The sequence below is a fragment of the Nicotiana tabacum genome, chromosome 4, assembly GCF_000715075.1.
Source record: "Nicotiana tabacum cultivar K326 chromosome 4, ASM71507v2, whole genome shotgun sequence".
In the NCBI taxonomy this organism is placed as follows: domain Eukaryota; kingdom Viridiplantae; phylum Streptophyta; class Magnoliopsida; order Solanales; family Solanaceae; genus Nicotiana; species Nicotiana tabacum.
In genome coordinates, this window is record NC_134083.1 from 4,429,818 (window position 1) to 4,501,906 (window position 72,089).

At 36.5% G+C, this 72,089-nt stretch overlaps 4 protein-coding genes across 6 annotated transcripts; 3 read left to right on the forward strand and 1 right to left on the reverse strand.

Annotated features, from left to right (window-relative positions):
* Nucleotides 1–251: 251 nt before the first annotated feature.
* LOC107829664 (uncharacterized) lies at nt 252–962 on the forward strand. Its single transcript, XM_016657121.1, has one exon. The coding sequence runs from the start codon at nt 252–254 to the stop codon at nt 960–962; it is 711 nt and encodes a 236-aa protein (XP_016512607.1).
* Nucleotides 963–2,867: 1,905 nt separating this feature from the next.
* On the reverse strand, nt 2,868–7,461 carry LOC107829669 (beta-fructofuranosidase, insoluble isoenzyme CWINV1). 2 transcript variants are annotated; one of them, XM_075251265.1, is made up of 6 exons: nt 6,683–7,461; nt 5,814–5,987; nt 4,779–5,629; nt 3,800–4,041; nt 3,602–3,701; nt 2,868–3,240 (listed from the first exon to the last, which is right to left on the reverse strand). In XM_075251265.1, exons 1-6 carry the CDS (start codon nt 6,831–6,833, stop codon nt 3,058–3,060), a joined length of 1,701 nt encoding a protein of 566 aa, XP_075107366.1. In that variant the 5' UTR covers nt 6,834–7,461; the 3' UTR covers nt 2,868–3,057. The 2 variants fall into 2 exon arrangements, with proteins under 2 accessions (XP_075107366.1, XP_075107367.1); XM_075251266.1 differs by having other exon boundaries at nt 6,488–6,961.
* A 46,743-nt stretch (nt 7,462–54,204) lies between these two features.
* On the forward strand, nt 54,205–59,754 carry LOC107800701 (putative hydrolase C777.06c). Its single transcript, XM_016623925.2, has 12 exons — nt 54,205–54,656; nt 54,873–55,000; nt 55,107–55,219; nt 55,818–55,859; nt 57,062–57,117; nt 57,268–57,344; nt 58,133–58,252; nt 58,413–58,489; nt 58,586–58,649; nt 58,753–58,803; nt 58,918–58,966; nt 59,302–59,754. Exons 1-12 carry the CDS (start codon nt 54,494–54,496, stop codon nt 59,418–59,420), a joined length of 1,059 nt encoding a protein of 352 aa, XP_016479411.1. The 5' UTR covers nt 54,205–54,493; the 3' UTR covers nt 59,421–59,754.
* A 7,510-nt stretch (nt 59,755–67,264) lies between these two features.
* LOC107800699 (protein indeterminate-domain 7) lies at nt 67,265–70,334 on the forward strand. 2 transcript variants are annotated; one of them, XM_016623923.2, is made up of 4 exons: nt 67,265–67,764; nt 67,959–68,225; nt 68,305–68,701; nt 69,066–70,334. In XM_016623923.2, exons 2-4 carry the CDS (start codon nt 67,997–67,999, stop codon nt 70,054–70,056), a joined length of 1,617 nt encoding a protein of 538 aa, XP_016479409.1. In that variant the 5' UTR covers nt 67,265–67,764; nt 67,959–67,996; the 3' UTR covers nt 70,057–70,334. The 2 variants fall into 2 exon arrangements, with proteins under 2 accessions (XP_016479409.1, XP_016479410.1); XM_016623924.2 differs by having other exon boundaries at nt 67,477–67,783.
* The last annotated feature ends 1,755 nt before the right edge of the window (nt 70,335–72,089 follow it).

Genomic DNA, 72,089 nt, shown 5'->3' on the forward strand with positions numbered 1-72,089 from the left:
TAAAATACACACGACAAAAGATGAGTATGGTAACTAGATTATTGCCGAAAAAGGATCCCCATTATCCTTTTCGAATTAAAACCGACTCTAAAGCCTTCCTAATATTTTAGGACTACTTACTTATCCTTTTCCAACTTAAAAAAGGTTTCCTTATGCTGCCCTGCACCCGTTTTAAAAATTTATAATATAGCACTAGTAAAACTTCCCATGCAGTAATCACCCTGTTCAAACTTAAACTTTTCATCATTGTAATGGATTATGCACCAGTAGTGAATGATACTTGTTATGCCTACGAAGATGAGAGTCTCGACATAAGCTGCGTTGAACCAACACGTTACGACCAGTTCTTCATCAAGATTGAAGTTGAATTTCGGAAGTTGCCTGAACAAGACCAAGATAATGATGAACCAGATTTCTCCCGCTTAGAAATCACAAGAAAAACAGAAATATTTCTGGAGCGATGTAATCGAATGCCATACAACAACTTATCGTTGCACAGCGTTACAAGAATGTTGGATATAATGGGAGTGCAGGTATATGATCATGAATATATGTTTTATCGTATGCTGTTATGTGCGGATAAAATTGTCAATGAACCCCACAACAGGAACAAGAAAATACTCCCAATGAAGGTTTTTATTACTATCGCTGTCAATTACTCTTTAGAAGAACCTGACGATTCCTTTGTTTTGATTCACACGAATACTGTGCAATTCAAAGCAATTCCAGCTGGGAATAAATATGTTGAGGGTTTAGAGAAGGTGAGAATAGAAGAAACAGAGTTGGGAAGGGAATGTGTGATATGCATGGAAAAGATGGAGGTTGGAAGTGAAGCAAGAAAAATGCCCTGTTCTCATGTGTACCATGGAAACTGTATAATGAACTGGTTAGTTGTGAAGAGGGTTTGTCCACTTTGCCGGTTTGTGTTGCCTTCTCGGATGCGAATTCAGAATTTAGAGTAGGTGAGTTTAGAACGAGTGTGATCATCAATACTATATTATTTTTTAAATATATATATGCATAGTTTGAGCAAAAAGTAATGATCAGTTTAAATCATATACCCGCAGTTCTTGATTTTGTTTGAGAAATTGTATGATTTTTTGGTCCTTTCGTGCATCCTAGTACTATTAGATCTATTGCAAATTGTGGAAAACTCTTTGTATCTATGATCAACCATCGATCAGCAAAGTTCGAAGATTTATATTGTTAATTGTCATTAATTAAGATAATTTACTTATATTGATTAAACTCTCCAATGTTGGGTTATCGATTTGCAAATCCAAAGTAATTAAACTTCAATATCCCACAAAAAGGAAAAAAGAACAGCATTGCCTGAAACCTTAATTAGACTTATAACAAATTTTATTTTGTGAAAGGATCATACGGGGTTCTTTAGGGGAATCTTAGTAGCTCAGTTGGTTGGTTACCTGAACTTTTACCTTGTTACCAAGGGTTTGATTCCCCACCTTGTAATCCGCTCTTCCATTCACCCCCTCCCCCAAACAAAAAAAAGAAGGGGGGGGGGGGGAGGGGGGCTTCGCATTTTATGCAATGGAATTAGGAGAAAGACAAATAAAATTGTTATTGTGATTATGTTGCTACATAGTGAACAAGCCCAGGGCTTTGTTTCAATGATAATAGTGCAATATGTGATGTATGATTTTATGACCACTAACAAATAAGCCTGCATTGAGCACCACATGTTTGATAATTCTGAAGAAAACTGCTGTGTGCTCTTTCAAGTCCTTTTATTGATGCACTCTTTTGGCTCCATAAAACTTGTGGGTTTGTCCAACTTATGTTCAGTGCCTCTGCTTTTGTTAAAGTCCGATGCATTCACTAGTTAAGATATTTCTACATCTTTCTGCACATTGAATTCTCCAGAAACCAGGAAAAAGAATATGGTAGTAGTAATTTTATTCAGTTTGCGTCTATAATAATTTGGAACCTAAAAACTCCCATATTGAGAAGCATTCCAGGATATACTGAATGTAGCATTTTGATTTCTTGAATTGGTCCCTACACTCAGTGGCGGAGTCAGGATTTTCATTAAGGAGGTCAAAATATTAAAAAATAAACTCACGAAGAAGCCAAAGTGTGTCAATATGTAGCATATATACATAGTTTTAAAACATTTACCTAGCTACACAATATAATTTTTTGACGAAGAAATGTCGTTTGACACCCCTTGAGTACATGTGGGTCCGCCACTGCCTGCACTAACTGTTATCCAGATTTGTAAAGCCATACAACCCTTGAATTCCCTCAAATGCAAAACAAACAGTTACTTATCTAATTCACAGACGAGTTTAGGTTGTGTGCATGTAACACACAATCATATCACTGATGGTAAAAATGATAACTAACTCCACTAATAGTGTAAAAACTTCTGTCTGAATGCTATATTGCTATTTTAGTGGATTATGATTAAATTTCAAACCGTTCGACAAGGTATGGGTCGGATAAAATTTGTACACCCATGTAATTAGTTGTTTTTCATTCCTTCAATCAATTGCAAGAATCAAGGAACGAACTTATAGAGCTCATGTTGACTGTTGTTGTGAAGTTTCATGGTATAGTCATACCTCTATACAACAAAATCTCTCTATAACAACCATTCACTATAAAAATCAAGTTTTTCTCGGAATTGATTTTTATGTTATGTTATAATATATGTCCTGTATAACACCACTTCACTATAGTAACCAAAAAATATCTGAACAAACGAGACTGTTATAAAGAGGTGTGAGCAACTTGTGAGAAACAAACACAATTTATTCAAGTATGCATGTCACGGTGGCAGATGTAGTGTTTGAGCTATACGGCTAAAACCAATATTTTTTATACGGAACAAAAATATATAAGTGAAAAACAACGAAATCTCAATAAAGATTAGATTAAGAAATTATAATTTCAAGAGTAGTGTGAGTTCATTGCTACAACTTTAAAGGTCGAAACCATCAAGATCAAATTTTGAATCAGCCTCTAAGTATGCATGTGCATACATGGTTTATTAATAACACAATATTAATCCTAAGAAAATCTATGTTGGTTGTTTCAATTGATCTGCGCTGTTTTCATGCTCCAAGCAGTTAAATTTGAGATCTCAACATTCTCTGAACCATTGTTGAAGACATACAAATGGCTCCCACCATCCACTGCTAAATTAGTTGGGTAAACCCTTGCTGTAATGCAAGCTTTTCCCTCTCCACCAAAGCTCTCCACTATTGAGTGATCAATCTACACAAAAACAAAACACAATATAAATAATATTCTCATGACATGTCCATTATATTTTGGGTGTATATATGTATTTGATATTACATTAGTCATTTAATATTTTTTGGAAAATGACTTATTTGTTGGAAAATGTTATCCAATGTTTAGTTTGAATAATATTTGTGAAATAGAGAGTGTTTCGATAAACTTTTGAATATTAATTAATGTCTGGGCGTGATTAAGAAAAATAATTGTGAAACAAAATAATTTCTGCCCAAAAGTATAATAAGGTAGTTTTCCTAGATCTTTTGGTGGAAATTATGTTTTCGAGCACTTTTTCCTGACAATCAAACATCAAAAGATAGACTTTTTTTTATCGTACCAAAGTCCTTAGCGACAATTTTTCTTGAACAGGATCCACATTCAAGAAGGCTCCATAAGTAGTTTTGTCATAATCAGTTGAAGGCAAGTGTAAGGAAGACCTACACAACGTAGAAAAATGAAAGTTTAATTAAGGAAAAATATAGGCATTACAATTAGACGAGGAGAAAAATAAAAAGAGAGATTAAATTAAATATACCTGCTCTGGTCACTACACATGAGCACTATAAAATTGTTGTTATTTCCTTTGAAAATTCTGAAGAAAACTGCAGTATATTCTTGCATGTCCTTAGATGCCAAGACAAGCAATCCAAATGGTCCAATCCCACCTTTTACTGATGCACCTTTTATGCTACAAACTTGCTGTGGATTTGTCCAATTTGCTTCCCATATCTCTGCTTTTTCCAACGTTTTCGCTGCGAAAGAAATTTCTACATCTGCCTGTAAACAGTATAATAATTATAATTAGTTAATAACAGAAGGAAGGCATGGTTTTAACTTTTATCATTATTATATGCTGATAAATCGTAGGTTTAGCTCAATGGATTAAGTTTTAGCATTAACTGTGGGTAAGATATTTATACAGTCAAATATACAGTCAATGGATTAAATGTAATTATAGCTAAATCCGTATGATACATAATTGTTAGGATTAACTCATGTACACTGGGATGTAGAAAATTTCTATAACTACGCATTTTAACTTCTTGTAGTCAGATTTAAAGGTGGCGGGGTGCAACAATTTCCTTTAATGTACTTGTAATAACTAATATAGATTTTGTACATAAATATATGATAATCTTACCAACCTAGCGGGTGGATTCGCCCCGGTTGTAGTGGGTAACCTCCTCTATTTTTCAGGTAACTAATCCAGCTTTTATGAACAACTTTTATTTATTTTATAGGTTACTTGATGCGTAAAAGTTCTTTTGTATTGTAAGTTAAACTTAAATCAGAAATATGATACATAAAAGATAATAACAAACCAATTATAATAGGTTAAAAAAGCATCTCGATGCACAAAACATCTTGTATTCACACAGGGTACGGCAAAGTGCCGTACGTTTAGAGGTATATACAATATAGACAATCTATCTTAATACAATCATTAGTTATTGCTGGTTAAATAATGTGAAAAATATTACGTCAATGTATACAACTTAAAAAAATTAAATTACCTGTGTAGCTGTGACGCCGGATATTTCACGTACTGATCCAGCCATAAGCGCAGTAGTACCTTCAACAACTGGATTATTAATTCGAAGCTTTTCAATTTCGACTATTGGCCATTGCAACAGCTGATTTCCAGATTTCTGAAGCCAAATTCTTCTAGGAATTCCTTGAAGACCAGCCCAACCTCTAATACTATTTATATCAACAATATTTACTGCTTCACTAACCCATCCAAATAAAATTCTCCTATTAGTAGCACTATCAAAAAATGTTTTTGAAGCATAATACTTTCCATAATCATATCTAAATCCTAATCCAATATCCAAGGATTCATTATCCGGGACAAAAATATCCTTATTTGGATTATATATTCCAATTGTATAGTAATCAGAATTTGCTACACTTACTTTGAATACATGTTTTACATTTGGACCCATAATTGAAGTGTCTAAACCAATTTGACTAATTGTTGAAACTGGGAAAAAATCAGGACATTCCCACATTCCAGAATTGTTTAAAAAATGCAAAGGTTGTTCAGTTTGAATCCAATCAATAAAATTCTTGCTTTTGTACAATAAACCAATTCCTGTGTTATTTTTTTTATTTCCAACTACCATTCTCCAATTACCATCTGTAGGATTTACCCAAGCAGTAGTTGGGTCTCTGAAATTTTGACCATCAATTTTATTCACTGAATTAGGTGTTATTAGTGGATTATAAGGTGATTTTACCCATTCTATAAGGTAAGGGTCCAATAAATTTTTGGGCACGGCTAGATTTTGAACTTGGATATCGGAGAAGTCTACTCCGGTATAGAGAATTGCCGGTTTTCCGCCGGAGAGAATTGTTGTAGAACCTGAAAATAATTACATCAATTAAGCCTCAATTCCAAATAGGTCCAAGTCAACTATATAAATCCTGACCAATCATGCTGCTTCATTTTTCTTAAAATAATAATAATAATAATAATAATAATAGGAGAACGCTATATTTTATACTGGCATATAAATCTTTAATAAGAGAAAATAATTTCTAAAAACCTGAAAAACAGCCTTTAAAATCATAAGGCTCTGATCGGAGTAGTGCCGGCGGCTGAGGTGTCCAGTTGATAAGATCAGTTGATGTAGAATGTCCCCAGACTATGTTTCCGGATTGTGCATCGTAAGGATTGTATTGGTAGAAGAAATGGTAAATTCCCATGTATATCATTGGTCCTACATCCATAATTTTGATAAAGATAAATTGGTTTAAGCAATTTGATTAATTAACCATGCATTTATAAAGTCACTTTTGGCACCACGGGAGTTATTTTTGAGGAAAATGTTTGTTATGAAAAAAATTTAATTATTTTCATGCGTTTGATTATGAAAAAATATTCCATAAAAATGAGAAAAATGACTTCATTCATTTATGAGTGAAAATTAGTTTTCTTACAACTATATATCTTAACTCATATTATTTATAGGTATTCCAACTAACACTCTACAAGATTACAACACTCGAAATTTCAGTCAAAACATTCTCTGATTTGCTAATATTATTGTTAATTTTTACTATAAGTTTTTTAGAAAAATATTTGTCATTCATCAAAGACACTGGAAAATACTTTTAAGAAAAATATTTTTCGTGAAGAATATTCTGGAGAGTAATTTCCGTCGTACCAAATACACTAAGATTAAAATGATCAAAGAGGGAATTAACTTGAGAAACTTACCATTAGGATCTGTGGAACCATAACCAAAGGTTGTGAATTTGATCACCATAAAGTCGTACATAAACAACAGAAAAAGAACAAGAAAAAACACAAGAATTAGGATAAATAAAGTAGCAGAGATTCAAACTATATATCAATGGCTAATTTACTTAAGGTGGGACTAATAAAAACGAAGAAAAGTTAAAAGCAGCTCACCGTTCATCCAATACTTAGCAGGTTGAAAATGAAACGCAGTCCTGTATATCTGATCGGGTGTCTCTATTTCATGAGAAGCAGCTTCAAATTGCCGAATTACATGAATAGAAATTAGTATTAAAACTGGAATATAAAGTTTAAGGCTGGCCATTCTTGGAATTAGGTTTTGCTATGAAATGTGAATGAATATAATGTTTCAGAATTTTAACATATATTCTGATGCTTCATGCAAACAATATAAGTTTCTATTTTTATTCGTTAATATTCAAACTGGTTGTGTCCTCTGAAATTGTTCAAACATAGCAGCTGATTTATAACTTTGCCATGTGCAAGGTTGGAGTTGGAAATTTTCTTCATAATTTGAAAAGTATAATTGGACCATTCTTCTTGACATGCGTTAATGATGGGTAAGTGTTAGGATCGAGAACCCGGGTAGTGCGGAATATAGCCAAACAACAGTATAATGGCAATAACAAAGACAATGGAAGTTGATAACAACGATAATTAAAGTAGATAAAGAAGACACAAATTTAACGTGCTTCGGTCAAAGTGTCCTACGTCCACAAGCGGAGATGAGCAATTTACTATAACAATAAGAGTACAAAATTAGAGTAAACACTCTAATTAATCCCAAATACCCTAAGAGAATAACCTCACAAGATCACTCCAAAGAAAGGGTTCACACAAGTGCTTTCCAACACTAATTCTCATACAAAACACTCTTAATAAAGGAAGAAAGGAAGAAACAAGAATTGAAGACAAGTCTTGTTGGTGTATTTGCAAATGAGGAGAAACTCCTCTATTTATAGCAAGAAATCCTTGGCTTAATAATGGATATTATGTCATGGCAAATGTCATGATCCACAATTTTGTTATAATGGATATTATGTCATGGCAAATGTCATGAGCCACAAATTTATTATAATGAATATTATGTCATGGCAAATATTATGAAAATTTGGCCATATTACAGTAAGAAACTAAGAACTACAATTGCCGTTACCAGACGCCATATCTCTACTAGGGCCTCATTGGTAAACAAACTAAAGAGAAATGTATACTTTTAGTCGTTCTCAAAATTAATATCCGAAAAATTAGATATGTGTGTATCATATACAAAAAAAATTTACATGCTCTAATTTCGACTTGCTAGCAAATACAGTTATTGCAGACAACGACAGGTCAATTTTGTATTTTGGCCCAAATGAGACGATTGAGAAAAAACTGGACCATTGACTAAGCATCCGCGTAGGTCCGATCTACGAGCGAATGGACAAACCTACCCTTATGCCTCTTGGTCAACAGTTTGAATTATTGCCGTGTAGGCTACTCCTCTTACGGGCTCATAGGTCACATCAATGAAATATTAGTCATAGGGCGAAGATAGGATTTTTAACAAGAGCTTCAACAACTATTAAATATACATTAAAATAATTTGACTTTTATATATATTATGTAATTTTTCGACGATAAGGACCTCTGCCTCTCTAGCTCCGCCCTTGATTAGTCATATATGCCCTCTAAATGAAACTTTATCAATTGTTGTCAAACTAACATAAACAACATTGTAGTTATCACACGTCTTCTGATCAGTAGCGGAGCCACACACTATGTAACTAGGTAAAAAAAATAAATTATATGTATATATATTATGTATTGAATATGCCCTTAATTTTCTGATATATCTACTTTTATATATTTTGACACCCCTTAACGAAAATTCTGGTTCCACCAGTGCTTGTGATATTGTACATAAGTTTATAAATGTGTGGTCGGTTACAAATCAAGCAACTTAATCATTTTGTTATCAAACAATTCATTATTGAGACAATCAAATTAATCACTAATTAAGGAGACGATAGAAAATGTGATTCAATCCATATATGTTACTATATAGTCTCTGTCACGATCCGAAATTCCCACCTTCAGGACCGTGATATCGCATAACATTTCACTTGCTAGGCAAACAAACATTAAAATGATCTTAACTATTTTTAAGCAAATTAAATTAAATAGAAGTCAATTACTGAAATAAAGTGCGAAAGACCATAACTATCGAAGCATCAAAATACATCCCCAAATCTGATGTCACAAGTGCACGAGCTACTAGAATAATACAAATAAAGGTTTTAATAAAATTCAAGCTGTTTGAAAGATAATACACAGCTAAGATAAGATAGAAGGGGACTTCAGAGCTGCGAACGCTGTGCAGTTATACCTCCAAGTCTCCTCGGAGTAGCTGAATCCGAGTACGTCTATGGTACGCCGATGGGACCAACTCCAAAATCTGCACAAGAAGTGCATAGTGTAGTATGAGTACAACCGACCCCATGTACTCCGTAAGTGTCGAGCCTAACCTCGACGAAGTAGTGACAAGACACATACATAAATAACCTGTACAAGTATATATAAATACATAGCAATAATAACACAATAAATAATAATTTATAAATTTGGGAGGGAACATGCGAAGGGGAATGATATAGAAATTTCAGCAGGAGGAGTGTCACGTAACAGTCAATTAATTCATCGACAATAAAATGAGCAACTGATAATATGAAAATGGCATGGCACCACCCTCCGTGCTTTTACTCTCATTCCTCCCATAAACTGATAAATAAATAATAATAATAATAATTGGCACGATATTACCCTTCGTGCTTTAACACTCTTCCTTACTATAAAAATAATAATATAAATTCGGAAGAGTATTTAAATGCAGGGATATACGCTCATCAATCAATTCAGTACCGGAATACCGACTTCACCTTCCAAAATATTCAATAATAATTAAATGAATAATAATGATCAAATAATCAATAATAAACTCAAGCATGAATATCTTAATTAAATAGGCAATTATTCTCGATAAACAAATTCCACCCGCATGCCTTGACTCAACCACAACGCATAGGTACTCGTTGTGCATACCTAATTTTTGCACTATTTAAACACCTCCTAAAGTCATTAGTGTTTTGTTACTTTAATTATTTTTCCAATTTTTGTGTTTTTGATTGCATATTTCCTATCATAAAAATACCAAAAATAGTTCTTTCTTCATTTGTGCATTTTAGGAATTAACTAACTATTTAATTGGTAAATTAATCTAGTTAATTGATCATTTGAATAAGTTACTTAATTAATTTATTTATTTGTGTAAATTTAGTTTAATAAGTAGGATTAAGGAAGAAATTGGGCTAAATTTGAAAGAAAAAGTGGCCAAAAGTGCAAGATAAGGGGCTGCCCTTGAAAGGATCTGAAACGACGTAGTTTTGCCTCATAACTACGTCGTTTCATTAAGTGACCCAAGATCAAATCTCACCCATTGATCACCCCTTGATCTAATGGTTCATATTTGATCTCTCAAGAGGTATTTAAAGCCTAAAAAATCTGAAAAATGCCCTCATTTCCCCCATAATTCTTTTCTTCTTCCTCTCTCTTCTCTCTCCCATATCCGCCCCCACCACCGCTGCCGTCCGACGGAAATCGCCCACCGGCGGCGGCTAACCTCCAAATACTCTCAAATTCACACCATGTAATCTCCACAACCTCTTCTTTCCATATCTCCAAACCAAATCCTTCAAAACCCCTTCAAACTCCTTGAATTTTAGATCTAGGAAACTTTAGCCGCCACTTTTTTTGCCCAAAATCTTGAAGTTCCGGCCACTACCACCCCCACAATACCTATACCAACGGATAGAGCTCATCAAGACCTACCTATTGATATCAATTCCATTCCGAAAATCTGGCAACTAAAAATCCGGCCAAATTCCGGCGACCACCCCGAACGCCCCCGTTTGGTATACCCATATTCTCGTTTCCTTTATCTATTTTTTCTAATTGTATTGTATTTAGTTTATGTCTAGCAAATTTGTTTCTTCTTCAGGAGGGTACAAAGGTTAAAGGTACATATTAGTATGTGGCTGATCTCTTGACGTGGCTGGTCTTTGCAATTTTGGAATCACTCTACTTCCAACCAAGAGGTTGTGAGTTCGAGTCACCCCAAGAGCAAGGTGGGAGTTCTTGGAGGGAAGGATGCCGAGGGTCTATTGGAAACAGCCTCTCTACCCCAGGGTAGGGGTAAGGTCTGCGTACACACTACCCTCCCCAGACCCCACTAGTGGGATTATACTGGGTTATTGTTGTTGTTGTATTCGCTTAGTCATGATAGTTTATGATAAAAGTTTAAAGTGCTTAGCAAATTTATTTTTATTGTATTTGAGTATTTGAATTTTGTATTGATAAAAGCTGAAATTAAAGAAGGAATAGTACAAGTTTGGTTGTTTTTACTGTGCAAAGACTTTGGAGTACAAAACTCAAAAATTATTGTGTGGTGAGTGGTGACAAATACAATACTTTTTGACAACTTTTGAACAGTGTTTAGCACACAAAATCAGTTTTTTGGACAGACTTTTAGTGAACCAAAATCTGTCCAAAAATTCTGATTTATTTGCCTATTTAAAGGGCTTCTCTTCTCCTATAAAAAGGGCACACAGTCGATCTTACACTGACACATCTTGGAGAGTTGCTTAAAGACATATATCTTTGAGAAAAATCAGCAGCTTAATTCATATAGCAAGTTGAAATTTCAGAGTTTTGTGAGTATTATTTGAGTGCAAAAAACTTTGAGAAAAATAGAAAGATCCCTTAGGTAATTTGTGAAGTTGATAGCTACCAGTTTCAAGTATCTTTGTTGAGTTTTCTGGGTTGTCTTAACACTTGAGTTGCTGTTGTTTCTACTGTATTTGTTGCTGAATTTTTTGTTGATGCACTATTGTACTTTATTATTCTACAAACCAGGTAACTTTTAAATTCTTATATTGCAGATTCTTGATGATAATAAGAAGGATTTGATCCCGGTTTGGTTGATGGAACATGTTAGATCTGATTTTGTTTCAAGATGAATGTTATATTAGTGTTATCATCATGTAAATCTGTTAAAAATTAGTTAAATTATCATTTTCTTCTTAATATATGTGATTGAAATTGCATTCTGTTAAGTTTATTTAGTTTAAGAAAAAAATAAAGACCCCACTTTTAACCATGTTTGTTTAGTTTGGGATCTTTTCTGTGAGTTACTTTCATGGTTCATGTATAATTATCTAAGAAAGACTTCTAGCTTCAAATGTTTTGATGCTTTGAATTATAGTCAACATAATGTTATAATATAGCTCTTCTCTTTAGCATTAAAGTATTACTGTATTTATATTTAGTCGTGGTTTTTATGTTGCTAATGGGTGTAGTTTGATTAGTGCCATGTTGGTATAGATGAGTAGAAATATTATGTTAGTCCTTAAGAAATAGTTGGTTAAGAAGATAAAGATAATAATTAGCATGTAAGTTTCTTTTATGAAAAATAATTTTAGTTTGGACATCAATGTAAGAAGCAATTTGGGCTTAGAAGAATACTTGTTATTTTTTGCTGTCTTGGTCATCGAGGTTCTTAAGCAACATGGGCCAAATAAGCTAAAATCTGTAGGCCCAATAACAATAGAAAGTAAGATGGGCATTTTCTTTAAAATCAATAAATTGTCTTTTGTTAAATAAAATAGGTGGCTCAATACCATGAAAGTTTAACATAAGCTTACCCGGGTTTAATGTCTTGCATTAGTTAAAAATTATTTTTAATAATAATATCATTTTTTTCGGTCGAACAAGTAATAAAAAAGAAGCGCTTTTTAATTAATTTAGACGCTAGGCAATTAGTAGGCGTGCTTTAACTTCATGGAATCGCTTGCGTAACGTGATGTTTAACATTCAATAATTTAATTCAATAATGTCATACCATACTCGTTAGTTTTAGTTAATTTTTAATTTAATAAATTCATTGCTAAACTCGCGGATTTGTTTGCGTAGCGCGATAGTTAACTTTTAATAAATTTCAAAATTATTTTCTTCGAATGTAGTAATTTTTTTCAAAAGTAATGATGTACTAATAATCCTCGTCATGACTGCGGACTCACTTGCGTAGCGCGGTTATGACAAAAATCAATAAAATTCATCTCGGTCACACATTCGTTTGCGTGGTACGGTTAGGATAATTTTATTCAAATCTTTTCTTTCATTTTTTTAATAAATAAAAGCGGATAGGTAAAACATGAAAATCATAGAATTCACAGTTTATTCATAATTAATTAAAGCCATGTTTAAGTCAATAAAGTGACCGTGCTAGAACTACGGGACCCGGGGAATGCCTTACACCTTCTCCCTGGTCAACAGAATTCCTTACCCGAACTTTATTTTTGCAGACCAATAATAAGGAGTCAAATCTTCTTTTAATTAGGGATTCAAATAAAAGGTGACTTGGAACACCGAAAAAATCAATTCCAAGTGGCGACTCTGTAAATAAAATAATCCCTATTCAAATTTGTCACTTCAATTGAAAAAACTGTTTAACCCACAATCCATAAAAACACATACATTATCTTTTTTTTGGGGGGGGGGGGTAGAAAAGGGACATGACACTCGTCACCTCACATATACGTTGTACCCGTACATAAAATCGCGTAGCAAATAGACAAATAAGTCCTACTCCCTCAAGTCAAGGTTAACCACGACACTTACCTCGCTTTAAAACCAAATTTAAGAATCCAATGAACCTTTCCCTCGCGAATTCGTGTCCGAAATTCCCAAATCTAGTCATAAACAATTCAATATACTCAATACAAATCGTAGGAATTAATTCTATATGAATTTACTAATTTTCTGAATTAAAATCCGAAATTCATCTAAAATATCATCAGTGAAGCCCACATCTCGAATCTCAAAAAAACTTACGAAATTCGAACACCCGTTCCGAGACGAGTCCAACCATACAAAAATTATGAAATTTCGATGTCAAATGAACCTTCAAATCTTAAATTTTCATTTTTAGAAAGTTTTACAAAAATTTCAATTTCTTCCATCTAAATCCGAAATAAAGGATGAATATAGACGTGGATTTATGAAATATAATTACTTTTAGTTATAGAACACATACCCAATTCAAAGTCGTAAAAAACTCCTTCAAATCTCCCCAAAACCGAGGTTTTAAAACCCAAACGAAATGAAGAAAAATGGCCATTTTCGACCCCTTAAGGTTATGCCCAGTCTCGTAACTGCGAGCAAAAATGTCGCATATGCGGCCTCGCATTTGTGAGACAAGGGCCGCATTTGCAAAGCAAAGCTTCCAGGCGAGTGGCCGCACCTGCGCAAGGAGTGTCGCACCTGTGACATCGCAAAAGCGACGAAATGACCGCAGAAGCGGTCCTCCCTTCGCAGAAGCGAATGCGCATTTGCGCAACAATACTCCGCAGAAGCGGAGTTTCATTCCGGTTCTCAAGTCGCAGAAGCGACGAATTTCACACAGAAGCGGGTTCGCACCTGCGCTCCATGCTTCGCAGGTGCGATGCACCAGAACTGGCAGTTTTTGCAAAAATGATCTGAAACATGTCCGAAACTCACCCGAGCCACTCGGGACTTCGTCCAATTATTCCAACCGGTCCCGTAATATAACACGGACTTACTCGGGGTCTCAAATCACATAAAACAACATCGTAATTACAATTCACACCTCGATTCGAACTTTTGAGTTTCAAACTTTTCAATTCATAAAACTTGTGCCGAAACATGTTAAATGAATCCGGAATGACTTTAAATTTGGCACACAAATCATAAATGACATAACAGAGCTATTTCAATTTTCAGAATTGGACTCCAACCCCGATATCAAAAAGTCAAATATGTGGTCAAACTTTAAAAATCTTTAGCCTTTAAATTTTTAGTTTCTGTTAAATGGCCATAACTTGAGCTAGGGACCTCCAAATTAAATTACGGGCATATGCCCAAGTCCCAAATCACGAGACGGACCTACTGGAACTGTCAAAATACTGATCTAGGTTCGTTTGCTAAAAATGTTAACCAAAGTTAACTTAATTGAGTTTTGAGGCTCTATTTCACATTTTAATCAATTTTTCATATAAAAACTTTTCGAAAAATTATACGAACTGCGCACGTAAGTCGATGAATGATGAATAGTACTATTTGAGGTCTCAGAATGCAGAAGTAATTAATAAATTTAAAGATGACCTTTTGGGTCATCACATTTTTCTCCTCTAGAACAAACGTTCGTCCTCGAACGGATTAGAAAAGTACCTGAGCTGGTAAAAAGGTATGGATATTTACTCCGCATGTCCGACTCGGACTCCCAGGTAGTTGTCTCAATTGATTGACCTCTCCATTACACCCGAACTAAAGGATAACTCTTAGACCTCAACTGTCGGACCTGCAGTGCTAGAATAGCTACCGGCTCCTCTTCCTAAGTCAAATCCTTGTCCAATTGGATTGAGCTGAAATCTAACACATGAGACGGATCACCATGATATTTTCGGAGCATAGACACATAGAACACCGGATGAACCGCTGATAAGCTGGTGGTAATGCAAGCCTGTAGGCTACTTCGCCCACCCTTTCAAGAATTTCGAATGGTCCTATATACCTAGGGCTCCACTTGCCCTTCTTTCCAAACCTCATTACACCTTTCATAGGTGAAACCCGTAGCAATACTCATTCTCCAACCATGAATGCAATATCACGAACCTTACGGTCGGCATAACTCTTCTGCTTAGAATGAGCTGTGCAAAGTCGATCCTGAATAATTTTGACCTTATCCAAGGCATCCTGTACCAAATCGGTACCCAACAACCGAGCCTCTCCCAGTTCAAACCAGCCAACTGGAGAACGACATCGCCTCTCGTACAATGCTTCATACGGATCCATCTGACTGATCGATTGGTAGCTATTATTATAGGAAAAATCTGCAAGTGGCAAGAATTGATCCCAAGAACCTCCAAAGTCTATAACACAAGCGCGAAGCATATTTTCCAATATCTGAATAGTACGTTCTGACTGTCCATCTGTCTGTGGATGAAATGCTATACTCAACTCAACCCGCGTGCTTAACTCACACTATACAACCCTCCAGAAGTGCTAAGTGAACTGCGTACCTCGATCAGAAATGATAGACACGGGCATTCCGTGAAGGCGGACAATCTCACAAATATAAATTTCAGCTAACCGCTTTGAAGAATAGGTAACTGCCACTGGAATAAAATGTGCTGACTTGGTCAACCTGTCCACAATGACCCAAACTGCGTCGAATTTTCTCTGAGTCCGTGGAAGCCCAACAACAAAATCCATAGTGATACGCTCCCACTTCCACTCAGGAATTTCTAACTTCTGAAGCAAACCACCAGGTCTCTGATGCTCGTACTTAACTTGCTATCAATTCAGACACCGAGCTACATATACAACTATATCCTTCTTCATTCTCCTCCACCAATAATGTTGCCGCAAATCTTGATATATTTTGGCGGCACCTGGATGAATAGAATACCTGGAACTGTGGTCCTCTTCCAGAATTAATTCACAAAGCCCATCCACATTAGACACACAAATACGACCCTGCATTCGCAGAACTCCATCTTACCCCACAACAACCTGTTTGGCATCACCGTGCCGCACCATGTCCTTAAGGATAAGTAAATGAGGATCATCATACTGTCGCTCTCTGATGCGCTCATATAAAAAAGACCAAGCGATTGTGCAAGCTAGAATCCGACTGAGTTATAAAACATGTAACCTCACGAACTGATTAGCCAAAGTCTGAACATCTGCCGCTAACGGTCTCTCACCCACCGGAATATACGCAAGACTGCCCATAATCACAACCTTTCTACTCAAAGCATCGGCCACCACATTGGCCTTTCTGGAGTGATACAAAATAGTGATATCATAGTCCTTCAACAGCTCCAACCATCTTCTCTGCCTCAAATTGAGATCCTTTTGTTTGAACAGATATTGTAAGCTACGATGATCAGTAAATACCTCACACGAGACACCGTACATGTAGTGCCTCCAAATCTTCAGCGCATGAACAATGACTGCCAATTCTAAGTCATGAATAGGATAATTCTTCTCGTGAACTTTCAACTGCCGTGATGCATATGCAATCTCCCTGCCATCTTGCATCAATACTATACCAAGCCCAATGCGAGATGCATCACAATACACCATATAAGATCCTGAACCTGTGGGTAATACCAACACTGGCGCCGTAGTCAAAGCAGTCTTGAGTTTCTGAAAGCTCAACTCACACTCCTTTCACCATCCGAATGGAACACCTTTCTGGGTTAGTCTGGTCAATGGGCTTGCTATAGATGAAAACCCCTCCACGAACCGACGATAATAACCTGCCAAACCCAGAAAACTCAGGATCTCTGTAACTGAAGTAGGTCTAGGCCAATTCTGAACAGCCTTAATCTTCTTAGGATCCACTTTTATGCCTTCTGCCGATACAACATGCCCCAAAAAGGCAACTTAGTCTAACCAAAATTCACATTTTGAAAATTTGGCATATAACTGATTATTCTCCAAAGTCTGAAGCACACTCCGAAGATGCTGCTCATGCTCCTCTCGACTGCTGCAGTAAATCAAGATATCATCAATGAATACAACTACAAAAGAATCCAAATAGGGCTTGAACACCCGATTGATCAAATCCATAAATGTTGTTGGGGTGTTTGTCAGCCCAAATGACATCACTAGGAATTTGTAATGCCCATACCGAGTCCGAAAAGCTGTCTTAGGGATATCAGATGCCCTAATCTTCAACTGATGGTAACCAGACCTCAAATCGATCTTTGAAAATACCTTGGCATCCTGAATCTGATTGAATAAGTTATCAATTCTTGGCAATGGATACTTGTTCTTGTTAGTAGCCTTGTTCAACTGCCGATAATCTATACACATTTGCATTGAACCATCTTTCTTCTTTACAAATAACACTGGTGCACCCCAGGGCGAGACACTAGGTCTAATAAATCCCTGATCAAGCAAGTCTTGTAACTGCTCCTTCAGTTATTTCAGTTCCAGCGGGGCCATACGGTATGGTGGAATAGAAATGGGCTGAGTGCCCGGAGTCAAATCAATACAGAAGTCTATATCTCTGTCGGGTGGCATCCCCAGAAAATCTGCAGGAAATACTTCTGGAAATTCATGAACAACTGGTACTGAGTCCATAGAAGGAACATCCGCACTGGAATCACGAATATAAGCCAAATAGGCTAGACACCCTTTCTCGACCATATGTCGAGCCTTCATATAAGAAATAACCCTACTTGTCAAATGACCAGGAGTTCCTTTCCACTCTAATCGAGGTAACCCCGGTATGGCTAGGGTCATCATCTTGGCATGACAATTTAATATAGTACGATAAGGTGACAACCAATCAATACCCAAGATGACATCAAAATCTACCATATCAAGAAGTAGAAGATCCACACTAGTCTCAATACTCCCAATAGTAACCACACATGAACGATAGACATGATCTACCACGATAGAATCTCCCATCGGAGTGGACACACAAACAGGAGCACTAAGAGAATCACGAGGCATCACCAGATATGAAGCAAAATAAGAGGACACATAGGAGTAAGTAGATCTTGGATCAAATAGAACTGAAGCATCTCTATGGCAAACTGGAACAATACCTGTAATAACGACATCATATGATTTGGCCTCAGGCCTAGCTGGAAAAGCATAAAATCGGGACTGGGCCCTACCACTCTAAACTGCGTCCCTGGGACGACCTCTCACTGGCTGGCCTCCATCTCTAATGACCTGACCTCCACCTCTAATGGTCTGACTTCCACCTCTAACGACCTTACCCCCACCTCTAATGGTTTGACCTCCACCTCTAGCTACCTAACCCCTACCTCTAGATGGCTGAGCAGGCGGTGAAGCAACCGGTGCTGGAATCATAGTATGAGAACCCTGCTGCTGCATACTGCCCTGAGACCTAGGGCAGAATCTAGCAATGTGCCTCGGATCACCACAAGTATAACAGGACCTCGGCTGCTGTGACTGCTGACCCTGAAATTACCCATGTCGACTTGAGTAACCACCTTGGAAACCCTGGATCGGAGGTGTACTAATAGGAGTTGGTGGTGCACTCTAAGATGCCTGGAGCACTGAAAGAAACGGTCTTGGAGGATGACCCCTACCAAAATTACCCTGCCTCCAGACGAGGCACCACTAAACCTACCGAACTATTGAGGCCTCTTATCAGACCCATGCCCTCTTTCCTGTGCAAGAACCATCTCGATCCTCCTAGCAACATTAGCAGCCGCCTGAAAGGAAATCTCACTCCCGGTCTTCTTGACCATCTGAAGCCTGATAGGGTGAGTAAGTCCCTCAATAAACCTCCTCACTCTCTCTCCCTCAGTAGGAAGTAAAAGGAAAGCATGACATGCTAGATCCACAAAACGGGTCTCGTATTGAGTAACAGTCATACTGCCATGTTGGAGACGCTCAAACTGCCTGTGGAAATCCTCTCTCAATGTGATAGGGAGGAACTTCTCTAGAAATAGCCGTGAGAACTGCTCCCAAGTCAGTGTAGGTGACCCAGCTGGCCTGGTCAACATAAAATCTCTCCACCACCTTTTCGCAGAACCCGTTATCTGAAATACAGCAAAATTGACCCCATTGGTCTCAACTATACCCATGTTCCGCAGTACCTCATGGCAGCGGTCAAGATAATCCTGTGGGTCCTCAGAAGGTGTACCATTGAAGTAAACTGGAAAGAGCTTAGTAAACTTATCCAGTCTTAATAAGACCTCAGAAGACATGGCGGGCCTATCACCGGCCTGTGCCATAACAACTAGCTGAACTACCCCAACTGGCGGGGCTGCTAGAGCCTCATACTGGGGAGCCATCTGGTCTGAAGCGAGAGTAGTAGGAGTTTGTGCTCCTCCCCCAGCCTGTAAGATGGCTGGTGCCACTGGAAACATACTATTCTTGGCCACACCCTCTATAAGACTCACCAAATAGACCAGAGCGTCGTGAAGCACTGGAGTAGCTATGAATATTTTCGGGATCTGAACTGGTCCAACGGGTACAGTTTGAACTGGAACCTCCTCCTGAAGATCCACCTGAGGTTCTACAATAGGTGTTGTTTCTCGAGCTCTAGACTGAGCTCTACCTCTGCCTCTGCCTCGGCCTCTAGCACAACCTCGGCCTCGACCTCTACCCCTGGTCATAGTTGCCACCGGGGGCTCTAGTCCCTGTCCATCGATAGATGTATTACGTGTTCTCACCATCTGCGAGAGAATAAGAATAGAATGGTTCAATCATCGATGATAGAATAAGATCGCACGACAGATTAAGAAAGAAGTGATATTGTTCCTAAACTTTATAGCCTCTGAAAGATAAGTACAGACGTCTCCGTAGATGTATTACGTGTTCTCACCATCTGCGAGAGAATAAGAATAGAATGGTTCAATCATCGATGATAGAATAAGATCGCACGACAGATTAAGAAAGAAGTGATATTGTTCCTAAACTTCATAGCCTCTGAAAGATAAGTACAGACGTCTCCGTACCGATCCTTCAAACTCTACTAAGCTTGCTCGTGACTCGTGAGACCTAAGTAACCTAGTGCTCTGATACCAACTGTCACGACCCAAAATTTTCACCTTCAGGACCGTGATGGCGCCTAACATTTCACTTGCTAGGCAAGCCAATATTAAAATGATCTTAACCATTTTAAAGCAAATTAAATTAAATAGAAGTCAATTACTGAAATAAAGTGCGGAAGACCATAACTACCGAATCATCAAAATACATCCCCGAATCTGGTATCACAAGTGTACGAGCTACTAGAATAATACAAATAAAGGTATGAATAAAATTCAAACTGTTTGAAAGATAATACACAACTAAGATAAGATAGAAGGGGATTTCAGAGCTGCGAACATTGTGCAGTTATACCTCAAGTCTCCTCGGAGTAGCTGAATCCGAGCACGTCTATGGTACGCCACTGGGACCAACTCCAAAATCTACACAAGAAGTGCATAGTGTAGTATGAGTACAACCGATCCCATGTACTCCGTAAGTGTCGAGCCTAACCTCGACGAAGCAGTAACGAGGCTATGACAAGACACGTACATAAATAACTTGTACAAGTATATACAAATACGAAGCAACAATAACACAATAAATAACAATTTATAAATTTGGGAAGGAACATGCGAAGGGGAATGATATAGAAATTTCAGCAGGAGAAGTGTCACGTAACAGCCAATTAATTCATCAACAATAAAATGAGCAACTGATAATATGAAAATGGCACGGCACCACCCTCCGTGCTTTTACTCTCATTCCTCTCATAAGCTGATAAATATATAATAATAATTGGCACGACATCACCCTTTATGCTTTAACACTCTTCCTTATCATGAAAATAATAAAATAAATTCGGAAGAGTATTTAAATGCGGGGATATACACTCATCAATCAATTCAGTACCGGAATACCGACTTCACCTTCCAAAATATTCAACAATAATTAAATGAATAATAATTTCATGAATAATGATCAAATAATCAATAATAAACTCAAGCAGGAATATCTTAATTAAATAGGCAATTATTCTCGATAAACAAATTCCACCCGCATGCTTTGACTCAACCACAAAGCATAAGTACTCGTCACCTCACATATACGTTGTACCCGCACATGAAATCACGTAGCAAATAGACAAATAAGTCATACTCCCTCAAGTCAAAGTTAACCACGACTGTTACCTCGTTTTGCAACCAAATTCAAGAATCCAATAAACCTTTGCCTCGCGAATTCGTGTCCGAAACCCCCAAATCTAGTCATAAACAATTCAATATACTCAATACAAATCGTAGGAATTAATTCCATATGAATTTACTAATTTTCTGAATTAAAATCCGAAATTCATCTAAAATTTTATTAGTGGGGCCCACGTCTCGAATCTCAAAAAAACTTATGAAATCCGAACACCCGTTCCGAGACTAGTCCAACCATACAAAAATTATCAAATTCCGATGTCAAATGGACCTTCAAATCTTAAATTTTCGTTTTTGGAAAGTTTTACAAAAATTCCAATTTCTTCCATCTAAATCCGAAATAAAGGATGAATATAGACATGGATTTATGAAATATAATCACTTTTGATTATAGAACACTTACCCAATTCAAAATCGTGAAAAACTCCTTCAAATCGCCCAAAAATTGAGGTTTTAAAACCCAAACAAAATGAAGAAAAAGGGCCATTTTCGACCCCTTAAGGTTCTGCCCAGTCTCGCATCTGCGAGCAAAAATGTCGCATCTGCGGTCTCGTATTTGCGAGAAAAGGGTTGCATTTGCGAAGCCAAGCTGTCAGGCGAGTAGCCGCACTTGCGACATCGCAGAAGCGACGAAATGACCGCAGAAGCGGTCTTCTACCGCAGAAGCGGTCTTCTACCGCAGAAGCGGTCCTCCCTTCGCATAAGCGAATGCGCATTTGCGCAACAATACTCCGCAGAAGCGGAGTTTCATTCCGGTTCTCAAGTTTCTAGTTTGCTAAATTTCTAGTTAGATTTCATTCCGGTTCTCAACAATACTTCGCATAAATTTCTAGTTTTCGTTAAATGGCCATAACTTGAGATAAGGACCTCCAAATTAAATTCTGGGTATTCGCCCAAGTCCCAAATCACGAGACGGACCTACAGGAACTGTCAAAATACTGATCCGGGTCCGTTTGCTAAAACTGTTGACCAAAGTCAACTTAATTGAGTTTTAAGGCTCTATTTCACATTTTAATCAATTTTTCAAAATTATACCGCACGCAAATCGATGAACGATGAATAGTACTATTTGAGGTCTCGGAACACAAAAATAATTATTAAATTTAAAAATGACCTTTTGGGTATCACAGTCTCAATAACGTCATTTTGAATACATGCTTTTCTATTCAGGTCCACACAACAAGCTCCTTCCTTTTTGGTTTTCAAGTTTTAAACGTGTTGTATTCTCTGAACTTGCTAGAACTGGGAATGGTTTTTCAGTTACCAAGAGATCATGTAATTATAAGGTGACCTTTACTTCACTTTGAAAAAACAAAAAGAGTATCAGCCATAGGACCATGCTTTAAAATGGACCATTTTCATTGCATGCATGCGACGCAAGGAAATTTTCAGACTACCGCAACACAGGCAGATTTTGTCTGTTAATAAAATCTGCCTCGAACTTTGGACAAATGAGATACTCTCATCCTTTGACAAATATTTCAATGATTAGTAGGTCAAATATTGGGATTGTTACACAAATAGCCGGCTAAATATTGGGAAACAACCTCTTGCCGAAATGTGGGGTAAGACATGTGTACGATAAGTCCTTGTGATTCGGCCCTTCCCCGGACCTCGCGCATAGCCATAGGCGGCTCAACAACACTTGGGGCCTAAAGCCAAATTTAATTGGAGGCCCTTCCATAATAATTTTAATAGATATTTTTATTTAGGATCTATTTTATAACTTTTTGAGATGCAAAATTATTAATTAGTTTCCTATAATCGATTTCTTCTAATAGGTTTGTGACTTGTTCATCTAAAAACACTCCCCTATAGTTTCTAATTTAGTTTTTTTTATTGTTTGTGAAAAATTTATCAAGATCTCCTTTTTTAGATTGTATATTTCAACTCTTCTCTTCTTTTTTTTTTAGAATAACAAGATTTATATTTTCTAGTTGTCATATTCAAATTCTAATAAATATTTAAAAAATATACCTATGAAGTAAAAATAACAAATATAACAAATTTAAGATAAAAAAAGATACTGAAAAGTTAGAATGAAAGAACTAGATTCAAGAAGTTTGAAGACTTAGTTCCAAATTTTGTAATGCTGCTTCAAATATTTCTCGCAAGCTTTAAACGTGAGAAAGAACAGAAAATGAGACATAATTTAGTATAAGGAAAGTAATTTTAACTATGTTTTTAAGAAGCAATATAAATTATCGGAAGTTTGGAACAACAAGTAGTTCATCTTAGAAAAAGTAAGAAAGAATATAAGACAAAGTATGTAAATTGATGAAAAAGGTGAAATGAAAGATTGTAACTCTTGCATAAACCAAGAAAGAGAGTGTAAAGATTTAACCCGTCACTTATTCACATAGCTAAAATGTTGGCTTTTCTTTTATAAATTTTTTTTTTATTTTCTTCTAAATAGTACTCAATATTTTCCAATAAATAAATAAAATATAAGCCCATTATTATAGAAAATGGGGCCCCAAAATTTGGGGGCCTTAAGCAACAACTTTAGCTGCTTTATGGTTAAGCCGGCACTGCGCATAGCGGGAGCTTAGTGTATTGGACTGTCTTTTTTTTTTTCTAGACGGTATACATAGATTATACATTGATTATATATAGTTATACATATATTACACATGAATTATACATCGATTTGCCGACTATTTTTGGTTTAAAAGATTAGGTGAGCGGCTATTTGGATTAATTCCTGGTTACGGAACCAATATTACTGGCCTTTAGTTAGTTTTTCCTGACAAAAGAACATTATTTTCTTTATCAAAAATATACCACCTATCTTCGATTTGAATAGAGAAATTTATAAACATTAAAAATAGGAAAAATAACTTTTAGTATATTTAAGGTTTTAGTAGCTGAATTTTTATACTATATGAAATTGATTAGAAGTCTATAATATATTACTGGATTTTTTAAGGAATTTGTTTCAACCACCAATTATACAATAATATAAAGTCAAACTAACATATTAAATTTTCAAGGTCACGTGAGAAATTTTCATTCAAAAAGGCTTATCTCTTAAAAAAATGAAATTTAATGTAGTTAACATAAACTTATCTAGTGTAACCTTTGAAGTATGTTAAGAAGGTCTTATCTTGTAAAAATAAAGTAAAATTCACTGGATTATCACAATCTTTGACTCTTACTTGTATTGCAACTATGCTAAAAGCAGTTAAGATTGTTGTCTCAAAATCACATGCATAGTGAAGTACCAAGTTTGTTAAGAGGGTTTATCTTGAAAATAAATTCACTAGATTATCATAATCTATTGCATATATTGCAATCATACCAAGGACAATTCACAGCACTCTCTCAAAAACACAGACATAGTCAAATATGGCAAAAGTTTTAGTCTCATACTGCCTCTTCCTTGTGTATGTCCGGTTTGTGCATTGGGCTCTTCCTTTTTCTTTAAAAACATTTGATGTTTCCATTTTATCTATTTTATCAACGTTATTTAGCTGGAAAATTAAGCAACTTTTTCTTTAAACATGATTCTTCAATCAATAGTTTTAAACTAATAAAAGAATCTCATAAGAAATAGAGTGAAGTATAGACTACATTTCTTAGTAATGAATTATTGGGTCCATCCCATGGCCATGTGAAAGAAGATGAAGCTTCCTTCTGGTTTTGTCAAGCCAACCACTTTAGAAAAAATTTGGAAAACTGACTTCATTCTGGCCGAAACTTGTATACAACACTTGTACGGAGTTGCATGCATAATATTTGCAGTAAATATTGACGTAATTGCATACATCAATATGGGCATTCTGCAATTATAAATAGGTACCTCTACTTTGATTTGTAGATACACCAAACAAAGAGAAAGAGAGTGATTTACAGAGTAAGAAGCAAAATACCCTGTGAGGAAAAATATAGAGAGTTTGAGCGGTAGTGTAGTGAGATAGAAAAATCAAAAGAGGGTTATTTCTTTTGAGTGTTTAGTGGTCTTGGAGTATTTTACTCGGTACCACAAATTATAAAATTTTTGTTATAGTGAAATCAGTTGCTCCTCTCAGGCCGTGGTTTTTCCCTTATTCAGAAGGGTTTTCCACGTAAAAATCTGGTATTCTTGTTTCTCTTATTATTGTCGTTGGTTACTGTATTTTTGTATTTCGTATTTATTACAGTCGTATACCGTGGATATTATTTCAGTACGAGTTAATTTACCCCACATGAATTATATATAGACTACATGACGGAAAGATTACGGTTTTTGAAAATCAGGGGAAGTACACAAAAAACCATTATATTGCTATTTAGGGATTAACCAATATTTATTTTATCATGAAAATTTCAGGACATTTGTGTCCCGAAAAATTGAACCGAAAAACTGAAATTCAAAACACTTTAAATTCGCTGCCTTGTGTCATTTTTACCAGAAAATCCGCCGAAACTTATAAACATGATCCAAGATAGAGAACAAATCTTTTAATTATTCTTTTGATCATTGCAGCAACTAAAAATTTATTCTATTCTAATTTTTGTGTATGATTCTGCGTAATCTTCTCCAAAATCATTTTGACGTTTTAAGGAACTATGACCATATTTTTTTTCTTCTATGTCTAATCTAAGCTCTCTTTCTTCTTGAAATTAAGGTTCTTTTCTTACTAAATTCGTTTATTTAATAGTGGATTATTTGATAATATATTGTTCCTCTTTGTTGTTGTAGTATTCAACTCGTCAATTGCCCAAGCTTACCAAGTAATTAGTGCGTTGCAATGTTCTGATTCAATTCACAGTTTACAATGCAAGGTGAACGATGACTGTATACCGACATGCATAGAGAAATATTAAGATAAATTAATTGCTGGTGCCTGTATGCAGAGTTCTGTGGATCCTACTCCTATTTGTGTTTGCGGATACTATTGTTAATTAATAGTTTCTTTGAACTCAAAGTGCTTTTAAATATTTCTCTTTACATCTCATCAAATGTAAGAGTATCATTTGTATGATCGATTGATGAGGTTGAAATACTATATATGGATAAAAATGAGTTAATAAATGAATTTAGAATGAGTTATGCAATTGCCCTCTTCTTTTATTGAACAACAATGTAGGGAGTGATAATAAAAGGGAAAATTTCACAAATAGCCATAATAGAAGGCTTTGTTACAGATGGCTGACTCACAAAACCAATTTATACTCACTAACCAAAAAGATTTCCTCAAAAGAAAATTGTGATTGAGGAGATAAAATGATATAATATTAAATGATAAATCATATAAAAAAAAAGAAAAGAAATGGCTCATCTCTCACCATTTCTGGCCTTATGCAACCACAACCGGATTTATTTAATGCATGAAACAAAAATCTGAGGACTATAAAGCAAAAAAGTAAAAGTGATAAACTTCAAAATTTAAAACTTGGAGTAATTTCAGAGAGTTCCTGTAACGACTCGACTGGTCGTTTTGATAATTTAAGCTCCGTTCGGCAGCATAAGTCTTGGAGCAGTTTCACATTATGTATATCGACCTGCGTGCATGGTTGGATTCACTTGCCAGATGATTCAGAGTCGAATTGGAAGAAGGATTTTAGTTTTGGAAGCTTAAGCGGTGAGAATTTGACCGGAATTTGACTTTTTATGTAAACGGCTCCGAAATGAGTTATGGATGATGTCAACAGTTTCGTATGGTGATTTTGGGCTTAGGAGCGCGTCCGGAATGTGTTTTAGAGGTCCGTAGTAGATTTAGGCTTCAATTGGCGAAAGTTCGATTTTTGGCGATTTCAATCGGCAGTGGAAATTTTGATATCGAGCCCAGAATAAGAAAGTGGCTGTAGTTTCGTAGTGTCATTTGTGACCTGTGTGTGAAATTTGAAGTCATTCGGACTAGGTTTGATATGTTTCGGCATCATTTGTAGAATTTGGAAAATTCAAAGTTCCTTAGGCTTGAATCCGTGCTCTATTCATGTTTTTGATGTTGTTCAATATGGTTTGAAGGCTCGACTAAGATCGTATAGTATTATAGGATTGGTTGGTATATTTGGTTGAGGTCCCGAGGGCCTCGGATGTGTTTCAGATGCCTAACGGATGAATTTTGGACTTAGGCCATTGCTGTAGTTTTTCTGGTGTCTAGTGTTTTGCACCTGCGGAGTGGGAACTGCAGGTGCGGACTCGCACGTGCGGAGATGGAAGTGCAGATGCGAGAATTGAGAGTTGTCCTGGGGTCGCAGGTGCGAGGAGGTTCCGCATCTGCGATGCCCGCAGATGCGCAGAAGGCTCGCAGGTGCGAAGACTGTGGGAGTTAGTGACTTCCGCAGGTGCGACTGGTTAGATCGCAGGTGCGGTAGGCGCAGGTGATCGCTGGGCAGAAAAGGGGTTGGAATCGAGGGTTAGTTCATTTCACTCCATTTTTGATTTTGAGCTCGGGAGAAGGCGATTCTTTGAGGGATTTTCAGAGGAATCTCTTGGGTAACGATTTCTTACTCAAATTTGATTTTATTACATTAATCTATTGTAGTTTTCCTCATTTAATCAAGGTAATTGGGTGAGAAATGTAAGAAATAGGGGGGAAAAGTTCCCCAATCGAAATTCTGAGTTTTGATCGAGTTCTAGGCATCAGATTTAGATGATTTTTGTACGAGTGGTCTCGTGAGTGAATGGGTGTCCTAAATTGGTAACTTTTACCCGATTCCGAGTCGTGGTCCCGGGGAGACTTTTTGGGCATTTTCCCTATTTTCTTGCCTTCGAATTCATTAGCTAAAGTACTTACTTGTAGTATTATTTATATTATGCAATTGATTTGATTAGATTTGGGACATTCGGAGTTGGATACTCGTGGCAAGAGCGTGGTTTCGGATTGAGTCGATCGATTTGAGGTAAGTATCTTGCCTAACCTTGTGTGGGTGTACTACCCCTTAGGATTTGAGTCATCTATATTGATTGTAGTCTGTGTACGTGAGGTGACGAGTACGTGCTCGGACTTATTTGTGAAAAGTTGGCCTTTTAGGGTCCTTATGTCCTTATATTCACCGTGTATGATGTTGTTCTTGATACGCTTGAATTCCTATTTGCTAGCTTCACCTTTACATGCTTTGATTAGAGATAATTGCTTTAGGATTCACTCTTACTGTCTATTTGACCCTTATTCAACTTAACCAAAGATTTTACCTCTTCTATCGTCGCGCTATATTTTTCATAGTTGCTTATCTTTAATTGAAATCATTATTTTCTCATCCTATAATTATTTAGTCTTAATTGGAGTTATGATTATCTTTCGCTGCTTATCCTTACTTGGATTGTTGAATATTCCTCGTAATTGCTCAACCTCAAAAGGAGTTTAGATAACCTATATCTTAGTTGACTTGCCATTATTTGGAACTATTTGACCCGTGTTGGCTTCTTATTGTTGACTTGAATATTGTGGAATCGTTACTACATTTTGTTTTGTTTTCCCTTGTTAAGCTGTTCTCCTTGTGCCTAGCATTCTTTACTGTAGTTATTCCTTGCGAATGAGTTCTACCGTTCTTGTGATTTAAGTTCTTGAGTTGATTTGCTCGCCGTACCTTGCATCTCTCTCATTGTTGCTTTTGTACTTGTTGTGGTGATGTACGAGGTTTCTGTCGTATTATAGTTGTTATCTCTGTTGTTTGCGCTGCATATTTAAATTGGGACTACAGACGTATTCCGGGAGATCCCCCTGTCTTGCATATTTATTTTGGGACTATGGACGTATTTCGGGAGATCCTCCAGCACTGCATATTTAAATTGGGACTACGGATGTATTCCGGAAGATGCCCCTGTCTTGCATATTTACTTTGGGACTACGGACGTATTCCGGGAGATCTCTCTATCTTGCATATTTATTTTGGGACTACGGACATATTCCGGGAGATCACTCCCCTCCCCCGTACTGCATAATTAATTCGGGACTATGGGACGGTATTCCGGTAGATTCCCCTGTGGTTATATCTGTGTTCGGAGCTGCTAATCTTCCATGCTTAGGTGTCACAGGGTGACTTATACTCGAAGGATATTACTTGAAAAGTTTATATTTGAAAAGTATTTATCTTGAAGGAACTATGTTTGAAGGATATTTATTTGAAAGGATTATACTTGGAAAGTATTTATCTTGAAAGAACTATGTTTGAAGGCTAATTATTTGAAAAGTTTATATTTGAAAGGTTTTTCAAAAATAATTTCTTATTGGAATTATATTCTAAAGACCTCAATTTAAAAACTTACGGGTGAAAGTTTATACTTGAAGGATTTGACTAATTTATTGGGGTTTGTTGGCTGAGACCTGATGTGAAAACTATTGCAGTTGCTGAGTTACTACTTGCCTTTATTGTACTGTGATTTTCGGATTTGGGTTGTATTTTCGTTCATTCTTCTGTGTCTTATTCTGGTGTTCCGCTGTTACTTGCTGTTTTTCCTTCCTTATTGTAGTTGCTATGTCGTTAGCCATATCGTGGGGTCCTTAGATAGATGTCATGTTCTGTCATCCCTATACTTATGCTTGTTCAGTTTATTAGACCAGTGGGTGTCTTGACTAGTCCTCGTCACTACTTCATCGAGGTTAGTCTTGATACATACTGGGCACTGTTGTGGTATGCTCATACTACACTTCTGCATATTTTGTGCAGATCCAGGTGTCGATCGTTAGTAGCTGTGCGGATCCTTGCTTAGGAGACTTAAGGTAAACCTGTCGCTGCGTTCGCAGGCTTCAGAGTCACCTTCCTCTTTTGTATTTACACTGTTTTTACTTACTTCCGAACAGTTGTATTTAGAAGTTGTAGTAAACTCTGTAGAACTTATGACTTGTACTACCAATTTTAGGAAATTGTAAATTTTGTAAAGATTTCTATATCGAGACTGTTAGACTTCCTTTGTTATTGTTGTTACTCAGTAAATATTAGGCTTACCTAGTCCCTAAGACTAGGTGCCATCACGATACCCAACAGAGGAAAAATTGGGTCGTGACAAGTTGGTATGAGAGCTCTAGGTTCATAGGTGCTACGAGTCATAAGCGAGTTTAGTAGAGTCTTGCGGATCGGTACAGAGACGTCTGTACTTATCTTCAAGTGGCTACGGAACTATTAGGACAATTTCACTTCTTTCATTCCTATCGTACGAGTTCATTGATCTTGAAGTTTGAAATTTACCATTCCATTCTCTCACAAATAGTGAGGACATGAGCTCCGATTCCTGATGATGTTACCCCCGGAGTAGATGCCTCTATGGTCAGAGGTAGAGGCCGACGAGGAGCACGTGCCGCAGCTAGGGCACCTACCAGAGCAGCAGTTGGGGAGCCGCCAGTAGTTCCAGTTGAGGGGCAAGTACCGGAGGCACCTGCTGTTACCCCCGGACTTCAGGAGACTTTAGCACAGTTCCTGAGCATGTTTGGTATACTGGCTCAGGCGGGGTTATTTCTAGTTGCACCAGTTAATTCACAGACCGGGGGAGGAGCCCAGACTCCCGCCGCCCATAATCCAGAGCAGCGAGTTCACATTGGTCAGGTTCCAGGTGTCATGGTGACACAGGTTGTAGTTCCAATTTAGCTTATGGTCAGAACAGCAGCATCCGAGGAAGGGCATCTTAGATTTGCAAGGTTCAAGAGATATAACCCTCCTACATTCAGCGGTTTGGCTTCAGAGAGTGCACAGGGTTTTCTGGAGGAGTGCCATAGCATCCTCCGCACTATGGATATTGTTGAGACGAGTGGGGTTGCTTTTACTACGTTCCAGCTTAAGGGAGCAGCTCATCAGTGGTGGCGGGCGTATGAGTTAGGTAGCCCACTTCACTTACATGGGTTCAGTTTTCAGAGATGTTTTTGAGAAAGTTTGTACCTCAGTCCCTTCGGGATGCATGGCGCGCGGAGTTTGAGCAGTTACGTCTGGGCACTATGTCAGTATTAGGGCATGCCATCAGATTCAGTGATTTAGCTAGGCATGTACCTACCTTGGTCGCTTCAGTTAGAGGGCGAGTCCATAGATTCATTGAGGGGCTCAGTCATGATATTCGGTTCAGCATGGCTCGATAGTTGGAGTCATATGTTTCGTTTCAGTAGGTGGTAGGGATCGCTCGCCGGTTAGAGGTCATGTGGGACCGGGAGCAAGAGAACAGACGAGATCAGGAGAGAGAGTACAGGGAGGCGAGGAGGCCTCATAGACCGGAGAGATCTACTGGTTCTTATTTTGGAGGCAGGGTACGACATGGTAGGAGTTTGGTGGGTCAGCCAGTTCAGTTGCACTTCCGGCTTTGCGTAGTGTTTCAGGTGCTCATGGGTCTCAGATTACTCGTACTGCTCAGTTTCCACAGCCACGTCAGCAGAGAGGTTGTTTTGAGTGTGGAGATATCAGCCACATGGTGAGAGATTGTCCTAGGCTTCGGGCAGGTGTGTCACAACAAGTTATTCAGGTGAGTAGGGGGCGCCCAAGAGGGGGAGGCCCGACCCGTTGATGTGTTTCATATAGTAGGCTGGAGGCCGTTGTGCCAGATATTATCATACATGTATGTTTTGATCTATTACAGAGGCTCACCATTTGTATTTCATTGTAGTTCTGCTGGTCGGGACGAATCCCTTATTTGTTGCTTCATTTATGAGTGAGTTTCATGCTTTGCACTCTATTTTCGTATTTGCTCCTATTGGGAGATTCTATGAGTGGTAGTCCGTGTCTATCGTTGTTTTTATTCATCATTGAGAGTGGTGAGACTAGAAGTGATTCCTTGTTGTTTATCATGGTAAGCTTGATGTGATTTTTCTTGAGTATTTTGGTTATGAGCTGTGATTTGATACTCTACCGGGGTGAGAGTTTAGCGAGTGTTGTGATTTATTGGCAGAGCTGAGTTAGTGGAAGATTTCAATTGGTATGATATATATTCGATATGTGATTTAGAGTTGAGGGCGAGACCCTCATGATCTCTTATGATTCGATATGTTTGAACTGGGCTGAGTACCGCAGTGGAAATTATATCAGGATGGGACCCTTTTGATTGTTCATATGCTTTAATTCTTTCCTTGTTATATTATTTTGTAGGTTAGTATTGATAGAGAGTTGTGCCCGTCGGGCTTGTTTGGTAGTTTCCTTATGTGTTTCTCTTTTCATATTCAGTCAATTTCGTTCTGTGCTTCTTGAGTTTTAGCTTGCGGGGTGTGTGCCCGGTGGTGTTAGTTGTGGCTTGCTGATTCGGGTGTCAAATTATGAGGTCTTCATGTTTCTTGCATTATTATCAGTGTTATGGAAGTTTGAAATAGAGTTATATCGGATATGAGGCTAATTGCCGGTGCTGGGTTGATTTCGGGGCAGCTATTGGGATCAGAAGTGTTATTAAGGGCCTATGTGTGGTGTGTTATGTTGTGTGGTCGTACCTTGTAAGTGTAGGCATGAGTTGGTGCAACTGGTTGAGACTGATACCGGATATGGATTTAGAATCGGGTCTTTTATAAATGAATAGAAGGTGAGAATTTGGGGTATGAGGCTTATCGGTGTTGGTAGAAAGGCTAAATTGCAGTTGATATGGTGTTGTCAGGCTTATGTAGATTGGGTGACGTGGGATCACCCACGGGTGTATGTTGGAAGTGTGCTTTCAGTGATTTGATGAGTTCGAGGCGAATCTTGGCACGTTCGAGGACGAACGTTTGTTTTAAGAGGGGGAGAATATAATGACCCGACCGGTCGTTTTGACAATTTAAGCTCCGTACGGCAGCATAAGACCTTGAGCAGCTTCACATTATGTATATCGACCTACGTGCATGGTTGGATTCAGTTGCCGGATGATTCAGAGTCGAATTGGAAGAAGAATTTTAGTTTTGGAAGCTTAAGCGGTGAGAATTTGACCGAAATTTGACTTTTTGTGTAAACGGCTCCGGAATGAGTTATGGACGATGTCAGCAGCTTCGTATGGTGATTTTGGGCTTAGGAGCACGTCCGAAATGTATTTTGGAGGTCCGTAGTAGATTTAGGCTTGAATTGGCGAAAGTTGGATTTTTGGCAATTTCGGTCGGCAATGAAAATTTTGATATCGAGCCCAAAATGGAATTCCATAAGTGGTTGTAGTTTCGTAGTGTCATTTGTGACCTGTGTGTGAAATATGAAGTCATTCGGACTAGGTTTGATATGTTTCAGCGTCATTTGTAGAATTTGGAAAATTCAAAGTTCCTTAGGCTTGAATCCGTGCTCCATTCATGTTTTTGATGTTGTTCAATGTGATTTGAAGGCTCGACTAAGATCGTATAGTGTTATAGGATTGGTTGGTATGTTTGGTTGAGGTCTTGGGGGCCTTGTGTGTGTTTCGGATGCTTAACGGATGAATTTTAGACTTAGGCCATTGCTGTAGTTTTTTTGGTGTCTGGTGTTTCGCACATGCGAAGTGGGGACCGTAGGTGCAGACTCGCACGTGCGGAGATGGAAGCGCAGATGCGAGAATTGAGAGTTGGCCTGGGGTCGCAGGTGCGAGGAGGTTCCGCATCTGCGATGCCCGTAGATGCGCAGAAGGCTCGCAGGTGCGGAGACTGTAGGAGTTAGTGACTTCATGACCTTTACCATTTATAATATATTTATTGTTTAATTAATTATTTAAACATATTTTTCTGAATTCATGATCGACAAAATATAGTCATATAAATAGAATATGAATCTTTTTAACTCTTCTCTTCCCTATCACTAATATAGTTCATAAGTCAAATTTAACATTTAATTTCATGTTCATTATTCATTCATTTGACACAAAAAATCTATATTCTATATAATTATAAAAGTATGAATACAATGCCAGATTATAAAAATAACCTTATAATATTAAGCATAATAACTCATTATAAAAGGACATAACCGGAATTCTAGATATTAGCCTTATAATCCTATCAGGTTTAGGACATAAACGTTAGAAATTCTACATGATTACCCTAGGAATCCTATTGGTATAATTACTTTCGTGTTGTCTTCATATAAAATTGAACAAGTAAATATCCTTAGTCATGTAATCCTATTACGTTTATGATACACTTCTTAAAAATTCCTATTACTAATTTAATTTGAAAACGTATTATAATGTCCTATTACTAATTTAATTTGAGAATATATTATATTGTCCAAACCCATTCAGAAAAATGAGAGCCTATATTTTTATAGTAGCATAAATATAATATTAACATATCAAAATAGCCCTAAAATATTAAACGGAAGAACTCATAGAGAAACGACATAACTGCAATAACATATTTGTTGGACTACAATACCTTCTGTGCTAATTTTTAATATCTAACATTTTAAAATTAATATAATTTTATCTATTAAATTCTTATTAAAAATATGTGGGAAGGGTTAATAAAATTAATTTCATAAGAATCCTACGTATTGGCAATGCATTACCACTCCATAATGTCCAATACGAAGAAATAATAAAAGTAATATTAAATGGACTGCATAAAGAGTTGAAATTGAGAGAAAAAATACCCCAGCGATAATATATTTTTATATTATATTTGCACTATTTTCCTACTCAAATAATATTTTTGTATCAATTTTTCGTATAATATTGAAAAATACTCAATTACTAAACAATAACTAAGAAAATATTTAAGAATATAAATGTGTGAGAAAGAGGAAAAAAATGGTTGGTAAGAGTCAATACCACCAATAATTCTACAAACATAAAGATCTAAAAGTGAAATGTCATATCAATCTTTTACTATTTGAAAATAAAATTTATGGCGGATAAAATTATAATTAAGATTAAATATTTAAAATAAGAGATGAACTAATATTAAGATCTGAATCAACATAGAATAAATTATTTTTATGTTAAAATCAAATAATTAAATCTTTTAATTAATTATTTAGCAAGAGAATGCAATTCAATTATTTTTTTGTGATGACCCAAAATGTCATCTTTAAACTTAATAAGTAATTATGTGTTCTAAGACCTCAAAAAGCATAATTTATCATTCCTCGACTTGCGTGCGTAGTCCGTATAATTTTCGAAAAGTTTTTATGTGAAAAATGGATTAAAAGGTGAAATAGAGCTTTAAAACTCAATTGAGTTGACTTTGGTCAATATTTTGAGCAAACGGACCCGGATGAGTGTTTTGACAATTCTGGTAGGTCCGTATCGTGATTTGGGACTTGGGCATATGCCCGAAATCGAATTCCGAGGTCCCTAGCCCGAGATATTGAATTTTTATGAAAAATTAAAAGCTTGAAAGCTTAATAATTTTTAAGAAATTATTAATGTTGGATTTATTGACCTCGGGTCCGTATTTTGGTTCCGGAGCCCAGTATAGGTCCGCTATAATATTTATGACTTGTCTGCCGAATTTGGTGAGAATCAGAGTTGATTTGACGTGATTCAGACGTCCGGTTGTAAAAATATAAGTTTTAAAGTTTTCTTGAAAACTTCCTTGATTTGGTGTCCGATTCGTAGTTGTATGTGTTATTTTGGCGATTTGATCGTGCGAGCAAGTTCGTATGAGGTTTTTGGACTTGTGTGCATGTTTGGTTTGGAGCACCGAGGGCTCGAGTGAGTTTCGGATAGGCTACGGGATGATTTTGAACTTAGAAAATTTGGTTTTTGAGCTTCTTTAGGCTTCTAGTATTTCCTTCATCGCGTTCGCGAATGTACCCTCGCGAACGCGAAGAGCAAACTGGGCTGGCTGAATTTTCCTTCTTCGCGAACTCGAAGCTATGGGGACTTCATCCTTCGTGAACGCGAACACGAAGCTTTAGAGGCCTGGGGGAGGGTATGTTGTCCTTCTACGCGAACGCGAGCACTGGCACGCGGACGCGAAGGCCGGGGGGATAAAGCCTTCGCGAACGCGAAGGAGGACTCACGAACGCGAAAGTCACGAGCTGCTATTCATCGCGAACGCGACAGGCCCTTCGCGAACGCGACAGGCCCTTTGCGAACGCGAAGAAGGCCTGGCGCCTGTGACTTAAAACAGAACTAGAATGGATTTTTTTCCATTTTTCACAAACCCTCAATTATAACTCGGTTTAGGGAAGATATCAAAGGAGTTTTTCAAGATTTCGAACTGGGTAAGTGTTCTTTATCATATAGTGATTATATTTCATAAATCTAAGTCTATATTCATCGTTTATTTCGGATTTAGATGAAAGAAATTGAAATTTTTGTAAAACTTTCCAAAAATAAAAAATTTAGATATGAAGGTCCATTTGACATCGGAATTGGATAATTGTTATATGGGTGGACTCGTCTCGGAATGGGTGTTCGAATTTCGTAAGTTTTTTCGAGATTTGAGATGTGGGTCCCACTGCTGAATATTTTAATAAATTTTGGATTTTTATCCGAAAAATTTATAAATTCATATGGAATTAATTCTTATTATTCGTATTGAGTATATCGAATTGTTTGTGAATAGATTTGAAGCTTTTGGAGATAAATTTAAAAGGAAAATTTGTGGTCGAGTAATTGATTGGAATTTACAAAGCGGGGTAAGTGTCGTGGTTAACCTTGACTTGAGGGAATAGAACCCTTAAATTATTTGCTATGTGAATTGCATGTGAACGATGTATAGGCGAGGTGACGAGTGTCTATACGTCGTCAAATTAATTGTTTGCCTGCTTACTTAAAAAATCATAAATTATTTTAAATCATGAATTACTTATTATAATAATTATTTCTCTCATATTCTTTGTCAAATATTAATTCTTGAATTTCTGCATTAATTGTTACATGCTATTTGAATTATGTGTCTTAATTGTTATTTGACATTTAGCATATTAAATATTAAACTGTATATTTTCTCTCTGATTTCCATAATAATTTGCTATTTGATCATAATTATTGTATGCTTGTTGTCTTATAATTTTATATTAATTGTTGTATTTATTGGAGAAATTTCTTCTATAAGAATTGGTAAAAGAATATGTTGGACGAGCGGGTTGCACGCCACAACAGAATTGATTATAATGAATATATTGGAGGATCGGGTTGCACGCCGCAACAGAATTAATTATAATAAATATATTAGAGGATCGGGTTGCACGCCGCAACAGACTTATTAAAAAGTCCATATTGGAGGATTGAATTGCACGCCGCAACAGATTTATTAAAAGTCCATATTGGAGGATCGGGTTGCACGCCGCAACAGACTTATTTAAAAGTCGACATACTATATATATATATATATATATATATATATATATATATATATATTGGGGGATCGGGTTGCACGCCGCAACAGACTTGATTAAAATGAATATATTGGAGGAGCGGGTTGTACGTCGCAACATAACCGAATGTAAATATATTGTGAGAGCGGATTGCACGCTACAACAAAATTGAATGTGAATATATTGTGAGAGCGGGTTGCACGCTGTAACAGAATTGATGGAAATGATAATTGGTTATGACTACTGAGTTGGCTTCAATTATTATAAGCAGGTTACCTGATTTATTTCTATTATTTATGTTGTTACTAATATTGCGTACATGTAATGTAAGTGACCGGCCTTAGCCTCGTCACTATTTCGTCGAGGTTAGGCTCAGCACTTACCAGTACATGGGGTCGGTTGTACTGATACTACACTCTACACTTCTTGTACAGATTTTGGAGTTGGTCCCAGCGGCGTACCATAGACTTGCTTGGATTTCAGCTACTCAGAGGAGACTTGAGGTATAACTGCACGGCGTTCGCAGTTCTGAAGTCTCCGTCTACTTTACTTTAGCTGTGTGTTTGTTTTCAGACAGTTTTATTTTATTCAGACCTTTATTTGTATTTATTCTAGAAGCTCGTGCACTTATGACACCAATTCTAGGATGGTATTTAGACACCGTTGTTTTTATGGATTATTCACTATATTTCAGACCTTACTTCCGCGTTTATTTCTTTGTTATTAATAAATTTAAAGATTATTTAAAAATTGGTTAATATTATTCTAACGTTGGCTTGCGTAGCAAGTAAAATGTTAGGTGCCATCACGGTCCGAAGGTGAGAATTTCGGGTCGTGACAGTTGGTATCAGAGCAAAAGGTTATATAGGTCTTACGAGTCACGAGCAAGCTTAATAGAGTCTGAAGGATCGGTACAGAGACGTCTGTACTTATCTCTCAGAGGCTATGAAGTTTAGGAACAATATCACTTCTTTCTTATTCTGTCGTGCGATTTTATTCTATCATCGATTATTGAACTATTCTACTCTTATTCTCTCGCAGATGATGAGAACACGTAATACCTCTACCGATGGACAGGGACCAGAACCCCCGGTGGCAACTATGGCCAGGGGTAGAGGTCAAGGCCGAGGTCGTGCTAGAGGCCGAGGCAGAGGCCGAGGTAGAGATCAGTCCGGAGCTCGAGCAGATGCACCTGTTGTAGAACCTCAGGTGGACCTTCAGGAGGAGGTTCCAGTTCAGAATGTACCAGCTGGACCAGTTCAGGTCCCGGAAGGATTCATAGCTACTCCAATGCTTTAGGACGCTCTAGTCTGTTTGGTGAGTCTTATGGATGGCGTGGCCCAGAATGGTACATTTCCAATGGCACCAGCTATTTCACAGGCTGGGGGAGGAGCACAAACTCCCACTACTCCCGCTCCAGAGCAGATGGCTCCCCAGACTCAGGCTCCAACAGCCCCGCCAGTTGGGGTAGTTCAACCAGTTGTTACGGCACAGACCGGTGATAGGCCCGCCATGTCTTTTGAGGATTTCTTGAGACCGGATAAGTTTATTAAGCTATTTCCAATTCACTTCAGTGGTATACCTTCTGAGGACCCACAAGATTATCTTGAACGCTGCCACGAGGTGCTGCGGAACATAGGTATAGTTGAGACCAATGGGGTTGATTTTGCCGTATTTCAGATGAAGTGTTCCGCTAAGAGGTGGTGGAGAAATTATACATTAATCCGACCAGTCGGATCGCCTGCACTTACCTGGGAGCAATTCTCTCAGCTATTTCTGGAGAAGTTCCTCCCTATTACACTGAGAGAGGAATTCCGCAAGCAATTTGAGCATCTACAGTAGGGCAGTATGACTGTTACTCAGTATGAGTCCCGTTTTGTGTATTTGGCCCGTCATGCTCTCCTTTTACTACCTACGGAGGGAGAGAGAGTGAGGAGGTTTATTGAGGGACTCACTCACCCTATCAGACTTCAGATGGCCTAGAAGACCGAAAGTGAGATTTCTTTTCAGGTGGTTGCTAATGTCGCAAGGAGGATCGAGATGGTTCTTGCACAGGAGAGAGGGTAGAGGTCAGATAAGAGGCCTAGTCAGTTTGATGGTTTCAGTGGTGCCTCATCTTGGAGGCAGGGGTAATTTTTGTAGGGGCCATCCTCCCAGACTATTTCATTCAGCACTTCATACATCTCCCGGTGCTTCAGGGAGTCACGGTCCTATTATGCCTTACTTTGGGCAGCCAATATTCAGTGCACATTCAGCTCTTATCAGTGCTTCATCACTCCAGAGTTACTACATCGGTTATCTGGCCCATTTGGGTCAGCTTCAGCTTCAACAGCCACGACATCAGGATGGGTGTTATGAGTATGGTAACATTGGTCACATCAGGAGATATTGCCCTAGATTGGCGAGTAACAGATCTCGGCAAGATTCTCGTGCCATCATACCGGCATCGGTTGCTTCACCGCCTGCTCAGCCAGCTAGAGGTGGAGGTCAGGCCATTAGAGGTGGAGGCCAGGCCATTAGAGGTGGAGGTCAGACCGTTAGAGGTGAAGGCCAGCTAGTTAGAGGTCGTCCCAGGGATGCAGTTCAGAGTGGTGGGGCCCAGCCCCGATTTTATACTTTTCCAGCTAGGCCTAAGGCTGAGTCATCTGATATCGTGATCACAGGTATTATTCCAGTTTGCCATAGAGATGCTTCAGTTCTATTTGATCCATGATCTACTTATTCCTATGTGTCCTCCTATTTTGCTTCATATTTGGTTGTGCCTTGTGATTCTCTGAGTGTTTCTGTCTGTGTATCTACACCAGTGGGAGACTCTGTTATAGTAGATCATGTCTATTGTTTGTGTGTGGTTACTATTGGTAATCTTGAGACTTGTGTGGATCTTCTACTTCTTGATATGGTAGATTTTGATGTCATATTGGATATGGATTGGTTGTCCCCTTATCATGTTACATTGGATTGTCATGCCAAGACAGTGACCCTAGCTATGCCGGGGTTACCTCGGTTAGAGTGGAAAGGAACTCATGGTCATTCTGCCAGTAGGGTTATTTCTTATATGAAAGCTCGGCGTACGATAGAGAAAGGGTGTCTAGCCTATTTGACTTATATTCACGATCCCAGTGCGGATGTTCCTTCTATGGACTCAGTACCAGTTGTTCGTGAATTTCCAAAAGTATTTCCTATAGATTTGCCGGGGATGCCACCCGACAGAGATATTGACTTCTGTATTGATTTGGCTCCAGGCACTCAGCCCATTTCTATTCCACCATACTGTATGGCCCCGCTAGAGTTGAAAGGATTGGAAGAGCAGTTACAAGACTTGCTTGATCAGGGATTCATTAGACGTAGTGTCTCGCCCTGTGGTACACCAGTATTATTTGTAAAGAAGAAAGATGGCTCTATGCAGATACGTATAGATTATCGGCAGTTAAACAAGGCCACTATCAAAAATAAATATTCGTTGCCAAGAACTGATAACTTATTTGATCAGCTTCAGGGTACCAAGGTATTTTCGAAGATTGATTTGAGGTGGTTACCATCAGTTGAAGATTAGGGAATCTGATGTCCCTTAAACAGCTTTTCGGACTCTAGTATGGGCATTACGAATTACTAGTGATGTCATTTGGGTTGACAAATGCCCCAGCAACATTTATGGATTTGATGAATCGGGTGTTCAAGACTTATTTGGATTCTTTTGTGGTTGTATTCATTGATGATATCTTGATTTACTCCAGCAGTCGAGAGGAGCATGAGAAACATCTTCGAAGTGTGCTTCATACTTTGAAGAATAATCAGCTATATGCCAAGTTTTCAAAATGTGAGTTTTGGTTAGACTTAGTTGCCTTTTGGGGCATGTTGTATCGGCAGAAGGCCTAAAGATGGATCCTAAGAAGATTGAGGCTATTCAGAATTGGCCTAGACGTACTTCAATTACAGAGATCCGGAGTTTCCTGGGTTTCGCAGGTTATTATCGCCGGTTCATGGAAGGGTTTTCATCTATAGCAGGCCCATTGACCAAACTGACCCAGAAAGGTGTCCCATTCAGATGGTCAGACGAGTGTGAGTTGAGTTTTCAGAAACTCAAAATTGCTTTGACTACGACGCCAATGTTGGTATTACCCACAGGTTCAGGATCGTATACAGTATATTGTGATGCATCTCACATTTGGCTTGGTGCAGTATTAATGCAAGATGGCAAGGTGATTGCATATGCATCGCGGCAGTTGAAGGTTCATGAGAAGAATTATTCTGTTCTTGACTTTGAACTGGCAGCCATTGTTCATGCGCTAAAGATTTGGAGGTATTACCTCTACGGTATCTCGTGTGAGCTATTTACTGATCATCGTAGCTTTCAGTACCTGTTCAAACAAAAAGACCTTAATTCGACACAGAGAAGATGGTTGGAGTTGTTGAAAGACTATGATATCACCATTTTATATCACCCCGGAAAGGCCAATATAGTGGTCGATGCTTTGAGTAGAAAGGTTGTGAGTGTGGGCAGTCTTGTATATATTCCGGTTGGTGAGAGGCCATTAGCTGTAGATGTACAGACTTTAACTAACCAGTTCGTGAGGTTAGATGTTTCAGAACCCAGTCGGGTTCTAGCTTGCACAGTCACTTGGTCTTGTTTATATGAGCGTATCAGAGAGAGGGAGTATAATGATCCTCATTTACTTGTCCTTAAGGATACGGTGCGGCACGGTGATGCCAAACAGGTTACTGTGGGGGAAGATGGGGTTCTGCGAATGCAGGGTCATATTTGTGTACCTAATGTGGATGGGCTTCGTGAATTAATTCTTGAAAAGGCACACAGTTTCAGGTATTCTATTCATCCAGGTACCGCCAAAATGTATCAAGATTTGAGGCAATATTATTGGTGGGGGAGAATGAAAAAGGATATAGTTGCATATGTAGCTCAGTGTCTGAATTGTCAGCAAGTTAAGTACGAGCATCAGAGACCTGGTGGTTTGCTTCAGAAGTTAGAAATTCCTGAATGGAAATGGGAGCGTATCACTATGGATTTTGTTGTTGGACTCCCACGGACTCAGAGAAAATTTGACGCAGTTTGGGTCATTGTGGACAGGTTAACCAAATCAGCACATTTCATTCCAGTGGCAGTTACCTATTCTTCAGAATGGTTAGCTAAAATTTACATTCGTGAGATTGTCCGCCTTTACGGTATACCCGCGTCTATTATTTTAGATCGAGGTATGCATTTTAACTCACACTTCTAGAGAGCTGTACAGCGTGAGTTAGGCACGCGGGTTGAGTTGAGCATAACATTTCATCCACAGACAGACGGACAGTCAGAGCGCACCATTCAAATATTGAAAGATATGCTTCGTGCTTGTGTTATGGACTTTGGAGGTTCTTGGGATCAATTCTTGCCACCTGCTGAGTTTGCTTATAATAACAGCTACCAGTCGATCATTTAGATGGCTCCATATGAGGCATTATACGGAAGGCGATGTCGATCACCAGTTGGTTGGTTTGAACCGGGAGAGGCTCGATTGTTGGGTACCGATTTGGTACAGAATGCCTTGGATAAGGACAAGATTATTCAGGATCGACTTCACACAGCTCAGTCTAGGCAAAAGAGTTATGCCGACCGTAAAGTTCGTGATATTGCATTCATGGTTGGAGAAAGAATATTGCTCCGGGTTTCACCTATGAAAGGTGTAATGAGGTTCGGAAAGAAGGGCAAGTTGAGCCCTAGGTATATCAGACCTTTTAAAATTCTTGAAAGGGTGGGTGAAGTAGCCTACAGGCTTGTATTACTACCTAATTTATCAGCAGTTCATCCGGTGTTTCATGTGTCTATGCTCCGGAAATATCATGGTGATCTGTCCCATGTATTAGATTTCAGCTCAGTCCAATTGGACAAAGATTTGACTTACGAGGAGGAGCCGGTGGCTATTCTAGCCTGGCAGGTCCAACAGTTGATGTATAAAAGTTATCCTTCAGTTCGGATGTAATGGAGAGGTCAGCCGGTAGAGGCATCTACCTGGGAGTCTGAGTCGGATATGCTGAGTAAATATCCACACCTTTTCTCCAGCTCAGGTATTTTTTCTAACTCCGTTTGAGGACGAACGTTTGTTTTAGAGGTAGAGAATGTGATGACCCAAAATGTCATCTTTAAATTTAATAAGTAATTCTGTGTTCTAAGACCTCAAAAAGTACCATTTATCATTCCTCGACTTGCGTGCGCAGTCCGTATGATTTTTCGAAAAGTTTTTATGTGAAAAAAGGATTAAAAGGTGAAATAGAGCTTTAAAACTCAACTGAGTTAATTTTGGTCAACATTTTGAGAAAAAGGACCCGGACTAGTATTTTAACAATTCCGGCAGGTCCGTATCGTAATTTGGGACTTGGGCGTATGCCCGAAATCGAATTCCGAGGTCCCTAGCCCGAGATATGAAATTTTGATGAAACATTAAAAGCATGAAAGCTTAATGATTTTTAAGAAATTACTGATATTGGATTTATTGACCTCGGGTTCGTATTTTGGTTCTGAAGCCCGGTATAGGTCCACTATAATATTTATAACTTGTGTGCCGAATTTGGTGAGAATCGGAGTTGATTTGACGTGATTCGGACGTCCGGTTGTAAAAATATAAGTTTTAAAGTTTTCTTGAAAACCTTCTTTGATTTGGTGTCCGATTCGTAGTTCTAGGTGTTATTTTGGCGATTTGATTGCGCGAGCAAGTTCGTATGAGGTTTTTAGATTTGTGTGCATGTTTGGTTTGGAGTCCCAAGGGCTCGGGTGAGTTTTGGGTAGGCTATGGGATGATTTTGAACTTAGAAAATCTAGTTTTTCTGCAACTTCAGGCTTCTGGTATTTCCTTCATCGCGTTCGCGAATATACTCTCGCGAACGCGAAGGGCAAACTGGGGTGGCTGAATTTTCCATCTTCGCGAAGATTGGGTCATGAATGCAAAGCTATGGGGACTTTACCCTTCGCGAACGCGACCAACTCAACACGAACGCGAAGCTTTAGAGGCCTGGGGGAGGGGTCTGTTGTCCATCTACGCGAACGCGAGCACTGGCACGCGAACGAGAAGGCCGGTGGGAAAAAGCCTTCGCGAACGCGAAGGAGGACTCGCGAATGCGAAATCCACGTACTGCTATTCATCACGAACGCGACAGGCCCTTCGCGAACGCAAAGAAGACCTGACGCCTGTGACTTAAAACAAAACCAGAATGAGATTTTTTCCATTTTTCACAAACCCTCAATTATAGCTCAGTTTAGGGGTGATATCAAAAGAGTTTTTCACGATTTCGAACTAGGTAAGTGTTCTTTATCATATAGTGATTGTATTTCATAAATCTAAGTCTATATTCATCATTTGTTTCGGATTTAGATGAAAGAAATTGGAATTTTTGTAAAACTTGCCAAAAAATAAAAATTTAGATTTGAAGGTCCATTTGACATCAGAATTGGATAATTTTTGTATGGGTGGACTCGTCTCAAAATGGGTATTCGGATTTCGTAAGTTTTTCCGAGATTTGAGACGTGGGTCCCACTGCAGAATAATTTAATGAATTTCGAATTTTTATTCGGAAAATTTATAAATTCATATAGAATTAATTCCTATGATTCTTATTGAGTATTTTGAATTATTTGTGAATAGATTTGAAGCTTTTGGAGATAAATTTAAAAGGAAAAGTTGTGGTCGAGTAATTGATTGGAATTTGCAAAGCGAGGTAAGTGTCGTGGTTAACTTTGACTTGAGAAAATAGAACCCTTAAATTATTTGTTATGTGAAATGCATGTGAGGGACGTATAGGCGAGGTGACGAGTGTCTATACGTCGTGAAATTAATTGTTTGCCTGCTTACTTGAAAATCATAAATTGTTTTAAATCATGAATTAATTATTATAATAATTGTTTCTCTCTTATTCTTTGTCAAATATTAATTCTTGAATTCCTGCATTAATTGTTACATGCTATTTGAATTATGTGCCTTAATTGTTATTTGACATTTAGCATATTAAATATTAAACTGTATATTTTCTCTCTGATTTCCATAATAATTTGCTATTTGCCTTTGTTTGTTTCATAATTAAATCATAATTATTATATGCTTGTTGTCTTATAATTTTATATTAATTGTTATATTTATTGGAAAAATTTTTCTATAAGAATTGGTAAATGAATATGTTGGAGGAGCGGGTTGCACGCCGCAACATAATTGATTATAATGAATATATTGGAGGATCGGGTCGCACGCTGTAACAGAATTAATTATAATGAATATATTGGAGGATCGGGTTGCACGCCGCAACAGACTTATTAAAAAGTCCATATTGGAGGATCGGGTTGCACGCCGCAACAAGCTTATTAAAAGTCCATATTGGAGGATCGGGTTGCACGTCGTAACAGACTTATTTAAAAGTTGACATACTTATATATATATATATATATTGGGGGATCGGGTTGCACGCTGCAACAGAATTGAATGTGAATATATTGTGAGAGCGGGTTGCACGCTGCAACAACATTGATGGAAATGATAATTGGTTATGACTGCTGAGTTGGCTTCAATTATTATAAACGAGTTACTTGATTTATTTCTATTATTGTTGTTGCTACTAATATTGCGTACATGTAATGTAAGTGACCCGCCTTAGCCTCGTCACTACTTCGGCGAGGTTAGGCTCAGCACTTACCGGTACATGGGGTCGGTTGTACTGATACTATACTCTGCACTTCTTGTGCGAATTTTGGAGTTGGTCCCAGCGGCGTACCATAGACTTGCTCGGATTTCAGCTACTCAGAGGAGACTCGAACTATAACTGCATGACGTTCGCAGTTCTGAAGTCCCCGTCTACTTTACTTTGGCTGTGTGTTTGTTTTCAGATAGCTTTATTTTATTCAGACCTTCATTTGTATTTATTCTAGAAGCTCGTGCACTTGTGACACCAATTCTGGGATGGTATTTAGACACTGTTATTTTTATGAATTATTTACTATATTTCAGACCTTACTTCCGCGTTTCTTTCTTTGTTACTAATAAATTTAAAGATTGTTTAAAAATTGGTTAATATTATTCTAACGTTGGCTTTCCTATCAAGTGAAATGTTAGGCGTCATCACGGTCCGAAGGTGGGAATTTCGGGTCATGACATTTTTAGATTCAACACATGAGTAAAATTCTTATTCAAGTTAAAAACAAATCTTAGGGTACATAAATTTATTCCATAAAAAGAGCGTTAGAATACAGAGTAAAAATGTTAGTATATTATTAAGAATCAAAATGCTACATAAGTGTCTGAGGAAGCACAATCAAAGCTAAATTCTAAACAAGAACAAACTTTCAAGACTATATTATAAAGAGTCGACTCTGGTATAACGAGATTATTCTTTGTAGATGCCTCCGGCGGAATCGAAATAATATTTCTATGTCATTTATTACTTGCAAATATCATATCAAGAGGCATGCTACTGTTAGCAATAATAGCAAGTGGTGTACCAACAACGATTTTATTGTGAGGCCACCCACTTTAGATTTGATATACCTCTTCAAACAACTTAAATAACCATCACAGATATATCAAAGCAGAGCAATGGTGCTAATTTTAGAAGGAAATCGAAATTGATAATATGGGATGAAGCACTTATGGCTAAGTGTCAAGCGATTGAAATAATTGCCCAGAGTTCTAGAGATATGTATATTAATGAACCGTCTGGTGAAAAACTAATGGTTTGGGAGGTGAGGTTCTGTCAAGTACTACCAGTAGTTCCAAAATCGACAAAAGTAGAGACTGTAAAAGCTTGCTTGCCAAAGTTATACTGCTGGCCTCAAACGAAAAGGATTCAACTGACAAGAAATATAAAGTAAGAACAGATCCAGTATTCAGTGTCTTCTTGCTTCGTGCCGGAAACGAAGAAGAGCATCCAATAAAAGATGATTTAGTTCTTCCTGAACACTTGGTTATCAATCCCAATGGCAATAGTAGTGTATTTAATAATAAAAATATTTCTATCATTAGATTAAAACGCAATTTGTGCAAATCGCATGATAGAATTAAAAAGATATTTTAGCTAGCAGAAATGAATATGTTGATCAACTAAAGAAAAGGTTGATTGCAAAATTTTATAGTAAAAACAAAATATTTTTCAGTTTTTGACTCAACAAAAAATGATGCCAATATTTACTACCAAGAAGAATACTTAAATACTTTAGTACCAAATGGCCTTCTACCATACATGTTTGTTGTCAAGTTTCTTATTTTCTATGTATGTTAGTGTCACCGTATATATGATAGATTAAGTTAAAATTGATCTTTCATTGTATATAGGTTAATTTTGAAGAAAAATATGCCCGTCATGCCACTGGAAAACTTAGATACGTCGTATAGCTTATGTAATAGCACACAAATGGTGTATAGAAGTTTTGACAATAACGTCATACATGCAAAAATTATGATACTGGTTAATGTGCTTCTAAGTATATTCTTATCCCTGAATTCAACTTTCATCTTCCGAAACTAAGGAATATCCTTTTAAATTTGTGTGAAAATAATTTCTAGTATGTTTATGTTTTGCAAATATAATAAATAAAGCACAAGGACAAACATCCTAAATATTGGACTATATTACCGCAATATATTTTCTTGCACGAACAACTATATGTTGCACTTTCAAGAGGGATATCAAGATCGACAACAAGAGTTCTGGTTAAGGCAGAGCAACCAACGCATTAGGAGGAAACATACACAAAAAAATATTGTCCACAAAGAAGTGTTCGTTAAGATACCATCATTATAAAATACTTTTAAACTATAATATATAATTATCTAACTAACATGATAAAATTGATCATTTGTGTAAGTATTGATGATGTCCTTTTATTTTAAATTTCATGTATTATGCTAATATAATAATATTTTTCGGCATTTAGATGATTGTTGTATTATTATACATAAAATTTCTCTCATTAATTAAATTTATTGTTCCTTCATATAAATAAATATTTAAATCATCATGTGCTATTATTAACGTGCAACACACGTTCATAGATACTAGTTCTATCTATATTATTATAAAAGTATGAATATAATATTGGTTTACTCTTTATTTTTAAAAGTTATGTAAATATAGACATTGAAAAATTACCCCTTCCGTACTGTTAGACGTAGGGTCTAATATTTGCTCATAATTTTCAATTTGATCAACCCTACAGACAAAAAGATTAGAATGTGATCGAATGATTGCAATAATTCATAAAATTTTAGACCGTGATCTAACATATTCTCATAAAATTTTAGTTTTCTGAAAATATGTCTTTAGATCATGGTCTAACACATTCTCATAATTTTTTTAGTTTTTTAAAAATATGTCTTTAGATCGTGGTCTAAGAGATACCGCATAATTTGCAAAGAAAAATAAAAAGATGATTATTTACTAAACAACTTGTACAAAAAAGGGACAATCGGCATGAAAATTACTTGAATAGTTTTGCCATTTGGGTTGGCCCAGAACGAGGCATCTTGCCATTAGGGCTGACCTAAAACGGGGCTTTTGTATCTATACTCGATTTTGGGGTCACAATTGAACCTATATTTACTTTGTAAAATAAATTGCATACCTACCCACTTTACGATCAACTTTAGACTTATCGGGTCCGTAGTTAAAAACAATTAGTCTGAAGTAAAATAATTACACTTCAGGTGCACTTAAGGCCAAAAGGTCTGAAGTGCAACAAATGTTTTCCTATACTTAAGGCCAATAAGTCTGAAGTGAAAATTTTTATTTCAGATGCACTTAAGACCAAACGGTCTGAAGTGCAACCAACTTTTTCATGCGCTTAAGACCAAATATACCTGAAGTGCAAATTGCCCATAAACAGAAATTTATTCTTCGAATTTTAACAATCAAGTATACGATTTAATACCTAAATCTACTCTAAATTAGCTCAAATTTGAAACATAACCTCCAAATATCATCAAGAACAAACTCCAATCATCAATTTGTCAAAACAACAATAAATCTAACGAATCCATTTTACAATTAAGAAAAAAAACCCTAAAAAATAGTAAAACATAAAGCGCCACAACAGCTCACCATTATAAAATATCATAAACTACCTTAAAATATATTCACAAACACCATATAAAATCACTGCTACCCGAAGAAGAAGAAGAAGAAGAAGAAGAAGAAAGAGGAGAAAGCGGCCTGATTTTGTTTAAAAAGTGAGTACTGGTTAAAAAAATGAAAAAGGGCCTGAATTGCCCCTGAACTATTAGCTTTGGCCTAAAATTGTCCCTCATCCACCTATTGAGCTATATATAACCTTCATGTTAATGTTCTACCTCACAACTGCCCCTATAGTTAACCGCCAAACTCTTTTTAAAAATTAAAGTTATTTTTAATGACGTGGCATTATACTATTGGTTGATTTAAAATCCAACCAAAATATTTTCATCCCACCCATTCTACCTGACCCATCAGATTAAACCTAACATAGTCGATGATTTCTATGCCCCAAGAACCATTTCTTATTCCCCCAAAACTTACTGTGTCGACAACGATGGTGTAGGGTAAAATATCTGACTGCTCTGTGCTATATCTCTTCGAAAGATTCAAGTTAAAGATCAAATTTTAAAGTCTTTCTCTGTTCAATTAAGTTTTTACTATTTTTTTAAAAAATAAATGTGGGTAGGGATTTTGGAAATTTATCATCTAATGTTACTTTCGAGTTGTGGGAATTTTTTACTGCTTATTTGATACTTTTAATATCATTGTTAGTAGTTTTGAGGTTGCATGTGGTCCCTCTTTATTTTTTATTGTCAGTTTTTAGTATTTGTTTTATGGATGATAGCAATTTAAGGTTCCTATGGGGCCTTATTGTCTGCTCAATCAGTTCTTTATTCTAAGATTTTGTGTTTATTTTTTTATTTATAGTTGTATATGGTCCATTAAACTTTATTCTTGTCTGTACTTTAGGATATTAAATATTGGTTAATTCTTTTTTCTTTTTTTTTTTCTGTTTATGTCTGATAGGTCACTTTCCCCTTTCTTTTATGGCTTGCAAATGACTTCAATGAAGAATGATTGAAAAAGTGGACTTGATCTTGAATTATGGGGCAGATGGGTCTTGAACCCTCAATTAGTGTACATTAAAATATTAAATCACTTGTTGCAAGCCTATAATGTGGATTTATTGTCTTACATAGATATTTGTTCAGAATACATTGAAAAATGTGAGTTTAAGAAGGTGGAACAACTTCTAGTAACAGGGCCTTCGGGTAGGTACTTTCTGGTTGAAGGTGATTCACGAATCAGAACACTGCAACAACTTTTATCTAACCAGTTTATTGTACTTCAATTCTTTACTATTGAGGAGGGTGAAGAACATATGCCAGCTCCCAGCATAAGTCACCATAATGAACCTCACAGTGTCACATTAGATGTTAGGACTGATTGTGAGTCATGTGAGAAAGATGAAGCATATGAACTTGACTCTAGTGATTATAATAGTGATCAACTGGATCTCTTTAGTAAGGAAAGGACTAAAGAAGTCAATGACAACTGGACAAGTATAAAAAGTTGAAAGAGGGCATGAGTTTTAGAGACTGCTGAAGCTAAAAGAATTAAGGGGTTTTATACAATTGCTAATGGGAAGGGTCTTAAAGTTTTAGAGAGTGACACTGGTAGAGTTAGATATAAATGTGATATTGGTTGTCCCTTTAAGTGCTTGATATCTGAGGATAATAGAGATCAAGGATTTAAAATTAAGACTTTGAAAGCAAAACATAATTGTGAGCCACCATACAATGAATCTTGAATTGAAGAAGTGTACTTGTGGAGTAAGGAATTTGACAGGAATACCATGTCCTCATGCCATCAAAGCTTTAATGCATAACAAACAAGATCCATTAAGCGAGGTGCATTGGTGGTATTCAATGGAAGCTTATATGTTGGTATACATGCATAAGTTATAACATGTGAGAGATGAGAAATTCTGGAAAGTTGGGCCACAACATGCAATGGAACCACCATAAGTACATAAAATGGTGGGTAGACCAAAAGTAAAGAGAAAAGGAGAAAATGATGAGGCTAGGAAGAGGGAGGGCGTATGGTCAACTTTAAAAAAGGGACTTAAAATGACATGTGGGTTATGCGGTACAATAAGTCACAACAGAAGAAAATGCCCTTTGGTAACAGTCTTTTTCATATATTTTCTTAACTAACAAAAAAATTTAATTCATAATGTTTTCTAATGAATAAATCTTGTAGGCTAATGGTGAAGGAACTTCCCAGACAATACAAGATGTACCCTTAACGACACCCCAAGATAGTCAAAATTCATAATTTGTCTTCATGCCTACTCCTCGAGTGAGAATGACCTCTGCTCAACATTCCAGTCAATCCGCTGGACCTTCAAATATAGCTCAAGGAAAAGTATCTGTAACCAAACTTCAAACAAGGTCTGTTGCACTATCAAACACACTTCAATAATTTGTTGCACCTTCAACAATAACTAATGATGAATATTAAGATGAAGATGAAGATGAAGATGAAGATGAAGAGTCGGTTGTGATACCTAAGGTGATATCTGAAACTAAGACAAGGATTCAATAAAGAAAGTTGCATCAAGAACCTATTGGTACCGGAAAAATTAGCTTCAAAGGAGATGTAGATGGTGTCAATGTGCCTACCGATCTGCCCTATTCACCAAAGAAGCTCACATGAAAGGCAAATCAGCTATGTCCGCAAGACAGTTGGTAATAGAAAAATAAAAAAGAATTAGATAACTCAAGACCAAAAGGGCCAAGCAGTAGAGTTGTTTATTTTAGTTCAATGACTTTTGTGTGATAACTGTTATGTACTGATTGATCAGACCTTATTTTTTGTTATTTTAGTGGAGAATCAGTTGTTGATTGAGACTACATTTATGTTATTTTGAATCAACCATGAATCTGTCACAAATAAGAAATCAGATGTAATTCTGTGTGTTTTACCATTATGATGGATTTTTCAATAGTAATATTTCTTGGGTTTCTTATGTCAATCTCCAAAGAAGTGTTGCTTGTCATAAAGTGTTCTGTTTCTACATTTAACTTGTCTATTATTTTTTTATCTATTACATTATTTCTACATTTAAATTTGGGACATCTGGCTTTCACTATAAGTGTTTGTCAACCCTTTTGACGAAGTGGAGTGAGAATTAATCTTTCTTGGTTAATGATGCTTCTGCCATTATCTTGAAAAACGTTGCAAACACAACAATAGTGGTTATGGTTAGATAGTGAAGAAATGCATCAAATTTGGTTCTCAACCTTATGTCAGTGTTGGCATGATTATGAAGTTTTATAAATTGTAATTGACTTTTATTCTGCTTTTAAGAGAAATAATTTGTGATTTTTTATTTGGTATCACAGTAACACAAGAATCTACCTTAGTCCAATGAAGACTCATATGGAGTTCCATTCATTGAAGCGTATGTCTAGATCAAGGTGCTGATATATGAAAGAAATTCTTAGCTTTGGGCATGCAACATGCTATAAAAGAGAGTACTGCATTTGTTCTCAAGGAAAAAGAATGATATGTATTTGTACGCTGCATCTTTCCTTACGTAGAGAGCAAAATTTATCCAATATTGTGGCTTCAATTTACTCTTCAAATTTAATACGAGCTAACAGTTAAAATCTCATTTCTACTGCTCTGCAAAAGGTGTTCATGAACAAGGAAAGGTGCCATAGATAACTAAAAAGTTTTCATTGACCGAACATGGATTACATTACAATAAACCATTGCAAAAATCTGCAAATTTCTTTCTTTTGACAACCAAAACAACCAATCTAAACAACTAAAATCTCCAAATTTCCTTCATTAACCACCCAAAACAACTAATTGAGAAAACTAAAATCTGCAGATTTTCTTTATTTAACAACCAAAATAACCAGTTTAAATAATTAATATCAGCAAATTTCATCATTAATACAACCAGGACATCATATCTAAACCTAATTAATTTATATAAAAGAAACATAAGATATGTAGATCTATTGAAATTTTTCATCAACAATCGCAAAATATTAGAGGCCACCAACTTCAATATATCATTCTGCCAGCTACAAAAACAACAAAAATAGTCCATGACCATATCACAAGTCTTTTCCATCGCTTCAATTTCTGCTCCAAGTTTGAAACTTTCTCCTCCAATGATACATTATTCAAATATGCAGCTTGACTACCAACCATATCATCCACAATCTTTCTCATGTTGTTCCTTTCTTGACGAAGGGCATTCAACGAATTTTTTTGCTTGTGGATAAACATTGACACATGAGGTGGAAGTTCTTCATCGCGCCATTTCCAATAACGACAACCATTAGTCTCATAATGACAATATTTGTAAAATATACGACCACCATTCAAAGTTGTTGTAGCAGTAAAATGGTTGGCATTCAATCCACAATAACATGTACGGATGTCACCTTGGTCAGGAGAAGAAGCAAAAGAAGATTCAGACATTTTAAAGCTAAAACAAGATGGAGAAAATCTAAGAACTCTAATTTTCAGACTTTGAAGAGGGAAGAGTAAAAAGAACCCTAATTTACATAGGGAAAGGGAGTATTAGTTATATTTTATGAGGAGGTGGTTCTTGGGTATACAAATCATCGGCTATGTTAGGTTTAATTTGATGGGTCAGGTAGAATGATTGGGTTGGAAATATTTTGATTGGATTTTAAATCAATGAATAGTATAATGGCACGTCATTAAAAATAACTTTAATTTTAAAGAAGATTTGGGCCGTTAACTATATAGGGCAGTTGTGAGCTAGAATATTAATATTTTATATTTAACTTAATAGGTAGATAGGGGATAATTTTATACTAAATCTGAAAGTTCAGGTGCAATTCAAGCCCTTTTTCGTTTGAGCGTAGCTACAATTTTTACACCGTAAAACACATAGATGAAGCCCAAAACTCTGCACGGCCCAAGGTATTTTGTTCGTTTGGAACGTATTTTGTTCTTACAAATCAAACAGTGAACGGAACCGAAGCCGGTGCGGGGAGTTCAGGTGCCGGAAATACATCGGAACCTCAAAAGCATAACCAGTAGTCCCTACCAAGTCAAGATGGTGCTGTTTTTTGGAATTGTTCGTCCTCCTCCCCATAAACTTTTCTCTATCGCCCGTTCCACCCGCCAATTTTCCTTCACCAATAACAACAATTCACTGTTGGTATCAAGGAAAGGGTATTCTCAATTCAAACGGGTCCTCACAGCTTCTATTCATTCTAGTAAGTCTTTATATTCTCAATTCTGGTTAATTTTCAATAACTCCTTGAGCGTTTGGTTAACTACCTTGTCTTTTTTTTTTTTTTTTTTTCTGATCTTCTATAAAGAGAAGGAGACAAAGGGAATTTTTTTCACTCAAATTGAGATATAATTATAACTGAATTGCATTAATAAGATTCTTCTCACTCGACAATAAAAAAGTTTTAATCACGTTACAGGTACTGCAAGTTCTCAAACTGGAGCTGAGGTATCTACAGACAAATCTGAAATAATATTTATAGGAACAGGAACAAGTGAAGGAATTCCACGTGTGAGCTGCCTCACTAACCCCTTGAAGACATGCCCTGTAAGCCTGCAAAAACTACTCTGTGCTTATGTGGCATCTTAGAGGGTTGAAAGTATTTGCTGAATTAAATTAGTGGTTGATTTTGTATGAACTTGTCCTATTACAGGTGTGCACAAAAGCTAATGAACCGGGTAACAGAAATAGGAGACTGAACACCGGCATCCTTATTCGTCACACCAGGCCCTCTGGAAACTGTAACATCCTTATCGATGTTGGCAAGTATGTCAGAGAGACTTTAAAGTACAATAGTTAGGAATGGTGATTGAGATCAATTTTGAATCATGATAGCTTGTAAATGCTTTAGTGTTTCAATGGTTTTTCCATTTTGAGATAATTCATAATATTATTCTTGATGTTAAATTTGGAATTTAGTCATGTCAGCACTTTAACTTTACGTCCTATGCTTTTCTAGGAGTTGTTTATCCTTTCAGAGATTTATACATTAGTAGAAAGTATAAGAACTTCTAGTACTTCTTAATCTTACTCTATTATTAATTTTATTTTGTATAATATTGGCCTGGGATGAGTTTATATGGTGTAATATGGTTAGTGAGGATGCATATAGCGGGGCCCAACTTGTTTGGGCTGAGGCTTAGTTGTTGTTGTTGTTGATGATGTTTAATTTGGAGTGGAGGTAGTATTTTGAATTAAGTTGTTCAGTCAACTTGGTCAACCATGATTCAACTACATGCTTACATAGCATCATCTTGTCTAACCCTAAAGTTATCCGGAAAAATAGATAAAATTGTGGGAAAAACAAAAATCTATTGGTTCTGAGTGTTGTTGTCTAAGAGCAGTTTCTCTTTGTGCAATCCAGGTTCTTCTACCATAGTGCTCTGAGATGGTTTCCTGCTTATGGGTAAGTCTCTTGCACTTGGCCTCATCTATTACTTTGTGAATGTATGTGATGACTGATATTATCTTTGTTAAGTGGATAAACTTCATCTGCTACTATATGAAACAACAAAAGAATCTTCTTGTGTAAAGGGTTAAGGCTACATGTGTCAACCTCCTAGATTCCAGTCTTGGGTGACTCATTCTTCTGCTTTTTGTTAGGAGTACTTCATTTTGGACCTTGTTGGGAAAGTAGATAGGTAGGATCTTTATAGCAGAAGCTTCAGCCTTAGAACCTACACATGTTATAGATAATTGTGATTATCTTGATGCTGCTCTGTGTCTCCACATAGACAGTTCTATTCCTAACCACATCAACGGATCAGCATGTCATAAATTCCGCTCAATCAGTTACCATAAACTATGGTTCTTTTGTTGAATCTGTCATTATTCTTGAGTGATGTCTTTGAGTGATGACACAGTTTGCTTCTTCTAGCATGTCAAGATGGGACGATACTGCCTTTTGGCTCAATATGTTTCAATTAAAAGGTTTATAACACTCTTATAAGATTTCATATCTAGTTCTTTTGCTTATAAAGGGGAAAAAAGGAATGTCGCAAAATAACTCTTATTGTTCCCTGCCATGAAAGAAAACCTTGTAGCTAGGAAGACTGTGTATCACATTTGCTAATGGAAGTGCTGAAAACTTTTTGCCTATGAACTCTTCTTGTGTCATCCTATGAACTCTTCTCGTGTCATTCTTCTATCACTATTGCTTATGATATTGATAGAAGCTTTTCATGACCTATTGTGTGCCTGACGAGTACATGCGAGCATTAGTAGGTGATGCTGGAAACAATGTGATAGTGCTATTATTTCATTTGCTTGGTATTTCATATAGAACAAAATGTCTATTTCGTCCTAAGTATATCATGGAAGGACTTATAAATTTGTGATAGTGAACCTGATTGCATACATAAACAACGGTATAAGCTTGTTTCAAGATATAGTTTGAAGAGCATTTTGGACTCGCTGAGTTAACTTGTCTAGACAACAGAATTTCAGTATTATTCTTCTAGGATTAATTGTTTCAAACTGCTGTTTCCTTTCATTTATTGGATACTCTGATAGTATTAACTTTTCTGCCTTCTAATGAAGAAAAAGAATGTTCATAACTTTTTGCTTATGATCCGTATGCCTTACTCGTGACTAGTTCTTCTGTGTCAGGATAAGAACAGTTGACGCGGTCATTATAACTCATTCTCATGCTGATGCAATTGGAGGTCTCTGATAAAATCACTTGTGATGCTTAGTGCAATGTGGATATGTCTTTTCCTGTACATTCCCTGCATAACCCCCTCCCCAAGGTCCTCCTTTCTCTATATCTATGCAAATTGCACACGCTCCAATAAATGAAGATAATTATTGTGCAGGTTTGGATGATCTTCGCGATTGGACTAACAATGTCCATCCCTCCATTCCTATTTATGTGGCCAGTCGTGATTTTGAGGTCTGAGTTCTTCTGAAATTCATAAGATGCAGTTCTTGATTTCTATTGTTATACAATGAACATTTGTGCTACTAAATGATAATGCATCTTTACATTGTTAGCATCCCTCAGTTAGCTGAGTGATTATGGAATTGAATTCATTCATCCTTTATCATTTTCTTGATAACTAATACCTTGATCATGTGTTGTTTACTGTGTCCAAGCAAACAAATTAGAGCAGTGCAAGATCAAAGAAACTCATATAATATACAGAGAACTTCTCCTGAAGGTTCTATATATATGACTAGATTGCAAAAATGCACAATGATATAAAGTTATTCATGTACTAGTTGAAATTGTTCAAACTACTTAAAGATAGGTTGTAGGGACTGTGCAACAAACATTAAATGCTGGATCACCAAGGGCTGTGGTGAAATGGATAGGATCCCTCCACCCTTAGTCAGAGGTCTCAAGTTCGAGCCCCGGGAATGGACCTTGTAGGGAGTGCTTCACCCTTAATGGGCCATACGTGGCACAAATCCAAATCAGTCTGGTCCCAATCGGTTACCGGACATCTGGTGGCAAACCAAAAAAAAAAAAAAAAAATTAATGCTGGACGGCATATCTGTTTGCTGGAAAGATATTTTTTCCAGCTACTGGATAGAATTTCTCAAAAGTTACTACATTTTACTTAAAGTTCGCCAGTAGAGTCTGCCACTCCGAGATAGTGACATGCTTGAGTTGATGTAACTTGCTTCAGAAATTGTTATTTTTATTAGCTCAGAATGTGCACAATTTTCTTTCATTAGGTGATGAAGAAAACCCATTATTATTTGGTAGACAAAAGTGGTATCATACCGGGAGCTGCAGTCTCAGAGTTGCAATTTAACATCATAAAGGAAGATCCATTCATTGTACATGATCTTGAGGTTGAGGCTCTTTACTTTTACTCTACTAGTTGATTTAGTTGCATTCACTAATACTTTTACTCTAATAGCATCCCTTTTTATTTGTACTAAAACATTTTGCTCATAGTAAGTTGAGATGGTTAGTTATCACGGTAATGATTTCGATTGGTTTCCCTAGCAGATAATTCCTTTGCCAGTGTGGCATGGCTCTGGTTATCGTTCTTTAGGCTTTCGATTTGGGGATACCTGTTATATCAGGTAAACCTTATTCTCTCGCTTTGAAGTTTTTAGCAGCAGGCAGCAATATTAGCCACTAATGTTTTCTTTCTCCGTACCCTGGCCTGGCTTTCCTAGTGATGTAAGCGATATACCAGAAGAAACTTACCCACTTCTAAAGGACTGTGAACTCCTTATCATGGTTGGTCTTTCTCTCTCTTCCTTTGAACTCTGCTTTCCTTTAGCCAGCAATTGGTTAAGGATAAATGCTAAACTAATTAAGCAATGTCTCCTGACATTTTTAGGATGCTTTGCGGCCAGATAGATCTTCCTCCACACATTTTGGACTTCCAAGGGTGAGCTCTAATCTTTTGTATCCTTTTCTTTTCTGGGGACAGTGGTAACTAGAGATTTTAACAGTTGAATGATTACATTTCTTGTCATTGACATTTCCACGATAACATTTGAAGGCTCTGGAGGAGGTGCGGAAAATCAAACCAAAACGAACACTTTTCACAGGTATGTTGGCTCTTTCTGTTTCTATTTCATTTTTCTTTTTTTGAATTTTCGGTAGGTATGCACTTGTATATTGGCTCTTTCTTTTTCTATTTTACTTTTATTGTCTTAACTGCTGGTCCTTCGTATATGTATAAGATTCGTTTCCTTCTGCTTATGGATTTTAGACCTTATTTATCTTCTAATACTGGAGTTTTGGTATGTCTTTGAGAATTATTTTTATTATACTATGGTTATATAAATTACTTGATGAAAACTAATAATAATATTATAATTGATTCTTGATGCACATTAAGAACTTCATAGCTAACGAGCGCCTGTTTTAATACCATGTGTAGGCATGATGCATCTTATGGATCATGAAGTAGTAAATGAAAGGCTACTGAAACTGAGGGAGTCGGAAGGTATTGATGTGCAGCTTAGCTACGATGGGCTTCGAGTGCCAGTGAACTTGTAGGCTTTCAGGTCTTACTCGATTAACCTGGCTATTCTTTCTGAATAAATTGATCATTCAGGAATTTGCTTCACAGTTTTTGGGGCCGATGTGAAGTCTCGCGAATTCATTCCTATGAATATGCATATTTTAGTTTCAATGGTATGGCAGGACAACAATTGGCTTTTGCTTACCAAAACAATTTACAAGCACAAATTGGAGATGTTATTTGTATTGAAAGACTGATCTAGGATTTTAAGTCTAGCGGGAGCAAAATACAATTGCATCCAACGGATGCAGACTGCAAACTCAATATGAATATATATTTTCAACCATATATAATTTTTGAATTCCTTCATATTCTTTTTGTGTTTCTTTTATTCCTCAGCATTCAACATGGTCATGACTCCGACGTGTGTCTTCTTCCATGACATACTAACACTATGCAATTATCTTTCTTTTCCCAATTGTTGGTATTTTTAACTATATTTCAGTAGCGATTTGGAGCCTGGGCATCTTGTTTAGTAATGATGAAAGGGTTGTAAGTAAAGTTGCAGATTTTGGAATTATCAAATCGTGGTCTTTTGAAACACGAATACGACTTTAACATAACTTGAAAATTGAAAAGAGATGAATATATAGAAAATTGGAGGTGAAGAAAAGGACGAAAGGAGAAGATAACAAATGGACGATATAAAACCCTCGAGGTGTGGTTTAGTGGTCAATAAAATGAGGTGATAGCCATGATCGATGTTTCAAGTTCAAATTTCAATGGAGGTAAAAAATACTACTATGTGTTTTCTTTCTATATGTTCTAGTTTTGATTGAACAAAGAGTTATTTAGTACTTGTACTGATAGGATATAACAAGTATTATGTGGAATTAATCGAGGTGCACGTCTATTACAAAAAATTAATATTAGAAAAACAAATGGAGGGTGTGGAAAGTTCAAAATGAGCAGCCAGGGCAAATGACAATTTTTCTTATCTCTAAATACGACAACTTGGAGTCAGCATCTTAGACGGAATTATTGAGTATTGGTACTTCCCTTTTCGATAAGCATGGGCTACAAAGTGGTCAACTTGAGGGTCTGTGCGCTAACTTCATCCCCATTGTGGCCTGTACCTGTAAAAGCTTTTCTGTTCTTTTATGCCCTGCTCTCTACCTAGAATGATGCAGTACCTAACCTTCTTTCATTTTTTTTTATATTTTCACAATTAGATTGTAGAGCCATGTAAACAGCAATTAATGTTTGCATTAGGGTAGTCTGCCTATATCACGCTTCTAGGGGTGCGATCCTTCCCCGGATTCTGCGTGAATACGGGGATCATTACTAGAAATTCGGTAAAAAACGACCAAAAAAATCGACCAACGTTGGTCGGTAATGGCCAAAAATCGACCAAAACGCGACCATTTACCTGTGGACGGTATTTTTATGGTCGGAAAAGAATACCGACCAACTTTGGTCGGTCAATTAAATTCAAAAAAAAAATATTGCAAAGAAAACCGACCAAAGTTGGTCGGTATTTTAATTATGTAATAAAAAGATTCACCATCTGGGAATCGAACCGAGGTCTATACTGTGGCAGGATCCTATTCTACCACTAGACCATTGAACATTTTGTTTTAAGATTGTCTTTTATTTGATTTATACTCTTTAATTGTATTTTCGCACGAAAATAACCGACCAAAGTTGGTCGGTTTTATTAAAAAGTAAAATTACCGACCAAAGTTGGTTGGTTTTTTTAAATGACCCGCCAAATTAACCGATCAATTTTGGTCGGTTTTTTTAATATTAATTTTTATTTATTTTAATTGAAAAACCGACCTAAGTTGGTCGGTTTCTTGAAACATAAATTTCGCGGGACTCAAAAATAGTTTCCTGCATTTTTGCGCCAAAGAAAACCGATCAAAGTTGGTCGGTCGACCTTGATCGGTTTTTGGCGAATTTTTAGTAGTGGATGATAAAATAGCAGAAGTTAACTTCACTTGAGATGGTTTAATCAAAGTGATCAGTAGATGCGAAACCATGAAGTGAATTATTTAAACAGGGACCAGGTGAGCTTATAATCACATGGAAGAAAATTTTCAATACTTACAATTTCTTCTAATCCATGCTAACCAAATAAAATAGGATATACTACAACAGAAGAAAAACATTTATACTGGTTATTTGAAATAGTTGAAATTTTATTTTCATCATGTTACTAGGTTTGCTTAAGGTTCAGCATTTGATATTCAGTCTATACTTTTGTGGAAGAATTATACGCTAGTAAAAAATGTAGAGAACGTTTAATGCTTGACAATTTAACTTTATATATTATTGGACTATGAAAAACTTAAATAAAATGACATAAATAGTGAGAATTCATTTAGTCAATTCCTACTAGTCCAGGATTGAAAGTTATTTCTCATCAGAGAAGTGTTCTATTAAACATAATTTAAAACAATTCAAATTTTATTTTTGCTTAACCAAAAAAGGAAAAAAAAAGAGAAGGAGAGCTAAGCCGAGACAAAGACAGCCTATACGGACGCAATTTGCATGAGGTTTGAAAATGGGAATACGGTAAGGCCCACGCGCTGCTACGTGTACTGTCAAGTCCGCTCATTAGTCCACATCATCGGACCCTCCCTTTTACTCCTTTTCCACAGCTTCCTCTCTTAGATTAACTAATTTTGGGTTGAAAGTCGTCTCGCTGCATTGCTTTCTTTTTTGGTTCCCAATCGGTGTCCGATATTTATATTGGGGCCCAATTAAATTCGGATTCGCACCGGAAAGTATCACATTGGTAGTAAAGCGCTCCCTAACAAAGGCGACTTCATACCCAGGGATTCCAACTCGAAATCTCTGATTAAGGAAGAATGAGTACTTAACACTCTACCACAAATCTTGTTGCTCACGGCATTGCTTTCATTTCACCCGTAGGACGGTCTGCAATTTCCTTTTATCATCACCCACACGCTTTGAAGTTTTATTTTATTTTTATAATTGTATTGTCCGGACTGTTTGTACGTATCTCAATTAATTTTACGGGATACATATTATCTTTCATCATCATAAGTATTGGCAGAGACGGATCGAGAATTTTAATACGACGACTGACAGGGACACTCGTATTCTACTCAACAAAAATTCCCTAAAGGCTTTTATTGTTAACAAGAATCCCCTAAAGGCTTTTACTGTTCAGAGTACCAAGTAATTTAAGTTAATAATTTTCAAGGTATACACATATACATATACAAGATTTTTACCGAAATTTAGGGGGTTTAGTGACCCCGCAAGGTTACACATAGATCTGCCTTTGAGTTCCATATAACTATGTCCACCAAGATTTAAACAGATAGAAAAAAATTTGAATTTTATTTTCTTTTTTTATCACCACCCTCTAATAAAGATGAAGCGTGTTAAAAAACTAATGGTGAATGAAATTCAAAAATTGCTTTAAGTATATCCCAAGTGTGACAATTTTAGTATTTTTTTTAATCTCTTTGTATAAATTTTTGACTCCGCTAGTGGTATTAGTACACTTTAATTTGTTTGTAAATAAATGAAATCGAAGGGAAACAAAAGGATTGATGATGGTGATGCTACATGTAATTTCCTCTTGTGCCAATATCCATATGTTATTTGCAATAATTTCCTCTTATATTATATACCCGAATTATGCTATTCCCCAAAAAATGTGGACTGTAGAATGAGAAGGCTCATGTGCACATCGTTATCGGACTTGTTGGATTGTCTCTATGCAGTTGTTTCCTAACTCTTTCTGCGTAACCCGAATTGTTTCTCAAATTGACACCAGTGGGGGAGCCACATTCTAGGAAGGAGTGTCATTCACGGGAAAAATACACTGTATAGATAGGTAAAGAAATAAATTTTATGTATATATATTAGTATTGACTCCCCTTAATTTTCTGACATGTAATTTTTATATATTTTGATACTCATTAACGAAAATTCTGGCTCCACCCCTGATTTACACACCTCTCTTCTATTCTATCATCTCTTGCTGTCATGCATAATATGATTTATATACAGCTCTGTTTTCGTGGGTCCTGTAATTCCTCAATCATTTAGCTATGGACCCATTTCTTTTCCCTTTGCCTCCTCGTGAACATCCCTTCTTGATTTCCTACGTCTCTATTTTCTTTAACCATTCCGTACTCGAAATTTACTATCAAATTAAAATCATAATTTGAAATTTATGAGTTCGGCCTAAGGTCTATAAAATATAACGTCTCTATTTTTATAAGATAGTATTAAGATTTGCATACGTAATATCCTATCCAGACCCTACACTGTAAAAATATAATAGGTATGCTGTTGTTGTTGAAGTTTATAACTTCAAAATTCTAGTATTTTTAAGTTATTTCTTTGGACTAAAGCTACTATGTTCGGCTGAACTAGTAACCTAAACTCTAGCTCCACGCCTGCTTACTAACCTGATTAATTCTCATTTGCGCCGCTCTTAGGGGGAAGCCGTACTCCTGTACCAAGTAAATTTCTTCATTTCTAGAGTTCAAACTTGAAATCTTTAATTGATTGCGGAGGGATCACATTCATCTTATCACACCCCTTGGTGATCCCTAATTAAGTTGATACTCACTAATCTTTCTCTGGCTTAGTTTTTGAGTTAAACTATATCTCTGACGGCGTAAAAAATTTTACAACATTAAGTCATCTTTACATGTTATAGTAAAAAATTTGCCTTATTTTTAAATTACAAATTCACTAATTAAGGGTTACCACCTTACCCGTAGATATCTTTTAGGAGATCTCATGGTGCAACAAATGAAAAAAATTTAATTGTATTATTGTGTATATAACTTAAAATGCCTCTATCAAGTTACATCGAACCCGTTCTTTTTTCTGTTTTCAATCTACTCACATGAATTGTTAAGAGATCTCCACTCTGATAGTAAATTAGTAATGGAATCTAATAAATTTGTGGAGAACAACACGAGCAGCACTCTCGGAGCTCACATAATTAGAGCTTTATCCCTTAGTTTATGTTTTCTGATTACCTTTTAAACAATATTTATTTATTTATTTATTTATAAAATAAAGCAGATACAGAATATCACTATTTAAAAGTGAGAGATGAGCTGGGAGAGCATGTCTGAGACTTTGGGTAGAGCAAGATCCCATTTCCAAAACTAAATCATTGAAGAATAAACAAGAAAATGACAAACCAATACCATTATTTTATTCGACTTTACCTTACTTTTTTCCTCGTAAAACGTGGGTTCATATTTTTAAATTTGAACACTACCTAATAAGACAACCTTCTGTTTCATATTTTAATAAATATTTAATATTTTTTATTTAATGTGACCAGTCACGGATTCAAGCCACATAAACAGTGACATGATAAGGTTGCGTATAATAGACCCTTGTGATTCGATCCTTTTTCGGACTCCGCGCATAGCAAGAGCTTAGTGCACCAGACTGCTTTTTTTTATTTATTTACTTTGCTTTTTAAAGTGTTAATCCCGAAAACTCGAAGATGATATCATTACAATTTACAACATACAATTATAGTTGTAGTACAGCTATTAGGCTCATTTATACTCATAACTCTTGTAGTTATAGATGCTAATTAGTATATTTCTTGTAGGTGAAAAATAGTTCAGGACAATTCTATTGTAGTGATGTACCGAGAAAGAAAAAATTTCATTGTTTGAGATCATGAAACTAAGCTGATTTCTGATTCCCTTAATAAACTCCTATGTTTCCCCTCTAAAGAAAGTAGGATCTGTATACAATAGACTGTCTTTATTTTATAAATAATCTTAGATACTGAATTTACCACACTGAGTTTTACCATATGTGCGTGACTGTAGAATTCTCACAAAATCATTATAAAGATAAACCAGTAGACAATATAGAGCATTTCTAATATTTTTTATTTTTATTTTGTATACTATTGGCCAGTAGTACTAGCACTATTTTTGTATTTCCTATTCATGATTTTTTATTATTACATGTAGTATCGTTTGTGTCCGTTACCATATTACATTGTTGTTACTATTGTTTGCTATTGCTTTATCCTCACTGTTCCTTGAGTCGAGGGTCTATCGGAAATAACTTCCCTATCTCTATAAGGTAGGGGCAAGGTCTGCGTACACACTAACTCCTGACCCAATTTATGGGATTACGCTTAGTTTGTGGTTGTTATTGTTATATATTTTGTATACTATTGGCATATGGATCTACATTAACTGATAAAAGTGTCTATGGATGAAACTTCATGTTGAATGTCTGCAGATGATAATTCATGTTGAATAATTTTTGCACGCACATTATATTTTTTTTATGTAGGATTTGCTTCATATATATGCTGGCATATATGTCTTCTTTCATTTTTGGGAATTGTCCCAACTAATCCTTAATTACATGGATTATCCCTAAACACATAGTCCCGGCTTCTAAGATTGAGGAATAATTCTTACTCCCTCCATCCCAATTTATGTGGCGTAGTTCGATTTTGAGAGTCTGAGTTTTTCTTTGATTGTAATTTTTTCATATTCCTTCTAGATATATTAAATTGTTAATTTATTGTGACTTATAATACTTTTTACGTAGTTTTCAAATCTATGAATTTTGTTTCAAAATATTAAAAGATTCTATGAATTTACGATCAATATTAAGAGGTTTGACTCTTGCAATTTGAATTCCGTCACATAAATTGAGACAGGAGAATATAGTTTAATCCGATAATTCACTCTATTTTTATTGTTTTACCGGTGGTTATATAGTGCATGTTAACTTAATATAGTACATTGAAACTGATGATATAGTACATTGTTAGTCATGAAATTGCAATAGATTTTTCAGGGTGAAGTCTTTTTACCCCGAGAAAGTTATTCAGTTTTCCAGGTTGATATCTTTTTTACTTCCGCCGGGATCCGTGAAGTAAAAAAAAAATTATAGACGTATTTCAATACATACACTGGTTTCGAAATGTTCTTGGTAATATTATGGGGATCTTTGAAATTAATCAAGAAGTAAGAACTGCTAAAATGTCCATAGGTTAATTACCTTACAATTTTAGGATTTAAGTCGGGAAAGAGGAAGAAGGAGGAGGATAAAGTTCGACGATAAATATTTATCTCATATCCGATATTTTACTCGTATCATGTGTTTATTTTTTACCAAAGTTAGGCAGCGCACCATTTCCATTTCCTTTTTTGAAAAATACTCTAAATGGACTGCAGTATGTCAGAAATTTCTGCAACGTTTGTCTTTTGAAAAAAAAAAAAATTAAGGATGAATGATAATGAAGTGAAAGGTAGAAAGTAGAAGCTACTTAAGAAGAAGAAAAAATAGTAAACTTTTAAGCAACAGTGTGCATGTTAGTATTAAGAGTTAATCAATAACTCAATCATGTCAATGTAAATAAGAGAAAGTTGCATTGAGAGGAGGGGTCTACTCTTACCAATGATGCTAAAATGTATAGTATAGTATGCAAAATCAACATCTCCATCTCTGTCCTTCACTTTTTCTCTCATTTCAAAATCTTATAAATCAAACTCTCTTTTTACATGGTTTGCTTTTTCCACTTAACTTAATGAGTTAATTAGGAAAAAGTTTCTTGTAGAAATGCCGGGCAAAATTGTACTTTTGTGATTCGACATTTTTCGGATCTCGTGCATAGCGGAAACTTAGTGCACCGTATTGCTTTTTTTTTATTTATGAGATAAGGGAAAGGTGGTTCAATAAGCAAAAGTGTTCTTGACATAATTTTTTTAAAACCATATGCTATTCAGAACTCAGTGGTCCCGATTAATTCGACTCGTAATCTATTTACAACCGAAATGTTATTATTGAAATTTTTTTTATTTTCAAGTCTTGAACTCTAAACCTCACATTAAAGGTGCAAGTATCTCTTATATCCTACCACACTACTAGTAAAAAGTTTAAAGTTTGTTTTTTGAACTTTGTTAAAAGGCAGAAATACAATAAAGAAAGAAGAGATTTTTTCTGGGCTTAAGAAGAGAACAAAAGAAAAGACAGAAAGTGCACGTCAGAGTTAGCCGTAGAGTGGTCTCCTTCTTTCATCGGGTGGAGAGGATTACAGAGAGGATTCCCTCTTCTCATCCATATCTCTCTCCTCTTTCTTCTCTCTTTCTCTTTCTTAACAGTTGTAAGAAATTTGGTCCAGTTCATTTGTTCTTATATGCATGGTTATTATTGGATTTTCTTGATTTTAGCAAGACTATCCATTGAAAACTTGAATGAGAATAGTGCTCTCTCCCTCCTAACTCCTAAGCTTGCTTCTTCTCTTTGTTTTATATTTTTTTGGGGTTTGAACAAAAAACAAGACTTGTCTGGTGGGTTGATGCCAAAGGAAGAAGAAACCACAAGGTAGTTGAAGTTTTTTCAGGTTCAAACAACTCAAAGTAACCAATTCTGTGTTCTTTTTCCTTTATTTTGTCCATTATATATCACCTAATACTTTATCTTTTTTCCAAGTTTGTTTTTGTCTTTAGATCTCAAACATATTTATACTGATTTTAAGGAAAGATCTTTGTACTCATATTAAATTTCACAATCAACAGGTAGATTTTACCTTGAAGAAGGAAAAACTAAGAAGAAGATGATAAAAGGTTTTATGAATCAACAAAATCAACCTGTTGTTGTAGAGGAAAACATGTCCAATTTAACATCTGCATCTGGTGAAGCAGCAAGTGTATCTTCTTGCAATAGAAATGATAATAATACTACCGGAGGAATCTATCCCCCTCAGTATAACTTTGCTCCTCCAAATCAACAAATTCAAGCTCAACATCAAATCAAGAAAAAGAGAAACCAACCAGGCAATCCAGGTCAGTAAAATAAAGGATGTTTACTTTCCTTATTTTTGTTTACAAAATCTTTTTAACTTTTATCCCTTTTTTGGAACAGACCCTGGTGCTGAAGTGATAGCTTTATCACCAAAGACACTAATGGCAACCAATAGATTTGTTTGTGAAATCTGCAACAAAGGATTCCAAAGAGATCAGAATTTGCAGCTTCACAGAAGAGGACACAATTTACCATGGAAACTGAAGCAGAGAACAAGCAAAGAAATAAGAAAGAAAGTTTATGTTTGTCCAGAGCCAAGTTGTGTACACCACGACCCATCTCGAGCACTTGGAGATCTCACTGGAATCAAGAAACACTTTTGCAGAAAACATGGTGAGAAGAAGTGGAAATGTGAGAAATGTTCAAAGAAATATGCAGTTCAATCTGACTGGAAAGCTCACTCTAAAACTTGTGGTACTAAAGAGTATAGATGTGATTGTGGAACTCTTTTCTCAAGGTAACTAAACATGGAATAAATCATACAATATTTTCTAAAAGCATATACACAAAGTCATGAAAAAAAGTCTATTTAAAAAAAAGCACACCCTAGAGTCTAGTCACATAGTAGTAATATTCATATACCTTTACAATGCAAAAATTGTCTTTATTTCTTTTTCCATCTTCATTCTCTTTAATTTATATTTTTTTCTCTAAATCTTGAATTTTGTTTCTAATTCTTGGAGGTCTAAAGCAAAGGCGTTTGAACATGATTCATAAAGAGTCATCAGTAATTGAGTAGCATTATTAATATTTTTGCATATATTTCAGTAGTCAGTATATTTGTTTTTTTCAATCTTTTTGTTTATTTTTTGTTTGTTTAGGAGGGATAGTTTCATCACACACAGAGCATTTTGTGACGCTTTAGCAGAAGAGAGTGCAAGAGCAATAACAGGAAATCCAATTCTTCCATCTCAAACTGGTTCATCTTCTCACTTGAACCTTCAGTTTCAACAATCTCAGTTTAATAGCCATGAATTTCCAGCTGCATTTTCATTGAAGAAAGAGCAACAAACCGGTTTCAACTTGAGGCCTGAGATTCCGCCGTGGCTAATGACTTGCCAGCCGTTGGTTGGCGGTGGTGGTCCTGGACCTGGTCCGCCACCACCTCAACCCATTGACCTAAGCTCGTCGATTTTCCAATCCACTAGGTTCGAGCAGGACTACACGCCGAACCACGGCCAAGACTTAAACCCTAACCCTAGTCTTAATTTCAGTTCAACAGGGTCACTACCCTCTCCGCATATTTCTGCAACAGCATTGCTGCAGAAGGCAGCACAGATGGGTGCGACTATGAGTAACAAATCCAGTACTGTCTCTGCAGCAGCCACAGGCCCGAGCCCAACCATGCTAATGAGACCCCACCAATTTCACGTGTCTGCTGCAGCTGCTGAGTCTGTTAGCAACAACGCAACTGATTTTGGACTAAATTTGTCCTCACGTGAAGACCTCACTACTGGGTTTTTCAATAGCTTAGCTTCATATGGGAATAAAGCTGCTACTATTACTGCTGCCGCTGTTGCTACAGTCCCTGTAACAGGTCCATTAACAAGTGCACCATCTCCCACTTCTTTTATAATGACTTCGTTTTCTTCTGCTAATACTACTGGATTTGAAGGGTCAAATTTCGAAGATGAATTTGGTGGCATTGGGATTTTGAATTCGAAGAAAGGAAATGATGGTAATGATGATATGACAAAAGATTTCTTGGGTTTAAGACCTCTTTCTCATAGCGATATTTTCAACATAGCTGGTCTAGTTAATACTACGACGATTGAGAATCAGTCTCAGAATCACAAAACATGGCAAAGTTAATTCAGAAATATCCTTAAGCTAGCACAGAACCATTTACTTTGCCTAAGCATATATAGTACCGCAGAATGCAGGTTCTTTCGTCCTTCTCTCTCTTTTTGAATGCTAATGGCTGTAATTGTTAAATCTGTATTATTATTATTATTTTGTTTATGCTTTTTGAACAGAATAAAGAGATATCTAGAACTGGGAATGGAAACCCTAGCTAGATAGTCTCTTTTGTTGTTACCCAGCTGTTATGGACAGTGACATCTTTATACAAAAAAGTGCATTTTGAAGCACTCGGATGAGTAAAATTAAATTCTTGTTTGAAGGATTTTTGCTTTTCTGAATTTTTTGAACTTTCATTCTATATATATGTTGTGTATTTATTGTTGGTTAGTACTTGGACCACGTTTCTGTTCACTTACACTCTTTCCTATATTGATTTTGTTCATGATCTTATAAATGGTATGCTGTGAAAACATGTTTGTGTTATTATAATTCTTTTGGACAGTGACGTCCAAATTAAATTGATAACGAACTCATGCTCTTTATAAATTTAAGGGATGGTAGCTTTTATTGCAATTCCCCTCTATAATCATTTGATATAATGAGTAAGGAGTGATGACCGGCCGCGGCCGGTGCGTTAATGTAATACTATATGGTAGTAGTAAATATTTAATGACGTGACATGATAATATTTTACTATATATTATATTTTAGTATATATTATATTATTGGAAGTGGGTTCTGCATAAGCATGTAATGTAGGACAAAATTTCAATTATACTTCTTGTCGAGTTGGTGAGGCACATGTAAACGACCGGCACAAAGCATTCTTTATGACATTTGGATATCCTTATTTCCAATCAAATTGACCAGTTTTTACCATATAACGACTCTGCAGATCAGTTATAATTTGAATAAAAAAAATATTTTTAAATAGATTTATGTGTTTTATTTATTGATTTTTGTTGTAAGTAGATTATATCAATGTCTACCGAAATTTCCATATAACTGAATAACGTTTATAATGAGACATAAATCTGATCTCCCAATTTATCGGTATGAATATTTGTATGTCATGATATGTCTTGTTTTCATTTAATGTTGATGGCACCAAATAAAAGGCATTGGATTCAATGATAGGAATTGGCATTTGACTAAGGTGTATGTTCAATTTAGCCCGTTGTTGTCTATATAGAAATGAAATTTATACATTCAGGAATTTAAGTTACATAAACTTAGATAACGATATTTTACACAATTAATATAATATTACAACTCTAGGTCATCAAATGGGCGTATAGCTACCCTATCAAATAGGGGCAAGTGTGGGGCACGGTGGCCAAACAGTCTTCTTGGGTGGTGCAGAAAATACTGAAGGCGAAAACTTGCTTAGAACAGGTTGGTATAGGGGAAGCCGAGTTACAGAGTATGTCTGAGTTCTCCATAAGAAAGGTGTATCTTCGTTTGAGAGGTGACTTTCCTTTCCTAATATTGAGCCAGGGTGAAGAATTAGCTCGTATAGAAGATTGGGGGACCAAAGTGTAAATAGTAAAAGTTAGCAACTATTTAAGTTAGTTGATTATATTAACATAAGTAGTTAGTGTACTTCCTGTAAGCGAGACATTATCTTCTAATCTCTTTTCTAATTGAGCAATAAAAAATATTTTCTTCCTCTGTAAGCTTACCTTTCGCTCTATCATTTCCTAAATTCCATAGCTAGTAGAAATTCAATATGGTATTAGAGCCACGATTTAGCGGCGCAAATCTTTGATTCTCATCTGGTGATTTGCGTTTACTCTTTTTTTTTTTGAGTCCAATTACAGATTGTTTGTTGATTCCATAAGCTAGGGTTTTATCAATTCAGAGCGGAGATGGCGATTAAGGATGGAAAGAGTGTAACGAATGATGAAACTGTGCTAGATCACACACATCTATTGTACTTACGACCTTCTGATACGCCAGTGAAACTTTTGATCCAATTCAAGCTGATAGGAACTGAAAATTACAATCTGCTATCACAATCTATGAAAATTGAGCTTTTCACG

Coding starts and splice junctions, on each gene's coding strand:
- LOC107829664 (XM_016657121.1), top strand. CDS start 252: ATGGATTATGCACCAGTAGTGAATGATACTTGTTATGCCTACGAAGAT.
- LOC107829669 (XM_075251265.1), bottom strand. CDS start 6,833: ATGGCCAGCCTTAAACTTTATATTCCAGTTTTAATACTAATTTCTATT. Junction 4,042..4,778: donor CCGGCGTCACAGCTACACAG/GTAATTTAATTT, acceptor TACTGTTTACAG/GCAGATGTAGAAATTTCTTT. Junction 3,241..3,601: donor AATTGTCGCTAAGGACTTTG/GTACGATAAAAA, acceptor GTTTTTGTGTAG/ATTGATCACTCAATAGTGGA.
- LOC107800701 (XM_016623925.2), top strand. CDS start 54,494: ATGGTGCTGTTTTTTGGAATTGTTCGTCCTCCTCCCCATAAACTTTTC. Junction 57,118..57,267: donor TCATGCTGATGCAATTGGAG/GTCTCTGATAAA, acceptor ATTATTGTGCAG/GTTTGGATGATCTTCGCGAT. Junction 58,967..59,301: donor AAAACGAACACTTTTCACAG/GTATGTTGGCTC, acceptor TACCATGTGTAG/GCATGATGCATCTTATGGAT.
- LOC107800699 (XM_016623923.2), top strand. CDS start 67,997: ATGATAAAAGGTTTTATGAATCAACAAAATCAACCTGTTGTTGTAGAG. Junction 68,226..68,304: donor AAACCAACCAGGCAATCCAG/GTCAGTAAAATA, acceptor TTTTTGGAACAG/ACCCTGGTGCTGAAGTGATA. Junction 68,702..69,065: donor TGTGGAACTCTTTTCTCAAG/GTAACTAAACAT, acceptor TTGTTTGTTTAG/GAGGGATAGTTTCATCACAC.